The 72,089-nt window shown below is 33.8% G+C and overlaps 3 protein-coding genes across 4 annotated transcripts; 2 read left to right on the top strand and 1 right to left on the bottom strand.

The window, feature by feature from the left end:
* Positions 1–24,460: 24,460 nt before the first annotated feature.
* Positions 24,461–25,177, bottom strand: LOC108451129 (uncharacterized). Its single transcript, XM_017748859.1, has one exon. It carries the CDS (start codon positions 25,175–25,177, stop codon positions 24,461–24,463), a length of 717 nt encoding a protein of 238 aa, XP_017604348.1.
* Positions 25,178–34,169: 8,992 nt separating this feature from the next.
* On the top strand, positions 34,170–42,702 carry LOC108453161 (probable disease resistance protein At4g27220). Of its 2 annotated transcripts, XM_053027741.1 has the most exons (10): positions 34,170–34,422; positions 34,580–34,634; positions 34,810–36,816; positions 37,728–38,578; positions 39,459–40,228; positions 40,714–40,875; positions 41,024–41,782; positions 41,986–42,151; positions 42,240–42,353; positions 42,474–42,702. In XM_053027741.1, the coding sequence occupies exons 3-4, from the start codon at positions 34,823–34,825 to the stop codon at positions 37,891–37,893; spliced, it is 2,160 nt and encodes a 719-aa protein (XP_052883701.1). In that variant the 5' UTR covers positions 34,170–34,422; positions 34,580–34,634; positions 34,810–34,822; the 3' UTR covers positions 37,894–38,578; positions 39,459–40,228; positions 40,714–40,875; positions 41,024–41,782; positions 41,986–42,151; positions 42,240–42,353; positions 42,474–42,702. The 2 variants fall into 2 exon arrangements, with proteins under 2 accessions (XP_052883701.1, XP_017606599.1); XM_017751110.2 differs by lacking the exons at positions 37,728–38,578; positions 39,459–40,228; positions 40,714–40,875; ... (2 more) ...; positions 42,240–42,353; positions 42,474–42,702 and having other exon boundaries at positions 34,580–34,647; positions 34,810–36,913.
* Positions 42,703–44,196: 1,494 nt separating this feature from the next.
* LOC108451131 (uncharacterized) lies at positions 44,197–44,919 on the top strand. Its single transcript, XM_017748861.1, has 2 exons — positions 44,197–44,428; positions 44,657–44,919. Exons 1-2 carry the CDS (start codon positions 44,197–44,199, stop codon positions 44,917–44,919), a joined length of 495 nt encoding a protein of 164 aa, XP_017604350.1.
* The last annotated feature ends 27,170 nt before the right edge of the window (positions 44,920–72,089 follow it).

A 72,089-nucleotide genomic window follows, 5' to 3' on the forward strand; every position in this document is an offset into this window, starting at 1 on the left:
ACAAATTCTAGGTACCAATTTATGGGTTAAGCCTTCTTAAAAAAATAGACTTAATGGTTTGACTGATTGTTTGACTAACAAAACTTGAAAATACTAGTTTAAACAAAGACTCGACTAGAAATGGTACGGATAAAAACATTCATGATTGGAGAGACAGCTGTAGTTATTACAGTAAAGTTGATAATTTAGTTAATGTCAAAGACGTTCAAAATTTCATTTCTGATGACTCCTTTTTAATTAGGGATAATCTTAGAGAAAAAATAAGTTTATATACCACTTATGAATAAAACGAAAGTTTAAGTACCAAGATGGGAAAAAATATATAGTTTAAATATCAATTGGTAAATTAAGCCTATTCAAAATATTGATATTTTTAGATAGCAAAGCTATTCAAGATTTGAAGTGATAAATTATCTTTAATAATATAAATTAATATCATAATTTCTTTTTAAATAAAATAATCAACAAAAACCCTCTTTTTTCTTTCTTATATTTAATTTTTCTTAATGCTTATCTTTTGAATTTAAAGAACTTCCTCCACATCATTGTGTTTTCTTTTAACAAATATTTTATTCGAAAATAAAATAAAATAAATAAACATAAAAAGTGGAACCAATAACTCCAACTAAAGCATATGTCTTGGTACAATAGCTCTATCTTAAGCTTCATACATTGATAAGGTACTGGAACGTTTTGTAATGATTGATGCGAAGCAGTGCATTCAAATTGATCGCATCGAGTTTTCATTTTCTTTAAATGTCTATTCTAAGACAGTAGAAGAAAGAGAGCATAAGAGTAAGGTTTCATATGCTTTGGCAATTGGAAGCCTTATATATGTGATGCTTTGCACAATTTTTTTTTTAAATTTAGTCCTTAATTCAAAATAATCTCAATTCTACATGTAATAGCCTAATTTTCAGTGGTGTCGGAATAGTGATTCGAGATCACTAAATTCGACAAATGAGTAGGAAATATTATTAATTTAGTGAGTATAAGTTAAATGTGAAGTTAGGAAAAATTTTGAAATAGTGAATAGTGTACTAAACATAAATATTAAAATAATTAGAATCGAAAACGAGGTATCGAGACCTCGAGAATTTTAAATTGAGTCATAAATATTTTTATAAATATTTATGGAGTGTTAATAAGTTAGTGTTAAAGTTTTGTCAAGAAATTTTAAAGTTCTGATAGTTAATTGAACAAAAAGGACTAAATTGTATCAAATGCAAAATTGTGGGAAATGATTAAATAGCTTAAATGATAAAAGAAAGAGGGTTTAAAAGGAAAATAGACCCAAGGTCTATTTGGGCTGGACGGAAAGGGCATGAAATCAGCAAGAAAATAAGGAGAATTAAGGGCAAAATTAGAAAATTTCAAAATTTACTTAATAAAGCTAGGACTAAAGTGGAATTATCTAGATTTCTCTTTATTTTTCTGCATTCTCATCAACAAAATTGCCATGGAAGAGTTCCCTTAAGCTGGTTTTTCATATTTTCACTTCAATTAAGTTCAATTCTTGATTATTTCTTGAAAGTTTTGTGTTTTTGTGACTTTTACAACTAGGTCCACTTGTTGAATTCATTAGTTTTTTATTCTATGAAAGAAATTGAAAGTTGCTATGAATATGTTCTAGAAGTATATGATGATTTGGCATGGAATTAGAGCTTTAAATTGTTTATATGCTGATTTTATTGAAAGAATTGAATAGAAAGTGAATGTTTGGGACCTAATTGTAAAAGAGTTTGAAGTTAGAGTTCTATGTGGAAATTCTGAATTTCAATAGTTATGAAATAACTTATAATGTCTAGGAAAAGTATTAATTGAGAAAATTATCTTAATTGAGGGGTTAATTAAGCAAGGACTGAATTGTATGAATTGTGGAATTTGGGGCAAAATAGAAATCAACATTTTGAACTAAAACTGTTTTGGGACAGCAGCAGTAGTCTAACTTTGAAAAATAACCAAAAATTGTAGAAATGTAATTAGAGGATGAATAAAATATGAAATTAAAGCTTATTGAGTCTAGTTTCTTATAGAAGAAATGATGTAAGCAATGGAATTGTAAATCATGAGATATGATAAATTTTGTGAGACAAGGTCAGAATGATTTCGGGTTCCCCTGTTCTGACTTTGTAAAATCATAAAAAATTGGATAAAAATAATTAGGGGCTTAAACTTATATGTTTAGAATCTTGAATGAGTCTATTTTCAAGAGAAACAAACGGGAACATCATTCAAATCTTGTACGAGGAGATAATTAATTTTTAGTGAAGAAGGGTCAGAACTGTTAGACAACAAAACAGGGGAGATTTCAATGAATAAACTGTATTAATTGGCCCAACCAAAAATTATTAAATTTTTATTGTAAGAAGACATATGAGTCTAGTTTCTGGAAAAAATTATGGATCTTAATTTGGATTCTTTAGTTCAAGATAAAAATAATTTAGTGACTATGACACGGATGAATAGCTTGGATATTCACATAAGTAAATAGTGAAAATTATGGATAATGTTACTTACAAGTGTGTTATTTATACTAAGGATGTGGATGGAGAGGAGGAGGAGGAAAAATATACATATATATATGAATGACTCGTGTATAAATTGATCACATGCTCGATTATAATCGATAAGTGTTGAATTAGAAATGATATAATGTTTTATTTGGAATATTTATTATGAAACTATGATTGTCGTTATAATACAAAAATCGAACTTCTGAGTTTATATGGCTAAATTTTAGTGATCATTTGTTAATTTTATGAATTTCATGATGTGTTATTTCATATGTATTGATGATAAAATTGTGAATAATATAAAAGCATGAAAATTGAATAAATGATCAAATTGAGCATTTCAGTTCAGTGACAAGATGAATTGAAGGAAAATACCATGGTTGGACCATGGCAATAAGTGATAAGTGATAGTTTCGGCTACACTTATCTGATCAATGATAAGTGAAAGTGATAAGTGATAGCTTCGGCTACACTTATCTGATCAAGGATAAATGACAAGTAAAAAGTGGTAGCTTCGGCTACCTGATAGTGAAAAGTGGTAGCTTCTACTACCTGATCATCAGCTACTTGATCAGTGAAAAATGGTAGCTCCGGCTACCTGATCAGTGAATAGTGGTAGCTTCGGCTACAAGTGGCAATTTATTTCTGTGTAAGACCATATCTGGGATATGGCATCGGTGTGATATGTGTATAAGATGTAAGACCATAGCTAAGCTATGGCATTCTAGTGAAAAGACCATAGCTATGCTATGGCATCAGTGATTATCAGTGAAATTCAGTGCATACCGGTGCAGACCAATTCCGTAAGATGTTCACTAATTTGAAGAAGTTTGGTAAGTATTACATGGAATTATGTGACATAAGGAAATACGAGTTTATGAGACATGAGCATAAAACTTGGTTGATGAATGAGTTCATTTGTGATTATATATTTTTACGCCTTGAGTGTATTATTCGTATGAATTGGTATTCTAAATGAGTTAATGAGAAAACTTCTAGTATGAAATAATCTAAGTTCGAAATGAAATATCATGAAAACGTACTTGAAATACATTGGTATGTCTTGTATATGCTATTTGAATTCATAAATGTGGAAAGTAAATGTATGTGGAAATATGAGATGATGATATCTGTACATGGAATTTATTGATGAATACGTATATCCAAATTTATATGATAGATTTTAATGAACATTGAAATTGGGCTCAATAAGTGATTTGGCAATTTAAATCGTGATTGTCAGGAAGGGTTAGTGAATTGCATATTTATGAATTGTTACACGTATTTGTCTGAAATACGAGGAAGTGATGGTAATTGATACATGGAAATATGAAACTATGATATATATAAAAACATGGAATATGTTTGATAAATGTGTTCATTCATAATTATGGAATTATGTACCTCATGTGTGCTATTTGCATAAAGATGATATTTAAATTATCTGTAAGTGTTTCGTGCTTCTCGATAATGCCTCGTACTTTATTCCGGTGATGGATACAGGTTAAGGGTGTTACACTACATGAATTACTAAAACCTATTTCAATTAGGGAAAAAGAGCTTATAAATAATCAATTTTGTTCAAACCCTAGAATTTTATCTAAAGGATTTCTCAAGGAAAAAATTCCATAGTTATTCATTTTCTTTTCCTTTGTTAAATCAATTTTCAACTGAGGAATTCAAAGTTTTCAAAATCGTCACTCTCTTCCTGAGTAGATCATCAATCTTCTTTCCAAATTAAGGTTTTTTGTTTTCAAATTAGGTGGGGGATCTAACTTAGACCATTGTGTATGATTAATTAAAATAGGGTAGTATGTATGCAAACACCTCCAAGTTATGCGAACCCCCCATGTAGTGTGAACCCCCACGTTATATAGTATGACAGAGTGTGTGAACCCTTATGTTCGAAATTATATGTGCGAACTCTAGGTGTGCGAACCCCTCTGTGTGAACCCTAGGTGTGTAAACCCTTATGTGTGAACTATTGGGAAATGTGTCTATATTGTAGTAAACATGTAATTGTTTTATATTTATTTGAACGATGAATAAATAAATAGAGTTAATTTCACATTTCATTATTATGTCTTTTATATTTATGTCTTTTATATTTTGCATGCATAGCGAAATTGTGATAAGCAAATATTAGCTCATTGATTGTCTAAATTTCAAACTGAAGATAAGTGAAATTGTAAGAACGTTTACATTGCAAGAAAGACAACTTACTTTAGTAGATAATCTAAATGAGTTTGTAATCTCATAAAAGAATTAAAATGAGCATTTGATTCAAATACTGAGAAGAATTATTACGTCGTCTACAATTCCAATTGGGGAGATGGTTAGTCTTGGCTATCAGAGCAGTAGACTCCACAAGTAGAGACATAGATGTATTCATTGGTAGAATGATACATTGGATTGGACCCAAGATGAATTAATTTTGAATCCATTTGTGAATTAATACACTTGTGACGTTCATGGTGTGATTTACCTAAACCTTAAGTTAGTCATTGACCATGCGTATGAAACTCATGTGCTTTGATGTAAGTGAAGGCTTATGCTCTAAAGCTAATCGAGCACATGGCTGGTATGCTGGGTACATGACTTGTGTATGGCATGACTTTACTAGCAACAATTGAATTCATAGATCAATTAAAAAGTTAATGATATCCTCTTATTAGCATTGTGTGGATTGATAAATATGGAACGTGGCCACGGGTTGCTTGTTCTCGAACAATCAATTTATCACAATCATTTGATTGACAGTGATCATATTAATCATTAGGAAAACACAATGGTGACAATGAGATAAAATAGGATTGTATTGAGTGAACTAATTTAACTCAGAGGGGTCAAGGATGTCATATAAGGGTAACACACACGTGATGAGGTCATTGGACAAAACAGTTGGATGAATTGCTTTCGTAGAGAGTATGCAGTAAGGAGTTTTCAATCATTGTACTTCTTGTGAACTGACTCCATGATTAAGTAATTGCGAATTATCATAATGATACTTCTGGACATAATTGCAATCATTAGAACCTAATTGTATATGTCCGATTGGTCCCTCAGCTAGCTCGACAAAAGCTTAATAGGTCTACATTTGAATCAAAAGAAATTTCTACGAATTTGAGAATAATTTAATTGAGTCAATTTATTCAATGTGGAATTAAATTAGGTGGTCGTGAGAATTGTTCAACTAGAGAATTTAATTAAATAATTTTCTTGAAAAATTAATTTGGAAAATTTAAGTGATTTTTGGAAAAATTAATTTTGATCAAGTAAAATTAAATTAATCAAATTAATGAAAATTAATATGATATTTTTGGAAATTAAATTTCAAGTCAGATAGTTGGCAAAATTGGTAATTGAACTTGAAAATTAGATCTGAGATCATAAATTGGGCCTCGAAGCCAAAAAAATGGTCAAACCGAGCCTGGCATGTAAAATTGGACTGACGGTCCAACTGGTGGCTAGATCAGATCGGTTGGGTCGTCATTGACCTAGATCGAACAAGCAGATTCGAACCAGCTCGAGGTGTCGTAAGGGTGTCGCACCTGCATCATTAGACACAATGGTGTCCCAGTGGCTAGCAGCAACTGGTCATCTGTGGTTGAGTAGTGGAAGAGTTACATTCCTACTGAGACTCTACTAGGGAATTTGATTTCAGATTAACTATTCCAAAAATAATATTATTTTAATAGTTTAATATTATATTAATATTAGATTTAATTTAATGCTTATCTCGATAAATATTATATCAATTTAATATTAAAGTGATTAAGTTTAATCATAGTTGAACTCTCTAAATTCTCCCTATTTAAAGAGAGACTTGGGTCATTATTTGACACACATTTGAATTCAAGAAAAAGTTGTAGAGAGAAAATTCTCTGGAAAGATTATTCCGAAAAATTTTTAGAGATATTTTTTAAATTTACAACTTGATCCAAAAGTTTAAAGAAATTATGAAATTACCCCACCGGTAAATTTGTGATTTTTTTATTGGAAGCGAGCCTACACTCGTCATACGTGAGCTTAAGGATAGCGGAGAAGTCTACTCAGTCTAAGCGCTCATCCTAGACGAATCGAAAAGGTACAATTTTAATTAAGTGTTTATTACTTTAGATATCACAACGAAGATCTTATTTTGGAAAATTTTTTAAAACTCTAGTTTTTCCCTAAATTTATTTTCTGCTGTATTTTTCTAAACCCTTTTTTTTTCCAACATGAACCTGTGTATGCAAACCCTAGTTGTGCAAACTTGTATGTACAAGCATGTGTGCAAACACCCATAAGTGCAAAACCCTATAGTTTATTACATGCAAACCCTAGGTTATGACATGCGAACTTATTACATGCGAACCCTAGGATTATGTTATGCGAACCCTATGAATTGTAGTATACGAACCTTGTATGTGTCCTATGCGAGCCATGATATGCAAACCCTATATGTGTCATATGCAAACCATGTTAGGCAAACCTTATGAATTGTAGTATTGTGCAAACCATATATGTGTTAACATGCGAACCTTATATGTGGCATTATGTGAACCCTTGATGATTATCATGCAAACCTATATGATCTAGTTATGCGAACCTATGATAATTTCTATACGAATCATACATGTACGAACCCTACTTGTGAACTTGTATGTATGAGCTAGCCGAGCTAGGCATGATATTTCGCATGAAAATACTGTATATGTGAAATTGTTTTTAATATGATTAAATTAATTGTATATGTGAAATTGATGTGAATACATAAATACATGTCATTTTATGTTGGTATAAGATTTTGGATGTGCTTGACAAGCATAGCATTGATTGATGATAAAAAGCATAATTTGCTAAGTATATGTGCATAATTACATAAAATCGGGTTCGGAGGAACAAAGGAGTTCTGTAGGAGACAATGACAATTTAAGTCCACATCGAAGTCAATATTGCATGGAATAAGCGGCAATGTCATCAAAACTGGATAAGCCGAAATGATAGAACATCATCAAAACCTGAGAAGTCCAAATGATAGAACGTCATAAAAACCGAATAAATCGGGATGACAGTACGTCATCAAATCGGGGCGATCGAGATTATAGTTATTGTAGTAAAAAGTCATCATAAACAGGCAATCGAGATGGTAAGTTATTGTAGTAAATGACCATTGTCACCGAAAATCAAACTTGGGATGGTCAGTTATTAATATGGGTTTTGGAGTGTTGAACAATGCTCGGGGGCGGATAGGATGGACGAGTGGGAATTTTGCATTTGCATTGCATCATAAATATATTATGTATATGCATTGATTTGTGATATGTTTCTTTTTTATGCTTAATATGCTATCATGCTATGAATTAAATGTTATATTGTTTGAATAATTGTATATAATGGTTTAAGATTAGTCTCACACTGAGTTATCGTAAGTTCATTCCTCTTTTTTCTTACCTCCTAGGTAGTGCAGAGAATTGGATTCGGAACAAAATCGGAGGAACCTAGGATTAGCAACGTGATTTTTTTTTCATTAAAGTTTTCCTCAATCAATTTATTTTGAGATTGTAATTATTAAGTATTTTCTCGCTTTTATATCTTAGGTTTAAAATTGTTTCGCTTATTTATTTTATGCATGAGGTTTAGTTAAACTTTGATATTTGCATGCTTTTCAATTTAGAAAATCATTTCCTTAAATGTTTTCCATTGCTTTATAAAATACTTAATGTTTTGAGAAAAACTCTTTAAAACTTGACCGTTTTCTCAAATTTTCTTTCATTGAAAAATTGAACCAATTCTCTCTATTTTTAATTTTTATAAAATTTTAATTTTTAAATTTATACAAAAAATAATATTATTTTATCTTTTTGGTACATGACGGATTTCAATTGGTTATCTTTTTTAAAAATAAACTAAATAGTTTATCTAACAACAGAGGTATTAACTTGAAAAAAAGTGTAGGTAGCATTTGTGACTAAAAAATTGTTAAGGTATCAAAATCGAAAAAATAATAGAGTCTAAATACTAATTTATTGATTCAACCTTTTTTAAAAAATAAATTTAACAGTTTGACTGACAGATTGACTTACAAAGATGAAAATACTAGTGTAAACTAAGACCTCTTTCGATAAAACAATCAACCAAAACCTTCTTTCAATGTTTTCATTTTTCTTTCATATGTTTATTTTTTTCTTAATATTTATCTTTTGAATATTAAAAACTTACTCCACATCTTTGTGTTTTCGTTAGACAATTATTTTAATTTAAAAATAACGATGCCTGTCTCCCACTAGCGAAAGTGGTGAAGAAAGTCGATATATAATTAATTATTCATCACATGGCTTAACCACCATTATTCGTCTTTGAATTCTTTTTAGGTAAAATAGAGTAACTGCTTGTATTCAAAACCAATTTAGTTTATTACAGTCTCCTAGAATCTTGATAATTAGTTATTAATTAAATAATAACAACTTTAAAAACATACAGAAAATCCAAACATCACATGAGAAAAAAATAATTTTATAAAACACACATATAATCCAAACATCAAATGCATGAGAAAAAAAAATTGATTTATTATATATCCAACTAGGGTACTCGGTCAAGTTCAAAACCATTATTCAGGAACATAAAAAATAGAATAAATGGTACTAGGCAATCACAGAGATTGGCTTCACCGTATATTGAATTCAACTCCAAGAATATTTTTTAAAAAAGCAATTTCAGTGAAATAAATGGAAGTAAAAACTTATTTATCATCATTCGTCACATGGTTTGCTTAGGAAACTCTTAATTAGCACAAAAAAAGAGGGATTATGTGTATCTGTATACGTCAGTGGGTGCATGAATTAACTCACTCAAATTTTGAGTTTAATAGATGATATCTCTTAAGGATGCAAACCCTGTTCGCATGAGTGGATTACTAATTATTTCATATTGATATTTAAAGTTGAATAAGTTTCAATCTTTCTGCCCGTAACCTAAACTTTTAAAATAAGATTTCACTCATAACATTTCATTTCATTTCAGATAGCATATTATGGCCTGTAGCATTGATAGTACTAATTTTTTACTTTCATTGTTCTCTGATTTTTAGATTTCATGTTATACACCTGATTATTTTCTAGTGCTGATTCAATAACAAGTAGTTCAGTACCTAAATTAACCATATACATAAAATAATTAACACGATTCCTCCGACTCAAGCATTAGTTTAATAATCAAAATCGACAAAATCAACATCATACAAAGTCACTACAGAAACACAGTCCCAATGCAACAAATAACCACTTACCCCAATGAAGATAGTCGCCCACCAACAAGTTCTAACTTACCGGATAATTATTTGTCTCGTGGACTTCACTTAAAAAACTCAAACGATTAAAAACGAAATTCGTAACCACTAAAAAATAACTGGGCACAAGAGACAACTAAATCTTAATAATGGAAATAAATTCACTTACACCAAGAATCGAGTTACCAACAGTAAACGCAACACCCACACCACAATTAATTCGCACAAGAAAAAGGGATCAAAATCAAGAAAAGAAGAAAAAAATTGAAGCCCAATACCTTTGCTAACATCCACGCGAAAAGAGAGAGCAAACAAAACAAAAGTAAATTGACCAGAATAAGGGAAATAAAAATTGACTAATAGCAAGGAATAGAACAAAAGAGAACAAAAATCTTGGCTGTTTCAAAGAGTCCAAAAATCAAAAGAATAAATGAGAAAAACTGGAGTTATGGGACGACAAGTAAGGGAGTTGTTGAGATAATTTTTCTCTTTTTCTTTAAAAGAAAAACAAGATAAATACAATCAAATTCAACTGACTCCTCAATGTTCAATCCAACTGCTAGGGTGGCTCACAACGAACAAAAAGAAAAAAAAAACAAAAAAATGAATTTTCACTTAAAAGACATTACAAAATTTGAACGCAGAACCTCACCCACACAAACGCAACTCCAACCCACAGAATCAAAACAAATTACTTGACCAATTCCTACAATTTATAAACTTAAAAGTTTGGGGCATTATATGAAACCTTCTCTCTTTCTTCTGCTATATTAGGATAGCCATCCAAAGAAAAATGAAAACCTAATGTAGTTGGTTGAACACCTGACTTTGCATCGGTCATTACAAATCGTTTTAGTACTTTATCGATGCATGAAACTTGTGATATAGATATTGAAATTTAAATTTGATAATTTAAAAAATAGATTAAATTAATAAAATAGATAAATTTCTTAATATTTTCTTGATGTATATTTTATCATTATAATTTAATATAAAGAAAATTTTCCATTTTCATTTTAACTCTTATGTGTCATATTTCACCTCATTACATGTTTTGTATAATTTATCATAATAGTTAAATTTAAAATATCATTATCTGTGAAATTTTTTTATTTCAAAGTTTGTAAATTTCAATAAAATTTTACACGTCAATAATTAGTATTTTGTATATTATGTTATGATCATTTATCGTGTCATAAATTAATTCAGCTCATATTTCGTTTATTATAATAATTCTATTTTATTATATTTAATTAATGTGTTTGAAATTTCGTTTAAAATTTATTAATTATTTTAATTTTTAATCATGTTTATTGGCAAACCAATTTAGAATTCATATCAACTTGGAAAAATTAGGAATATATCAATTTGAGGAAAAATTTAGGAATTTAAGTCAAAATTTTCTCATATATATAACTCCAAACATGCATAAGATCTAAAGAACATCAATTCCTATGTAATTGAATCATTCAAGAAGAAGAGAAATCTATTTTGATTATTTGTTTATATTTATAGATAGAACACAACTTGGCTTTGATAGGTTTGGAAAATGTAATAGAAAATAAGTCTAAGGGAAAAACTAAAATTTAAAAATTTTCTACAAGAACTTGGTTGTGTTATTTAAAGTAATAAATAATTAATCAAAATTTGTATCTTTTGATTTGTTTAGGATAAGCGCTTCGACTGAGTAGTCTTCTCGATTATCCTCAAGCTCATGTTTGCTGAGTGTGGGCTCACTTCAAATAAAAAAAAATCTCCATCAACTGCTTTGATAGCCAAGACTAGTCGTCTCCCTAATTGGAATTGTAGATGACTTAATAATCCTTCAAAGTATTTGAATAAAATTCTCACTTTGATTCTTTTATGGGATTACAGACTCCCTTAGATTATCTACTGAAGTAAGGTATCTTTCTCGTAATGTAAACGTTTTTATAGTGTTACTTATCATCAGTTTGAACTTAGACAATCAATAGGCTAACATTTGCTAGTCACAATTTTGTTATGTATGCAAAATATGAAAGAAAGAAATACAAAAGATATAATAGTGAAACGTCAAATTAACTTTATTTATTTATTTATTCATTGTTTAAATATATATAAAATAATTACATATTTACTACAATATGGACATATTTTTCAAAAAATTGGGGATAAGAGTCCCAAGCTCTCATGCCTACAACCTAATACTCTTGCCACTAGGCCAAGAGATTATTGTTAACTTATAGTATTTTATTAAAATACTTAAAAGAATGATATTTTTCATATTTGAGAGAGAAACTTTCAATTTGTTCTATCCTTCATTTAAAGATAGCAAATAATTGATATTATATTTTCTAATATATTAAATTAAAATAATTGACATTATATTAACAAAAATTCATTAGTGAAGCTTGAAATAATTAAAAGTTTAATCAATATGTTAAAATTTATATTTTAGTATGACTAATGTATCATTCATATATTTTTTTATGGCTTATGAAAATTAATTTTTCAGGTTCACGGTTGTCCTTTTAATAATGTTCTCTCTAGAATTTGGATTTGAACTGTAGCACCTCTTACTCGTGTTTGACGCCGGAACAGGGTACAAGGTATTACCGGAACATACACATAAAATCGTACAAAACCGAGACATAATTTTTTTTACATCCAAATTAAACTTTTCAATTTTCATCATTAAGTCCCTGATATGGATCTACGAGGCCCAAAACATACTATGGAAGCGGTCCGGGACTAAACCGAGAACTTTGGAAAATAATGGAAAATTTCTTGAAAATAGGGGCATGCGCCCGTGTCCAAGGTCTTGTCCTTCACACAACCATTCACATGCCACATTTTCCATACTTAGTCATTACACACTCATTCAACCAACTCATGCCTATCACAAAATGCATCATCATAACATAAAACTTAACTAATATTAGCCAACATCGATGGCCTTATACAAAATGAGTTATCAAATATTAAATGCCAACATTTTAGGCCAAATTAATTATGACATATAACAAAACAACCAAGTCCTCTATTCGTGCCATAATTCAAAATATGGATTTCAAAATAACAAAAGAATGATGATAGTGTGGATGGATCTTCGACGATCTCCGTACCCCGAGCTAGCTTGGTGACACTATAAAACAAGGGAAGAGAGAGGGGAGTAAGGATATAGCTTAGTAAGTAGGTATGTAAATAATAAACAAATTCTTAACATACTTTTATAAATCCTAAAAATATGTTTTCAAAATAATACAATCATAACTACACATAGATCCACTATTTACTCAAGTTCAAAACAAGCTGTCTATTCAAGTCATAGTAACTAAATTATTTATATCTAGAGTTATGGAACTCCAAATTAAGATCTGAAAATTTTTCCAGAAACTAGACTCACCTATATTCTTACCGTAAAATTTTCAGAATTTTTAGTTTAGTCAATAAGTACAGTTTATTCTTCAAATTCACCCCTATTTCGCCATCTGATAGTTTCGACCCCTTTTCACTAAAAATTCATTATCTCCTCATACGGGATTCAGATGATATTTCTGTTTATTTATTTTGAAAATAGAATCATTAAGGATTTTAACAATATAAATTATAACCCATAATTATTTTTTTACAATTTTTAATGATTTTCCCAAATCAGAATGGGGGATTCTGAAATCATTCTGACTCTGTCTCACAAAAATTCAAATATCTCATAATATGAAATTCTTTTGCTTACATCACTTCCTTTATATAAAAATAGACTTAATAAGATTTAATTTCATATCTTATTCAACCTCTAATTCGATTTCCACCATTTTTTGTGATTTTTCAAAATCACACAACTGCTGTTGTCCAAAACTGTTTTATTACTAAGTTTCACTCTTTCATGTTTTCTTTGTAGTAACCTTTCTTGTAACACTTACTCCGTATCAATCTTACCAAAGTTTGATCACATATCAAGCCCATGGCTCATAAGTTTACACACACGTACTTGCACTTATTCATCACATAATCATATTTAATTACACCCAGTCATTTCCTGTTGAACACATCAGAATAATAACAGATACCCGGTGGCCTTCACATAGTACCACCCTTGTAGTCAAAGCTACCTTATTCACAAAGTGGCCTTCACATAGCTATCTTTCTTCACAAAGTGGCCTTTACATAGTACCTGTAACAGCCCGGTTTAGACCCTAGTCGGAACAGTGGTTTCGGGACCACAAATCTGAGTCAGAAAAATATTTTAATATTATTTTCCAAGTTTATTATATGTGAATTGACATTGTGAAAGTCCCGTATGAAAATTTGATCATTTGTGTGCTTAATTTGCAAAAAGGACTTAATCGTGTAAAATGAGAAAGTTGCATGCTATTTGTTAATGGTGTTAATTGACCTTGGCTTTTAAAAAAAAAGCCCTTGTATGGAAATTAAACCATTGTTATAATGCATGGACAAAGTTGGACATGAGTTAGTGGATTTTATATGATAATAGTATGGCTAGAATAGTAAATAATGTATTTATGTATTATTAACAAAAAAAAAGCTAAAATTCATGCGTTTTTCACCTTGGTTTTGCCTAAAATAGCAAAGAAAAAGAATGAAAAAAAGCTCTTAGGGTTTTGGCTAGGTTAAAGCTTAATTGAGGTATGATTTTTGTTCCGTTTTTTATAATTTCTACTTTTTTGTGATCGTTGTTTTGTATGCTATCAAGCCCATGTCTCAATTTTTGATTTTGTATACTATCAAGAACCAAAGAAAACAGAATTAGATCGGGGAAATTCGAAAGTCGTCGAGTAGTCAATTCTGTTCAATTGATTCTGTACGAGGTAAGTCAATATCCAAATAAATGTTTTTGAATTGAATTACTATTGCTCATATGCTATTGAACTATGGTAAATGAATATTCGATCTCAATAGGTGTTATTGTATAAGACCACGTCTGGAACGTTGGCATCGATAGTGAATTATGTGAAAGACCACGTCTGGGACGTTGGCATTGATAGTGAAGAAAGACCACATCTGGGATGTTGGCATTGATAGTGAAGAAAGACCACATCTGGGACATTGGCGTTGATTGTGAATTTCGTGAAATACCATGTCTAGGACGTTGGCACTGTATTTGATTCTGTGTAAAAGACCATGTCTGGGACAGTGGCACCTATATTTGATTACATATAAGACCACATCTGGGACGTTGGCATTGTACGAGTTTTATGAGCTATCTGAGTATTTCTAAGATTTCTAACGACTTATCGGGCGATCTGAGATATGTGTGAATTTATAAACTGTGAATCTAATTAAGATACATTTGAATTGTATAATATGTTTGAGAATGAAGAGTAAGTATATGTGTTAAAGATGATATACGATCTAAGTATATGAAATTATGTTATTTCATTCGAGTATATGAAAGATGATCTAAGAGGTTTGTGTTAGTTTTTAACTACAAAGTATATGTGATTTGTTGAAGCTTATATGTTTGATTGATAAGTTATTTGTATTTGACTTACTAAGCTTTTGAAAGTTTACTTTGTGTGTGTTTGCATTGTTTATAGATATCATAACTATTGGGAGCTCGGGAATCGTTGAGGATCGTCACCACATTATCGAACTCTATTTTGGTACCTTTTGAAAGTGTATATTTTGAAGTATGGCTGTCGAAACTATTTTTTTGAAAAAACGGGAATCGACTTTGTTTGAAAGCGAAGATTAAAATAGGAGTCGCCACCGATCTTTATTAGGTGTGATCGGATCACCTTTGTTTTAATAAAACATTTTAGTTTACTAAAATGGTGTTTTTGGTCTACGAAACTCGAGAGAAAAGGGTTCGGGAATCGGTTACGTGCGAGGAAGGATTAGCACCCTCGTTACGCCCAAAATTGGTACCAAATTGATTAGTTAATGTCTTAATGTCGAAAGATAAAAATCGGGAACGGATTTAAAATACGATCTTTTAATTAATGTTAATTTTAAGAATGCTTGAATTGGTTCAAAACGATTGTTAAAGACTTCCTTGTCTCGAGATATCGGAGTATCACATCCCGTAAGTTAAGACACAATACCATGAACTCCCGAGCACAAGTTTGTCTTTAGTTTTAATTGGAAATCCGTGTATTTTAAAACTCAAAGGATATTTGGCTATTTAGAATCAACGAGAAAATCAAAACCCCGTAAGTTAGGGCACAGTTCTTCGATGTTCCAAAACGCGAAACATTGCCTTATTTTGAATTTTTTTTTTATTTTAAACAATAGCGAGTATGATATTCAAACGACGTGTATTATTTGTTTGGATTTAAATAAAACAATTTATTGGATAAATGCAATGAGGCTTGATTCATAAGGCGATGATGTGATATAAAATATAGTAATGAGCTTAGAATAATGATATATGAACACGACATTATATGAATGAATAACAATTACACTGCAACTTCTTTGGTGCTTCTGTTCTTCGAGTAGCTTCATTCCATTCCACTGCATCTTCAGGGTTATAGGAATTGTTGCTTTGATTCACTCTACTGCAACTTCAGAGAGATAATAATCATCTTCAACCTGTCCCACTGCAATTTCAGGGGGATAAGATTTGTGGATTCAATCTGCTCTACTGCAACTTCAGAGAGATAAGATTTGCTATATTCAGTCTGCTCCAATGTATCTTCAGGGAGATAAGACTTGTATCTTCAACCTGCTCCATTGTAAATTTAGGGAGATAAGGTTAATGGCTTTCATCTGCTCTACTGCAACTTCAAGGAGATAAGATTCGCCGTGATAGATTTGATCCGACCCACTGCGACTTCAGAGGTATAGGACTTGTAACTCGTAGTTTTAACCTATTCCACTGCAACTTCAGGGAAATAAGATTTGCTGTCTTCGATCTGCTCCACTGTAACTTCAGGGAGACAAGATCTACAATCTTCAACCTACTCTACTACAACTTAGGGAGATAGGATGGTGGCTTAAATCTGCTTCACTGTAACTTTAGGAAGACAAGATTCACCGTCTTTGATCTGCTCCACTGCAACTTCAGGGAGACAAGATCTACAGTCTTCAGCCTACTCTACTACAACTTAGGGAGATAGGATGGTGGCTTAAATCTGTTTTACTGCAACTTCAGGAAAACAAGATTCGTCGTCTTCGATCTGCTTCTAACTTCAGGGAGACCAGATCTATAATATTCAGCCTACTCCACTACAACTTAGGGAGATAGGATGGTGGCTTAAATCTGTTTCACTGCAACTTCAGGGAGACAAGATTCGCCGTCTTCAATCTGCTCTACTGCAACTTCAGGGAGACAAGATCTACAATCTTCAGCCTACTCCACTACAACTTAGGGAGATAGGATAGTGGCTTAAATCTTCTTCAATACAACTTCAGGAAGACAATATTCACCGTCTTCGATCTGTTCCACTGTAACTTCAGGGAGACAAAATTTACAAATTCACCGATGTTGCTACACCATTCTCTAGGGACATGATCTGTAGAATCAGTTTCATGTATCTATACTTATGCCAAATAATTAGGATGCTATGATTGAAATGAATCAAATGCTCCTAACTAGATGTGATGCTTATGTTAAATAATTAGGATGCTATGATCGAAATGAATCAAATGCTCCTAACTAGATGTTTTATGAATGATATATGAATGCAGTAATGAAAATAATCCTTTTTAGAAGGCTTAAGGTATCATTGCTCGTTGTTCATCAGGGCTTTATCGCTGACGTATTATGTTGCCCTCTTGTTCGGCTGTATCTCTGGCAAAAAACCTGAAGAACAATCATAATTTGGGCTATTTTCCCCGATGTTTCCAACCCTTGAATTTGGGTAATTCAAACTAATTGGACCCATTTTAGGTCCTTGTATCATTTAGAAGCATTTTAGAGTAATATGCAGAACTCTGTTTTGAATGTCATTGGTCCATTAATCATCATTTCAATAAAAAATGCTTAAAAAATATTATCACAATAGACAAGATGGAATTTTAAGGAGAGAAAAGCTCAAGATGAATAAGGTAATCAAGATAAAAAATTTTTACTAAGATACAAAATGAATAAAATGATAATAGGTGCCCTAGATATCGCAGCATGAGCTTCTCTGCATAAAACTTCTTGGGGACCCTTTGAGCTTGATATGCATTTAGAAGATTAGGAGCACTTTGTAAATGCCCCGATATGTGGCATCCTTCCTTCTTGTTAATTCAGAAAAGACAAGACTACCGCGTGCCCCATCTTCGGTCCAAATTTGAATTGCCCATTCTTGGGTTTTCAATTCAAAACCCTTTTGGTTTCAAAGCGCCTTTTTGCGGGTTTTCGCCTTGGCCGCTCTCTTTTTTTTAGGTAAAGTACCTCTTGACCGAATCTGAATTCACGGGATTAGACAGGCTTTTGCCATCCATCTCAGTCAAAATCAGAGCTCCTTTAGAGAAAGCCTTCTTCACCACATAGGGTTCCTCCCAATTAGGCATCCATTTTCCTCTAAAGTTCTTTTGTATGGGGAGGATCTTTTTCAAAACAAGGTCTCCTTCATGGAATTCTCTAGGGCGAACCTTTTTATTATAAGCCCGCATCATTCACTTTTGGTACATTTGACCATGACGGATAGCCTTTAGTCTCTTTTCTTTAATTAAGTTTAGCTGATCATACCGAGACTGGATCCACTCTACTTCATCTAACTTTAGTTCTGACAGTACTCGTAGAGAGGGAATCTCAACCTCAATAGGCAGAACTGCCTCCATTCCATAAACCAAAGAGAAAGGCGTTGCCCCGGTAAAGGTTCTGACTGACGTTCGGTAGGCATAGAGGGCAAATGGTAATTTTTCGTTCCAATCTTTGTAAGTCTCAGTCATTTTCCCCACAATCTTCTTGATATTCTTAGTGGCCGCCTCTTCCGCACCATTCATCTTTGGGCGATATGGTGACGAGTTATGATGTTTGATCTTAAATTGGCTACAGACCTTCGCTATCGTGCTATTGTTCAAGTTCAGTGCATTGTCTGATATGATCCTCTCAGGCATCCCATATCGACATATGATTTCTTTCTTTAAGAACTTGCTGACTGTTGACTTTGTGACGTTAGCGTAAGAAGTGGCCTCTACCCACTTAGTTAAGTAATTTATAACCACAAAGATGAATCGATGTCCATTAGATGCTTTCGGCGAGATCGGCCCTATGACATCCATGCCCCACATGGAGAAAGGCCATGGAGAAGTCATGACATGAAAAGGTGAATGAGGTACATGAATCTTATCTCTATATATTTGGCACTTATGACACTTTTTGGCATAGTTGATGCAATCCCCTTCCATAGTGGACCAACAATATCCGAATCTCATGATTTACTGGCCATTGTGAAAACCATTAGCGTGTGTTTCGCAGACACCCTCATGGACCTCTTCTAAGATTTGCTTAGCCTCGACAGCGTTCACACATCTTAGGAGCACCTGATCCTTCCTTCTTTTATATAGGATTTCTCCATTATGACATAGTCACTGGCCAACCTTCTCAATGTCCTCTTATCATTTTCAGTTGCTTGGTTTGGGTATTCACGATCCTTTACGTATCGCAAAATATCTTGATACCAAGGGTGATCATCTTTTTCTTCCTCTTCGTCGATGTTGTAGCAATGAGCTGGAACCTCATAAATACTCATTTAGATAGGCTTCACATCCTCTTGCTTGTTCACTTTGATCATAGAAGCTAAGGTTACCAAGGCATCAGCCATCTGGTTTTCATCTCGTGGGAGGTAGCAAAAATTGATATCGTCAATCTCTTCAATTAACTCAAGAACCAGTCTTCGGTAATTGATCAACTTGGGGTCTCTTGTCTCCCATTCACCTTTAAGCTGATAGATCTCTAGCGCATAATCCCCATATACCTCTAGCACTTTTATTTTGCGTTCTATTGCTGCACGGATGCCCATGATGCATGCCTCGTATTCCACCATGTTGTTTGTACAGTCAAAATCCAATTTACTGGTGAAAGGATAATGATTTCCGTTTGGGGATACCAAAACTGCCCCGATTCCATTACCCACAGCATTTGAAGCTCCGTCAAAATTCAGCTTTCAAGGATGGTCTTTTTGAGAGTCTTCTTCCATAGTCGCAACATACATTAGATCCTTATTCGGGAAATCAAAGCTCAACGGCTCATAATCTTCTAGAGCTCTACTGGCCAAAAAATCTGCTATTGCACTCCCCTTTGCAGCCTTTTGGTTTACGTAAACTATATCAAACTCAGAAAGCAAAATTTGCCAACGGGCCATCCTTCCGTTCAAAGCATTTGACTCCATCATGTACTTCAGAGGGTCTAGTTTTGAAATAAGCCAAGTTGTGTGGTATAACATGTATTGTCTCAATCTTTGGGTTGTCCAAATCAAAGCACAACACAACTTCTCGATCGATGAATATCTTGTCTCACATTCAGTGAATTTCTTGCTGAGATAATATATCGCTTTTTCTTTTCTTCCTGTTTCGTCATGTTGGCCTAGTACGCACCCCATGGAGTTTTCGAAGACTGTCAAGTACAGTATTAGTGGTTTATCCGGGCAATGTGGCATCAGTACTGGGGCATCGGAAAAATAATGCTTGACCTTATCAAAATTTTTCTGGTACTTCTCATCCCAAACACCTAGGTTATGCTTCCTAAGGAGACGGAATATCTGGTCACATTTCTCCGTTAGTTGTGAGATGAACCGAGCGATGTAATTCAGTCTTCTTAGAAAACCTTGAACTTCTTTTTGAGTGTGTGGCGGAGGTAATTCTTGTATGGCCCTGACTTTATCTGGGTCAATCTCAATCCCCTTTTCTCTGACTACGAATCCCAATAGTTTTCCTGACCTGGCCCCGGAGGTACACTTTTCGGGATTGAGCTTTAGTTAGAATTTCCTTAACCTTAAGAATAATTTCCTCAGGACTTACACATGCTCCTTTTCTGTTCTGGATTTTGCAATCATATCATTGATGTAAACTTCGATCTCCTTGTGCATCATGTTATGGAACAAAGTTACCATGGCTCTCTGATATGTCGCTCCTGCATTTTTCAGTCTGAATGGCATCACCTTATAACAAAACGTTCCCCACATGGTTACGAATGTCATATTTTCCATGTTTTCAAGATGCATCTTTATCTAGTTGTATCCCGAGAAGCCATCCATAAAGGAGAAAAGTGAGTAACCTACCGTGTTATCCACTAATGTATCAATGTGCGACAACGGAAAGTTGTCTTTTGGGCTGGTTTTGTTGAAATCCTGATAGTCCACACATATTCATACCTTTCCATCTTTTTTAGGAACTGGGACTATATTGGCTATCCATTCTGAGTACTTGACCACTTGTAAGAAACCGGCGTCGAATTGCTTCTTGGCTTCTTCTTTTATCTTCAACAAAACATCAGGTCTCATCTTTTGGAGTTTCTGTTGAACTGGCCTGTATTCTTCCTTTATGGGGAGTCGGTGTACTATACTATCAGTATTCAACCCTGGCATGTCTCGGTACGACCATGCGAAGACATCCTTGAATTCTTGTAGTAACTCAATGAGTTCTTGTTTTGTCTTTGCAGCGATACAAGCTCCAATCTTCACCTCTTTTCCCTCTCCTAAGCTCACTACTTCCACCAACTCTTTGTGAGGTAGGATTTGTTTCTCCTTTTGTTCTACCATCCTTAACAAATCAGGAGATAGGTCACAATCTCGGTCATCTTCAAAATCCTGAGTATCCTCCATACACATATCTTGCTCAAAAGGAGACTCTGAGTCAGTAGCAACGTTGCTCATATCATTGATATCTGGAGACCTGTTATAGGGATGAAGAAAAAAAATTCCAAGAACAAAAGAATCTAAGAATATTTATTTGTGTGATATGATTATGAATGAAGTATAAAGAATAAAAGAATATTTGCTTAAAATGATACGCAAAAATGTATTTTTTATTGAAATAATGATATTTAGACATATGTCTATTTGATAAAAGGATTCTTATTGCCCTTAGGCTTAGAGCAATAAACTTGTTTTGAACATTACTCTGAGTTAATTTTAAAAGTTATAGGGATCTCTTCCGCGGTCCAATTATTCAAAACACTTCCAGAGATGTAAGGACGAATTCCAAATAAATTTCCTTCTTTAGTTTTTTCTTCAGATATGGTGTTAATGCTCAAACTTCTCAACATTTCTTCGGCAGACTCTTTTCTTGTCAATCTTTCTTCAGAGTAAATAGTCCCTCCCGACACGAATGTTTTGGACAAATGAGGAAAGGTCATTGGTTCCCATTTGACCTCTTCACCACGCAGACGTGCTCTTATCCTCTTTTGCTTTTTCTCCAGCTCTTTCTTCTTTTACTTCACATCTGGCTTAAATCCTAAGCCAAAGCGGTCTTGTTTTTCCTTTAGCACTGGTACCTCGATCCTTCCTTGGAGGCATCTTCCAAGTTCTTTCCCCGGCAGGGCTCCTTTTTTGACTGTCAATCGTAGGCCCATCCTCTTATTTTTGGATATTTTGGGTATTGGGATCTTGTTCCCTTCGATAATGAATGTAGTATTGAAAAATTATAGCGATTGAAAGGAACAATCTATCGCCTCATTATTCATACCTACGTACGGTGTGTCACTGGTAATGGATGTAATAATGTCTTCCTCCGTGTTTATCGTTACCAATCTACCCTTAGTTACCAACTTTAACTTTTAATATAGTGACGACGGCACTGCTCCTGGTGAGTGAATCCACGGCCTCCCCAACAGGCAATTGTACGAAGGCTTGATGTCCATAATAAAAAAGTCCACCTCATATGTGTTTGGGCCAATCAAGAGAGGTATCTCGATTCTTCCAATCACTTTTCTTTCAGTACCGTCAAATGCTCTCACTATGTTTTGACATGTCTTCATGTGAGAGTTATCTACTGGCAACCTATTTAACGTGGACAAGGGCATGATATTCAACGCTGATCCATTATCAATCAATACCCCCGGCAATGTGTACCCCTTGCAGCGAGTGGTAATATGCAAGGCCTTTGTAGATCCCATACCTCCCAGTGGTATTTCGTCATCATTAAAGAAAATAAAATTATCGGTGCTGATGTTATTGACTAGACGATCGAGCTTGTTGACTGAGATATCATCCGCAAAATATGTTTCATTTAACACTTTCATCAATGTACTGCAGTGCGTCTCTGAGATCAAAAGCAAAGTTAGTACCGATATGCGGGCTGGCTGTTTGTGCAACTATTCTAAAATGCTGTACTCGCTTTGCTTTAGGAATTTTAAGAACTCCTTAGCCTCCTTTTCAGTCACAAGCTCCTTGACAGGTGATTCAGGTCTGGTTGTCTTCTTATTTTTCTGTTCAACAACCACGGATTTTCTTTTAACTGGTTCTTCCTTTGTGTTCGGGGTATAACACCTTCCACTGCGTGTATAGAAACCCTCGTCATGACCTTTCTCTGAAGCGCTTACCAGGTTCTTCTCTCCCGGGATCGTAATGTTGTAGTCGTAATTCCAAGAAACCCTTTTGCTATCCTTATAGGGAAAGGATACATGTTTCTTGATTATGACTCTTGGCGCCATTTGTATTCCTACTTCGTTGCTCTTTGGTAGCGAAATGATCACCACAGGGTGATTAACTTTTTAGACCCTTTCTGTTGATCCTTCCTCCGAGGCGTAAACCTCTCCTTCTTCTGATACTTCCTCGTAAAATTCTATCTCTTTATTATCCATCAGATATTGCACTATGGATCTAAACTCAGTGCACTCTTGGATGTTATGACCCTTATCGGCATAAAACTCGCAGTATTTCCTTGCCCCTTTGGGCTTCTCTTCTGAATGTCTTGTGATTAAACCTCTATCGACCATTTGTTTCCAAAACCAACTCAGTGGGGTTTTTACCTTTGATACCTCTATCTTGGTGCTCTTCCCTCCGTTTTCAGTTATCGTGTTTACCCCTCTATCTAAATGACTGGGTAGCAGATTCCCAGCCACATTAGGTCCCGTAGGGTCATCGAACTTTACAATGCCCATATTTATGAACCGTTCAACTACTTTTTTGAAGACGGTGTAGTTCTCAATCGTGTGTCCTGAGATTCCTGCATGGTATTCGCATTGAGCGTTTGCGTCATACCACTTAGGGAATGGAGGCTGCATGGGATTTAGGTAAAACGGGGATACCACATGCGCATCGAATAGATTTTGGTACAACTCCTTATATGTCATTGGGATTGGCGTGAACTGGACTCTTTCTATGTTAGGCCTTGGGTTAAAATTTTATCTTGCGGAGCCTTGATGGCTAATAGTTACTGCTCTCAGTTGGCTTACGGTGACTGGCTTGGAATAACCTTTATTGTACACGCTCGCATTATTCACCTTATTTTCTTTCCTTCTCGGGGTCGATTTCTTGGCACTTTCCCCCGCTTCAATCCTCCCGCATCTTATTGCGTTTTCTATCATCTTTCCAGACATTACTATGTCCAAGAAGCTCTTAGCAGCGCTTCCCAACATGTGGTTGATGAATGGAGCCTTAAGAGTATTGATAAAAAGCATGGTCGTTTCCTTCTCTAAGAGAGGCGGTTGGACTTGCATCGCTATCTCCCTCCATCTTTGGGCGTACTGTCTGAAGTTCTCAGGTTTCTTCTCCATGTTTTGTAATGTAATTCTATCAGGTGCTATGTCCGTCACGTGGCCGTATTGTTTCATGAAAGCTTGAGCCAAGTCTTTTTATGAACCAATTTGGGCACGGCTTAGCTGGTTATACCACTTGGCTGTAGACCCGATCAGACTGTCTTGGAAATAGTGAATTAGCAGCTGATCATTGTTAACATATCCTATCATTCTTCGACAGAACATCATAATGTGAGCTTCAAGGTAGCTTGTCCCATTATACTTTTCAAATTCCGGAGTCTTAAACTTTGATGGGAGCACCAGATCTAGGACCAAGCTTAAGTCCTTAGCATCGATCCCGCAACGGCAATCAGCGGTCTCCATTGCTTTGAATTTTTCTTCAAGACATTTGCACCGGACCTCGAGTTGTTTTGGCAGATCTACTCTTGCCTTTTCTATTTCTGCTGCGTCATTAAGGTCAGAGATAACGGGATTAGTTGGATTATCCCTCGGGTTAGAACTCGAGCCTGTTGGGAAGTTTATTGGTGTCGAGGCACCGACCTGAGATTGGGATCTAATAGTGACAGGCACTCTTTGGGGATACACCTCTAGTTGTGCTTGAATATTGGTCGGGGAAAAGCCTGGAGGATAAGTGAGGTCTTTCTGATCATCCTCAAGATTGACTACAGGGTTTTTTCCTTTATCGGACCTTTGGGCCAACAGCTGGGCTAGTTGGTCCATCATGTTTCTTTGGGATTCTTGCATTTGGTTCCTCATGTCTTGTTGCATTTTAGCAATCTGTTCTTGCATCTGAGCCTGCAGTTGATCTTGCATATCTCTTTACATTTGTTCTAACCTTTCTAGTCTTTGATCCATTACTTTAATTTTGCGATGGGTATTGTAGCGGTATTCGGTTGGTTGACTCTTGTTGGTTTCCAGATTAACTGAAACAATTTTATTTGATTAGGGTCTTTTTGTGAAATTTAATACATATGATGCAATGTAATGCAAATGAATGAAATGAATGCAAAAAGAGGCGTTGATTCTGATTCAATTTCATTAGAGGAACTTTACTAGAAGAAAAATTTCTTTACATAGAGCGGATAATTACATATACGACTTTGCCCTAATGTCCAAAGCCTTAACTTTTCTAAGAAGCCAAGCTAAGTTTCAGCCTCGATCTAATTCTGACTCATACTTTAAGCTTAATATATCAGCCTAAACTGCCGAGGTTAGCAAATGATCAGCTACCTCTCGAACCTGAGCCACAACTTTGCCCATGACATAATCTCTATCTCTGATCTAATCTTGAGAGTAGTGAAGTGGTTTTTTGCAATATTTATTGTTTGCCTCAAGGAGTTCCACTCGAATTTTGCTATCTCGCAGCGCAGTCTCGAGTTCCTCTATTTTCCCTTTCAACTTCTCGATTTTGCTTAGACTAGCCTTCAGCTCAATTACAGAGTTACGGCTACGATGTTGATGTAGTGATCTTTCCAATTCGGCCACCCTAGCTCGTAACCTCTCTCTTTTGCTTTGGCTTTCCAACAAACTCCTTTTCAAAGCGTCCTTTCATGCTCGAACATCTTGAAACTTTTTCTCTCAATGATCGGCTCTAGTCTTTTCTTCTTTAATCTCTTGACGCCACTGATCCGACGTTTTACCCAAATCGGTAGTTTTTATTGACATACGCAGTTTCGTGTAATCGATTTTCAGACTATCCAAATCTTCCTCGGGCTTGTTCTTTCTCTTCCTCAATTTCTCGGCCTCTAGCTTGTGGATATCGACGTCTAAGCCCAACTTCATCTTTTCTTCCTCTAATTGCTCTATCTTGTTTCCCAATTCCGAGATCCTTTTCTCAAAGTCTTGCTTGATGATCTCTAACTCAGACGAGATGACTCGTAAATGCTCCTCTATCGGTTGAGTGTTCCCTTGATTCAACCTAGGAATGTTGTCGTTGACTCTCCTACCCCACCACCATTCATACTCGGGGTTTGTCATCGGGCCTGTGGTGAATCCTTTCATTCTTCGAGTTTGGTTCCAAGCACCTGATATCTCACGAACCTTCTTCTTATAATTGTTGTCTTTATAAGAGAACTCATATTGTGCCAACCCTTGTGTCGACGGTATAAACTGCCTTGATTGATACTGCCTTAACACATGTAGTGGAGCGTATCCAATGGCTCCCCATATTCCAGCCAAAGGGACCCAGTCAAAATTACCACACCGATATAAGATCTCGTCAGGGATCAACCATGGAGCCCTCTATTCAACATCTTCGCCTCGCAAACTATGAAGAATAACTATCCATTTCTCTTCTGAGATGTCGTCTCGCCTCGGTGTAGCCACTAATTCTCTTAACGGGGAATAATCCTTGGAGAAAACTCGATAGGAGACCCTTTCTACTTTCCAAAGTGGCTGTGGAACCAAGCTAACAATAACTGCGCACATCCTACGAATCTTCCTTCTCCAGCCCTTCGACATGCGTTCAGGAATCTGAAAGTTTCAGCTAGGATCACCGGGACGGGTGTGGTCCCTTTATCAAGTCGATTGAATAAATCTGACATGGCTTCATCTACATGTCCTAATACCTTGGGAAAGACGATCAAACCGTAGAGGCTCATGGCGAAAACGTCAACCCTCTTCTTTATATCCGGGTGTGCTAGGACCAAGTCCCTCAAATTCCCCAAAGGAATACACTTACTATCCCCTTTCTGCTTGATCCGGGCTACAACCTATTGTTCGCTCATCCCCATGATACTCATTAATTTCTTCAAAAATGTCGGGACATTAACAGGTCTTGAATAGGCCTTGTCGGCCTGAATCTTCAAGCAATGAAGTAAAGCCATGTACTACTCCACAGTCAGTACCAAATTGACTCTTCCGAAAGTGAAACAACTATAGGTGGGATTCCAAAACTGCGCGAGGGCTCGAAACAGGTACTTGTCCACCTTCACATCAAGCAGATAGGGTAGGTCACCGTAATTACAGTAAAAGAGTTACTTGATCTCGTCATTCCAACTATTCCATATCTCTCTTAATTCTTGCAGATCATTCTGAGTTACACTGATGCGAGTGAAATCCCACAACTCTGATTCATATCCTTTGGTCAAACTATCACCTTTCTTTTGCTGCATCCTCTCAGACCACACTCGGACAGCCGCATTATCCTCCACTCTATCAAGAAACCCCTTTTCCATGTAAGCTTTTCTATTTAGTAACTGAACGTGAATCAACACATTCTTTATGATGAGATGTCATGCAATGACAACAAAACACAACATATCAAAAATAAAATAGAAATCAAAGCAAACAGGAAGTAATCAAGCACCTATTCGGGTAATCACTAGGGTTTGGTGTGGTTTTACCTAGGGTAGGCTCTTAGGGCTTATTATATGCGGTTCGGTTCTAAAGTAAAGGTACTTGAACCGGCAGATTCCTCGATCCTCACCCATTATAGGCTCATATGGACCAAGTTCAATTCAGGGGAATACATTTCCCTACAACTATACGGAGATGAAAATCTCACAAAGACGCAGATACGAATGTATCCCAAAAGCGATCTGCTATCCTATACAGAGGTGAAGATCTCACGAAAGAGTAGTTTCTCACTTCCACTTAAAGGGTTAAAATTGACCAATTATGCAATATGATGCTCAAAAGTATACATAAAAGACTCAAACCAAAAGCCAATCATATAAAAGACAAAAACCACAAAGATGAAGTACAATGAAATGATCGTAAGTTTAAAACGAATTTTCAAATTTCGACAAAGGACAAAAAATTAATCAACTTATGGCTCGACTCTCAAAGTCCCCAGCGGAGTCGCCAAGCTATTGAAACTATTTTTTTGAAAACGCGGGAATCGACTTTGTTTGAAAGCGAAGATTAAAATGGGAGTCACCACCGATCTTTATTAGGTGTGATCGGATCACTTTTGTTTTAATAAAACATTTTAGTTTACTAAAACGGTGTTTTTGGTCTACAAAACTCGAGAGAAAAGGGTTTGGGAATCGGTTACGTGCGAGGAAGGATTAGCACCCTCGTTACGCCCAAAATTGGTACAAATTGATTAGTTAAAGTCTTAATGTCGAAAGTTAAAAATCGAGAACGGATTTAAAATACTATCTTTTTATTAATGTTAATTTTAAGAACGCTTGAATTGGTTCAAAACGATTGTTAAAGACTTCCTTGTCTCGAGATATCAGAGTATCACATCCCATAAGTTAGGACACAATACTATGAACTCCCGAGCACAAGTTTGTCTTTAATTTTAATTGGAAATCTGTGTATTTTAAAACTCAAAAGGATATTTGGCCATTTAGAATCAACAAGAAAATCGAAACCTCGTAAGTTAGGGCACAATTCCTCGATGTTCCAAAACGCGAAACGTTGCCTTATTTTGAAGTTTTTTTTTTTAATTTTGAATAATAGCGAGTATGATATTCAAATGACGTGTATTATTTGTTTGGATTTAAATAAAACAATTTATTGGATAAATGCAATGAGGCTTGATTCATAAGGCGATGATGTGATATAAAATATAGTAATGAGCTTAGAATAATGATATATGAACACGACATTATATGAATGAATAACAATTACACAAAATAAAGGAATTAAAATACACAATGGCAACACATCACTTAAATAATAACATCGATAAATAAAGACCAATGAATTAAATAATACATATAATAATCTTAAAAATAAAAAAGTATAAAGTAAATTAAAATAAATAAAATGTAAAAAGATTTCAAGAATGGTAATAAATGAGTTTCAAAATAATGTAAAATTTTTAAAATCAACAATGTATAAAACGATTTAAAAATAGATTATATGTACAAAATTTTAAAATAGATAATATATATAGATATAAAAGTGTAAAATAAATATTATAAAGAATATTAAAGTAAATAATAGTAAAACAATTTTAAAATGAATGAAAAGAGTTTAAAATAGGGCATATGAAATAATTTAAAATAAGTAATATAAGTCAATTTAAAATTTATATACTAAAAGTTTAAAATAATATGTAAAAACAGAAATTTAAAATAAATGGCATACAAAACAGTTTTTAAAAAAGAACGATATATATATAAATTAAAAAAGCAATATGTATATGATATGGGAAAAGAATCTAAAATAAATAATATATATAAAATAGTTTAGAAATATATATATATATAAGTATATATAAGGCAATTTAAAATACATAATAAAACAATTTTGAAAAACAATAGATAAAGCAAGTTAGGATAAATATATATAAAAATAATTCGATGTAAATTATATATCAAATATTTTAAAACAGTTTTTTTCTAGAGAAAAATGAATAAAATAGGTTTAGGATTCGATTGAAAATGGATTAGTGTTCCGGGGTACAAATTGACAAAAATGAAGGAAGAAGGACAAATCGCAGTAAGTTGAAAAGGTGAGGGGGCGAAACAGAAAATACCCCATACCCCTCAATGCATTGCGCATCATCCCAGGCCAAAATGAAATGTCGCGCAAATTCCGGGGTAAAATTAGAAGACAAAGAAAACGGAATGGGACTTAATTGAATGGTGCATGAAAGAAGGAGGGACCAAAACTGCAAATAGCCCATTTGGGCCTCAAAAACACGCTGATCCCCCTTCAAATCGGGTCGGGTCACGAGTTTCCCCCCTAAACGACGCCGTTTTGAGACGTGGGGGGGGAAGTGCAAAACTATACTGTTTTGCATGGCTATTAAAGCCAATTTTTTTTTTGATTTTTTCATTTCAGCTCCTATTTTAAAAAAAAAACAGAGAGCTTCTTTGCTTTCTCTTCCTCTCTTTTTCCCCCTTTGCGGCTAGGGTTTTGAAACCCATCATTGCCATCGTTGTCATGGCGCCACCACGAGTAGAGGTTGGGCGGTGCAACCCTAGGGCGGTCCAAGTAAGTGTTTCCTTCCTTTTTTTATTTTTGTTTAGAGAATAAATGTTTAATAAAAAAATATAAAATATAATATAAAATATAAAAAAACGAAAAGAACACGAAAATCGAAATCGAAATCAACCTCTTTTTTTTTTTGCTTCTATTTTTCTTTTTGATTGCTTAATATGCTTAAAAAAATACAAAGGGAACGAAAATGGCTTTTATAGCCGAATACATGCTCGTTCTGTTTAATTCTTTGTCTGTTTCTTCATTGTTTTTCTCTTGGTTGCTTGCTATTATTTTTGTCCTTTTGTTCGTTGTCTTTCTTTTGCTTGCTTGTTGGTTTTGTTTTGCAGGTGACGTGAGCGGCCAGGGCGCGTGCGAGTAGTCGTGGTGGCGTGCAGGGAAGGTGCCGCGCTAGGTGGCCAATGGTGAAGAGCGGCGGCTGCAAAAGGGATTAGCCCTAGGGTTGCCTGCTGTTTTCTTTGTAATGGGCTAGGGTTAGAATTGGGATTGGGTAGTTTGGATTTTAATTAGGTTTAGTTTTAATTTGGGCCATGTATTGGACTGTAAATTTGGACTTTATCATTTATTTGGTGGGTTTATTTTTTGTTTTATTGGTTTGGGTTCTTTTAGGCCAAAATTGGCTATTACAATGGCATGTATAGGCTAGAAGTAGTTGAATATGTTTTCTAATGTATATAACTAGCCATGTGATATGACTTGGTTTTGGTTCTGGTAATATAAATCTTTTTGCTATGATTTATATGATGCAATGTTACTAATATGATATGTTCATGAATGGCCAAATGAATTGGTCAATTTGGTAAGTTTTGGTATGTGCTTGCTTGAGGAATTGGTAAGTTTACAACATGAATTTGAATAAGGTAAATTGAGTTTATGAATCATATGTGTGGTTTGATTTTGGCCTAGGATTTGGTATAATTCGGTATGGTTTTTGAGTATAAAATGTATTGATTTTTACATGTTTTGATTGCTTATAAATGCATTGGAATGGTATATATTGATGTGAGCTAAGTATGCTTGTTGTGGGTGAGAAAATGTGGCTTAAACCAAGCCTATTTCGCTCCATATGGCCGAGCACACGAGCGTGTGACTCGACCGTGTGTGACACACGGTTATGGTATACTGCTGTGTGTCCCCTGGGGTACCCTTTCGATTTAAGGCAGTATACCCTCCATTTTTCACATGGCCTAGGCACACGGGCGTGTCTAGTGGCCGTGTGTGGCACACAACCTTAGAGCACGGGTGTGTGGCCATTTAGATTGTTACACGGGCTAGACACACGGGCGTGTGGTCGGCCGTGAGACCCAAGTCAGTATGTATGCCTTGTTTCCACACGGCCTGGACACGGGCATGTCTGTTGGCCGTGTGAGCCATATGGGCTAGACACATGGGCTTGTAGTCTGGTCGTGCGAGGTAAGTCAGTAAACTCACTTGTTTGGCACGGGTTTGGGACAAGGCCATGTGATCCCAACACGGTCGAAGGACACGGGCATGTCACTTGGCTGTGTGAGGCACACGGCTGGGGCACACGGGTGTGTGATCCCTCCAGTAATGAAAATTTTCTAAGTTTCCAAGAATTTTTCTGAGTTATCGGTTTAGTCCCAGACCTCTTCCAAGCATGTTTTAAGGTCTCGAAGAGCCTTATAAGGGACAATGTGATTGCTTAATAAAAGTTTTAAATTTTTATGCAAAAGTTTATGACTTAATTATGTACGAATGTTATGATGTGAGTCTGATAATGCCTCGGACCCTGTTATGACTTCGGATATGTATAAGGGGTGTTATAGTACCACACTTGTGACCAAGCTATCTCTTCTCAAAGTGACCTTCACATAGTACCACACTTGAGTCACTAGTGACATGTCACTTGTATCCTATCCTATTCTTAATGTTCAACCGGGAAATTTCTCACTTTTCGATACTTGTCAATTTCATTCAATATTCAGCCACATTTCATAAAACATAATAAAATATGATAACGTAAGTAAAAACCATGCATTATTTACATACAAACTTACCTCGATACCAAATATGACAAATTTTCAATTTAGTCCACAATCTTTTTTTTCCCTGATCAAAGTCAATTCCTCATCTTTCTTGATAATTATGTTAGAGTTGTAAAATAAATCTGAAATAAAACTTAATAAACCAGGATCTATCATGTAAAATCATCAAGAATAAATCAAGAACAAAACTAGATGCGGAAGCGTACCTGAATCCATGAATTCCTTGAAGTTTTACCGGATTTTGGGATTTGATCTTCCAAATTAACACACAAGAAATTTAGAGAATATCTGCTCTCTCTTTCCTAATGATGGGATATTAGAAAAGATATCTTGTGTATAATTTGGGGACCATAACCCTAATATTTATAACCGTGGCATATTAGTTCTAATCAAATTCTAATTAGCCCATCATTAATTAGAATTAATTAGAACTCGATTATTAGAGTATCTACACATATTTTACCCATACTTTATTTAATAATTAAAGCCCAATAAAATTCTAACCAAATTAGATAATTTTTAATTTGGGCTAACCTATCATGATAGTAAATAATAATATGTAATTACCTTTATTATACATGTGATGTCCATATTTTCCGACAAATCGAGATTGGAAGCTTGAAAAACCCTAGATATGTCTTCCTCATGTGAAATTCGCCCAAGGGGTTGAAGATGGACAAAAATTGGCTTTTAATTTTGTTTATAATTCATTTTAATAACTAAATGACCAAAATGCCCATAATGAAAAACTTTAGAAACATGCCTAATCATGTCCATTTTTGTCCACCAACTTAACCAATGGTCTAATTACCATATAAAGGCCTCCAATTTAAAATTTCATAACAATTGGACACCTCTAGCATGTAGAACTCAACTTTTACACTTTTTACAATTTAGTCCTTTTGACTAAATTGAGTGCCCAAACGTCAAAATTTTCGAACGAAATTTTCACGAAATCATCCAGTGAAATTGTAGACCATAAAAATATGATAAAAAATAAATTTTCTTACGTCAGATTTGTGATCCTGATATTACTATTCCGATTAGACCTAAAATCAGGCTGTTACATGAATCCTTTTTTAAGAGTGCAATGTGTGCTACTACTAAATCTAACATTTACTGAAAAAATTATAAATTTATTACATTACAATTTATTTATGTACCGGCATAAATAAAGATGTAACATGGTTAATTTTATTTAGATTAGTCAAAACTTCTGTTATAAAAATAAATAAAATAATAAACATTTTATTTGAATAAAATCATATATAATATATTATCAAATTTTAATTATACATTAAAGTACCGGATCTGGAAATGACAGAATGATTCGATCAACTCGTAAAATCAACGGAGGCTGGTGTTTGAAAAGTTATATGCTGAAGAGGTCAGAGAGGAAGATTCTCCATAGCAACTGATGCATAAAGAACTCATGCGTATAGCGAAAAGAAAAGGGGTTTCTAGGATTAGCTTTTCATTTTTCTGTTTTAGTTTAAAGCCTTTCGTATGTCTGTTTTGATTTCTAAACCATTTCATTTATTTTCTGCTTTCATATTTCCCAAGGCACCGTTCTGGTTGCTATTAAAAATAAAAGCATCAGTTGGGCATTTCAAAAAAAAAGGGTATACATTAAAGTATATATAAAAATTATAATATTCAATAAAGAAGCAAGAAGAATAAATAAATTTAAATTTTATCAATGTAAATATAAAAGAAATATCAATATTAATTTAATAAAAATGAGCAATAAAATAATTTTACTTTAACAAAGAAATTGAATTTAATGGTAATAAAAATAATTATTATTTTATTTTAATCAAGAAAACAATGAATAATATAAATTTATCAACAATAATTTCTTTTATCAACTTAAATATAAAAATGAAACTAATGATGAAGAAAAACATTATTAAGTTAAACCCACGACTTGCCATTGTTTTTTCTTCATCCAAACTCTTTTTTGCTTTCGATTTCTCTAATCTGTGTTTCTCATCATTTCCACTCTTTGTTTTCCAGTTTTCACATTTTCTTGTATTCTGTCTGTCAATTAAGGGAAAAAAAAAACTTTCTTTTATTTCTGAAAACCAATCTTTCTTCATACCTTGATTTCCGCTTGGCAAAAGAAACAGTGCAGAGGATAGTTCACTGAAGGTAAGTCTTGAGGAACTGCTCCTCATCTTCCTTGCTATATATTTTCATCTTTTTGTTGAATGCCATTCAGTTTGTGTTGGTATGGATCTCTATTTTATTTATTGGCCTTCACAATTTTCTATTACCTGCTCTAAATTACTCTTTTGATCTTTTACAGCTACTTCTTTCTCTGAAGCTCTATTTACTTTCTGGTATTCACAGACAGAAAGAGAGTTAAGTTCAAGAGTAATTTCTAGCTTCTTCAATAATAATCGCTTTGGTTTACAACAATAATTACAGCTTCTTAATTGCTACCTTCCATTCCATTTTATTTCTCACAGTTGCTTTTATTTGTCACAATTGATAATCTTCTTACTAATAACCAATGTTTTTGTTCAACCTCATCAGACTATCAACAAAAATGGCCGAATCTCTTGCCTCTGCTGCTGTCGAAAATGTGACAAACCAGACAATGGAATGCGCAACGCCCTATCTCCGTTACTTTTTCTGTTATGGAGAGATTGTTCAAGATTTCACGAATCAACGAAACGCACTTAAATTGAGGAAACAGAGGGTGGACACTCGTGTCGATGAGGCTAAAAGACAAATTGAGGTCATCTATGAGGACGTTGAGGACTGGCTTAAAAGGGCTGAGAAAGAACTGGGAGAAACCCAGAACTTGCAAGATGAAATAGATCGCGTCAAGTGTTTCAAATGGTGTCCTCAATGGGGCTGGCGATATTGCTTAAGTAAGAAACTGGCAGAGAAGATTCCTATTATCTCTCAACTTTTAGGGACTTCTAACTTTGCACAGGTGGGCTATCGCGGTTCTCTTCAAGGAATAGAGTTCATCACATCCACGGATTTCATGGACTCTGAATCTTCAAAATCAGCTTTCAACCAGATCATGGAGGCTATAAATGCTAAGCATGTCAACATGATCGGACTGCACGGAATGCCAGGAGCTGGTAAAACAACTTTAGCCAAAGAAGTTGGGAAGCATGTTCGAGAAAAAAAGCTCTTTAATAAAGTTGTGATGTTTACCGTGTCTCAAAATCCAAACATCAACGAAATTCAAGATAAATTTGCAGATATTTTTGGTTTAAAGTTTCAAACGAAAACCAAAGAAGGAAGAGCAGAAGAGTTATGGTTGAGATTGAGAGTTGAGAAGGACATCCTCATAATTGTCGACGATCTCTGGAAAGAATTCAAATTGGACAGTATCGGAATTCCATTCGGTGTTGAACATGAGGGTTGTAAAATTCTTCTGACCACACGTCATCAACAAGTCTGCACTAAAATGAACTGTCAGAAGAAAATTCAACTTGGCATCTTATCCGAAGACGAAGCATGGGTTTTATTTCGAGATCAAGCTGGTTTAGAAGGTAACAATGTCGCCTTGAATAATGAAGCCAAAAAGGTTGCTGCTCAATGTAAGGGATTGCCTCTTGCAATTGTAGTCGTGGCCAAAGCTTTTAAAGGTGAGGGTTTAGATTTAAATGGGTGGAGAGCCGTAAATCAGAGATTCAAGGACTCAAGGCATTTGGATAATGAAGTTTTCGGAGATGTCCTCCAGCCTCTTAAGCTTAGCTATGATTATTTGAAGAAAGGTAATAACCAAATGACGGACAATGACATCCAAATGTGTTTCTTACTGTGTTCCCTTTTTCCTGAAGATACTGAAATCCCTATTGAGGAGTTGATTATGTGCGGAATTGGAGTAGGATTGTTCCCTAATGCTAACTCGATTGAAGATAAAAGGAATGAAATTAGTATGGCACTAAAAAAACTCCAAAAATCTGGCTTGTTATTGGAAACTGATGGTGCAGAAAGGATAAGAATGCATGATGTGGTTCGAGATTTTGCTCATTGGCTAACATCAACCGGAGAAAATAGGTTCATGGTAAAAGATAAGTTGAAAGAATGGCCTGATATGGTTGAAAATTTTGAATGTTATACTGCAATCGCTTTATGGAATTGTAGTAGTAACATAAATTTTCCTGACAAAGTGGAATTTTCAAAGCTCAAGACTTTGTTTCTTAAGGGGGAGTGGAGCTGGAGGCGGGATGTTTTGCTGGTGGTTTCCAGTACATTTTTTGAAGAAATGAAAGCTCTCCAAGTTTTATTTCTCCAACATGTCAGTTTCTCAGCAGAAAGATTCCCTTCCTTACCGAATCTCAAAACTTTGTGTTGTGTTGGTTGCGAGCTAAAAAACTTCTCATCATCACTGACAAATCTTGAGATTCTTGCATTGTTAAAAACTAAGATTTATGGGATAAGTGAAGAATTAGTGAAATTATTTACACTGAAGTATTTCCGTCTTTCTGAAGTTCAATTTTATGAGAAATCAGAAATCAGAATCCACCAATTTTATGAGGAATCACAAATGAGAATCCAGCCAAGCTTGGTATCAAGGTAATCTTGTTTTTTTATCATATTCGTATTTCTTTTGACATCATTTATTTTCCTATTAATTACTTTAATAGGTATTTTTTATTTTTGAATACTAGTTTTAACACATATTCCTTGCATACATGGAGATATCACAATATATATTTCAAATATTCAACTTAATAAATATTTAAAAAGTAACTTAAAGGTTAGCACTTAACATTTGCTTTATTTATCAATTTAGTCTTTATTCTTTTATTTTTAGTTAAATTTAGTTCTGAACCTTTTAAAAAGAATCGATTTTGAGCATCAACTTTTAAAATGTTTTAGAATTCTTTTATAACAGAAATACTAACTAAAATGTTAAGTTTTTAAACATGAAAGTCCGTATTCATGCTATTTTTTATCCAAAATTTTATCCAAATAATTGATTAAGTAATGATAGTATAACAGGATGATGGGAATTTTCTATATTAAAACTCAAACCTTTTTTAGAAGACTAACCTTCAACACAAAACTATAAAACCCAAATTCATTAATGATATGTAAACTTTTATCAATGTTTGAATTTTTTTCATAATTTTTCAATTTTGTTCAAATGAAAACTTTTCATTTTTAATTTCAATCATTGCACCTTTTTTTTTATAAATTATTGAAAAGGCATTTATATTTTTTCATTTAGAGATAAATTTTATTTTTAAAAATCTGCTGTAAAAAGTGTACATGCCATAAATTATATGATATTTGCATCCAATATTTAACTTTTTTTTCAAAATTATATGATTTAATCTTTCCGCATAAAAAATAAAAATGTATTCTTTTAAACACAAATAATTGGCTCACATGAGAGTTTTTTTTTTTTTTTCCTTTTTTGGACCTCGTATTTGTGTCACATAACTTGACAATTAATGCTGCTTTTTTTATGAATATAATAGGATGACTTCATTGCAAGAGTTACATGTGCAAAGCAAAAACACTATCAACTTATTGGAGTTGAATTCATTGTCTTGTTTAACTGCGCTATCATTAGAACTTTCTACTGATCAATTTTTTCATGAAGATTTTGTGTTCCCTAAACTACAAATGTACACTATAGTCTGAGAGTTTTACCTATGATTTGGCGTTTAGGACATTGAAAATTCATAACTTCTCATCCTCATTGAGTGCATTTAGCAATATATTTTACAATGTGGAAAAGTTGAAGTTAAAGAATGTTAGTGGACAAAAGAACATCGTGCCAAGCATAGGTGAAATGGGAGTAAATGAGTTGACTTCTTTGAAGCTTGAATCTTGCAATGATATGGAATTCTTGACTGTTATAACAAGGGATCAGGGGCCAAGTGTTGCATTCTCTAATTTGGTGGAATTAGATATACAAAGCATGGTTTCATTGAAAGGGTTGTGCTACGGTCTTTCTCCGACTAGGTTCTTGCAAAACCTTAAGCAAGTGATCATCAAATATTGTCAGCAGTTACAAGTGATTTTTCAAATCGATGAACTTTCTAAAAAGGTGCGATGTCAGATACCACTTCTCTCAAATTTAACAATATTAAATCTAGATTCATTGCCGAACTTGAAGAGCATATGGAAATTAGAGCCATCACATCAAGAAATTGTAAACCTCACGAGACTAAAGGTTGTAACAATTTCGAATTGCAATAAACTAGAAACAATCTTCTCAGCTTGCCTAACTCAAAGTATGTTGCATCTACAAGAACTCACCATAAGACACTGCAATAGACTAGAGCAAGTCATTGGATTTGTCCAAGAAGAAGAGATTATTGAGGTACGGATGCCTGTTCTCTCCAAACTTTTTAATCTTCTTAATTGTTTTAGCTTTTTGATAGCATCCTTTCAGGGATAAGACAAATTGCAAGAAAACCAAAAACCGACTTGAAGTGAATTGCTTGGTTTAGTATTTATTGAGTTTAATTATTATATTATTTGTGTATTCAGTTTGTTGGAAGTTAACTTTTATTACTCAAAACAAATACACCAACGCAAAATAAAAATATATTTTGCTCCCCCTCTCAATTACTACCTACATCTAGTTATACACTCACCATTCACTCTTTGCTTATTTCCACTCTCATGCACACAAACTCACACACCTTTGTTTTGTTTCATACTATATAGAAAACATGTTTTTATTTATTAAAATTTTAATTAGTTAAGTAATTTAACTAAAGTTAAATTAAGTTAGAGAATATATTAATACGGATGAATGCATAATAAGAAATTTTACATTTTAAAAGTTGATGATGTGGCCTTTTATTGTTGGTGTCTAAATATTATATATTTTAGGATTATCTTAATATAATTTATTCCTTTTTAATTTTTATATTACACGTATATGTTTTGATATTTTTAACTTTTATAATAGTGATTTATTGATTTTTGAAGTTGTAACAACCAAACTGCTATAACCTCTAGCTTTTGTTCAAGAGTTATGCTGTTTTGTTCCAACTTATTAGTTGTATACTAAAAAAACTAAGTATAAATATTGCATATTCGTGTTTTAATATTTTATCTTGTTATAATTGTGATTTATTAAATCCTGAAGCTGAATGTATATTCGAGTCAATTTTTATATTGATATGTCTATAATATTAAAATAAAACATTAAAAATAAATAACTTACTAAGATGTGTGTTTGAAACATGCAGAATGAGTGTCCTCTTTGTTGCTGGCCGAAATTGGAAATTCTTCAAATAGAATTTTGCCAAAGTTTGAAATATGTTAGTGTATACACTTTGACTCTAGGGTGTCAATCCTTGAAATCTGTTTCCATACTATATTGTCCTAAACTTATACAAGTCTTCAATACGGAACAAAATAAGTATGGACAAGATATTCTTCTTCCCAGACTTGGATCACAGGTACTTCTGTGTTTAATTTTTTTAAAAATTTGAAGAAAATTGAAATTTGATTTGAATTGTAGTGTTCAATTCAATTTTTTATTGAATTTAAATTAATTTTTATTTAAATCAATTGTATCATATTATGAATTTATTTTAGTGGTTGGTTTTGACTAATAAATATTATTTAATGACTGGAATTTTTTGTAAATTTAATTTATTTAAAGTTAACTGCAACTCCATTGTTGAATTTCAAGTATCTCTTTTCGGAATTTACTGCTCGGACTTTGGTGCATTTGAAATTTCTCAAGATTAAGTATTGCTCCTCTTTGGAACATATAATTGAAGAAGTGGAAAAGGTGGATGAAAGATATGTTTCAAACATGAAAAATCATTATCCTCTGTTCTGGCCAAAATTGGAAAGTTTCGTGATAAAAAGTTGTGAAAACTTGAAATATTTGTGTTCAAGTACATTGGCTCAAAGGCTTCCCAACCTGAATTATATCAATATAGAAGATTGTCCTCGACTTACACAAGTCTTCAACATGGAAACAAATAAGGATGAATTTGAATTACAGGTACTTCTTTTCTATATTTTTGCTTGTTTGTTTTTGGACTCAAATCATTTTTTATGTTCATAAAATAATTAATATTTCAACTTTATTTTTAAAAAATTTAAATTTATCAATTGTATGTTAATTTGCAACTTATCAAAATCCATTTGTGGAAACTAATATTTTTATTCAAAGCTTTCCGAATATGGGATTGGACCAAAAAATTTATATTCATAATTGTTTATTTTAAAATTGAATGAGCATTAGAATTCTCTCTCTCATCAGCTATTACAATGAATTATTTTTATTATTCTATAGTCATGATTAATGGTTTTGAAGTGGTTGGAGTATAGAGTTTCGTATGTTCAAAGATGAAATTATTTCTTTTTCATATGTTTTGATAAATAAATCATTTATAACTTAAATTGTGTTTTATAAATGATATTCCTCAATTTTATTTAAACAAATATATTATGTATAATATCTAAATATGTGGTTCATTCATGCAGAATCATTGCTGGCCAAAATTGGAAATTCTTCAGATAGTGAACTGCCAAATATTGAAGTATGTGTTACCAAACACTCTACTTAATGTGCCTTCTCTGCAATATTTAATAGTGTCAAATTGTCCCCAATTCTCATGCTTCATTGTACAAGCTCAGCTCATAGAGGTATTATTTAAATTGTTTGCATTTTGTATATGGATTAGAGAACTAGTAATCTCTATTACTTGGAATATGTAAAATTATGAAGACTTACGGGTAACATTTACTCTAGTGTGTTTTTATGAAATTTGTTAGGATTTCTATGTGTACGCAGATATTGGCTTTTGGTGACGTGGGAAATAGCCACCAATTATGCAACATTGATGTCCCTATATTGAATGAAGATTGTATAGTAGTTGGGAATCATGAAGAAGTATTTCAAGTTCAAGGTGGGTACTCATTCTCAAGCATAAAAGAATTATACTTGACCAATTTATTGGAAGTGCGGATTATATGGAACGATTTTGCTCAAGTTGTAACCCTTGATAACCTTACAACTCTATGGCTAAGTGATTGCAAGAAGTTAAGATATATATTTTCACCTGCGGCGGCTCGCAGTTTATCACATTTGATGGATCTTTGCATCAAGGGGTGTGACGAATTAGAACACATCATTTTAGCCAAGGATCAAGTTTCTTCATCATCATCAAATGCTGATATTGGCCTTCAACCTCTAAGCTTTCCAAATTTGACTAATATCATAGTTAAAAATTGTGGAAATTTAAAAAGTCTCTTTCCTTTTGGATCTGTTCCTGTTCTTCCAAAACTTAAAAGTCTCATAGTTAAAAGGAACTCTAAATTGGAACAAGTATTCGAATTAGAAGATGAGGTGGAAGTGGCAGCTAAAGAGGAGATGAAATTTGATGAATTAGAAGGGTTAACACTTGAAAGACCACCAGGCCTTATTCACTTCTATCCCAAACAATATCACGTTGTATTGTCAGCATTGGTAAAGTTAGAAGTAAAAGATTGCCCGAAGTTGACTACTAGTTTCTTCATTGATTCAGAGAAATTTGTGCATTGCATAACAAAGGTATAGACCCTACAATCCTTCAATCCTACTTTGTTCTATGTAGTTATAACAGTTACAAAAGAAGGCATAACATGCAAAAATTTTAGTTAAATTACTTAACTAATCTTATAAAAATCTTGTAAATTATTATATGTTTCTTATTTTTCCTTGATGACATGAGATTAAAATTTCAGTTATAATTTTTTCTTCAATTGTTTTTTAAGACACCCCAATTGATTGAGCAAGATGCGATTGAAGAGACTGTCACTAATGCAATTTTCAACAAGAATATAAATTGGAGTCGGCAGTGAGGTGGGAGTCAACTACCACGCATTACATGAAAGGATGGATTATTTTAGAACAGCTTTTAAAGCCATGTTACATAAACCAGTAGGTGGAGATTTATATTGTTTGGATTTTTTTGGTTAAGTGTCTGATATAATTTGTGTCTAACATGAGTTGTTTGAATTTTTTTAAGGTTTTCTTTATATATTAAGAGGATCGTATATACCCATATCCAAATGGACATGAATGAAAAATGGAAAATGAAGATTCGAAGAATCATAAGTTCAAATATATGAACTAAATGCAGGTAAAAACATGGTTGTCGATTTAAATTTTTATTTTCTTTTTCTTTTCTAAATTTACCTATGCAATAATAAAATTTAGTGTAATTCACTTGTATTTATGTTTATTATTTTTTTAAAAACAGGTGTGTTGATAATTGTGCTTCTAATTGGTATAAAAGCTTGCTTTAATGGAGTTGTGAAGCAAAAGGATATATCGTCTCTTACTTCCAACTAATAACTTAGTTAATTATAGTTATGTTTCACCTTTAATTTACACTCTAGTAAACCATTGTAGTGTTTGGAATGATGCATTTTAACAAGTATTCTTAACTTATTATTACGCTTCTATTTTTAATGGTTTTACATATATAATCTAATCCAATGATATTTCTCACCGAAAGTGAAGTCATGATCAGCTTATTATCTATCTATTAGCCCAAACCAGTAACTATATAGGATTTTGAAGGGTTGCTATTTGTTCAGGGCCTTTCCATATTACTTGCAACTCTTGCATATCCTTCAAATGTAGTTTGTCCAGACTTGAGACAAGGAACCAGCTTTCAAGTTGAACACTTATACACAGTTCCCAATTGTTAAATACTCCATATGCATTGACCTGTGTAAGCTAACTCCATTGCTTGGTTAACAGTTATTTCCAACTTTCGAGAGCCATAATTTATGTCAAATAGTTTAGTGTAGTTCAATGTCAGAACAGAATGTGTTACATAGAAAAGAAAAGGGTCCTATTAAAAGAATACAATTCCTCGGATAATATATACTGTTTAAGTTAATCATAATTTATAAATGATTCGCCAGTTATATTTTCATCAGTTTCTCGCATGTCAAAAGAACATAAATTAGAACAAGAATATCTTAATTTGACCCCTCATCATGTCTTGAAAACAAAAGGTGCCAATAGGAGGAATTCTTCAACTTCTAACACTTCCAAAGATAGCTGCATAATAACACAGTTTGGCAGATAGAAAGTGCTCAATTTTCTTAGATTCTTAAGTACCAGCAACCATAGCTGAGGTGGAAAAATGTCCTTGCCATCCATTTCTTTTGTAAGACTGAACATTCTTTTCAGCTGAGTACAATTAAAAATTTTGATTTCTCTCAGACGTGGAAAATCTGGGGCCATGGAGATCGAAAAGGCATACTTCAAACTATCACAAGAAGAGATCTTAAGAGTTGTTAATTTCGGCAGGCGTAGTGTAGAAATCAGAGTCTGTTGTTTCTATGATAGCATGCTTCAATCCAAGGAAGTCATTATCTTAAGTGTTTTGAGTTGTAGAAGACCTTGAGTTAGCACTGGAGTGAATACAGATGGCAGTTTAATTCAACTACCTATTGAGACAGACTTCAGAACTTGAAGACTCACAAGATCCGTAGGCCCTTCCCATACGCACTTCAATTTTGATAAATAAAATTCAGCTTATCCTGCTGAATATGTTGAACATTATCCTGTTGAATATTGCTTACGATAGTCATTTCTTCTAAACTTTTTACCATTGGAACTGTCGATACCATAGTAGCACAACCTTCTGCAATGAACGTTTCTAATTTACAGAAAAACCCTTTCGGATTCTAACCAATACATAGCTCTTCAAAATAAATAATATCTTCCATGAACAATTCTGTCAAATTAAATAATGCAATAGTTGGAGCCTGTTCCTTTGTTGTATGAATGAGGCATTGCATGTCCCTAAAACGTTTAAGCCGAAAACTCGACTCAGCTATCTTGGTATCTCCAAATGCGATCCAATACACATCAACACAAATGAATCAAGAAAAAAGGAAGTTGATGAGCACCTGTAAGTATCAACATGACAAGGAGCAAGGAATAAGGTGAGGAGTTAACTAATGATGGGCAATCGGAGAGCAAGGAATAAGGTGAGGATGGTATTCATCGACAATATACCAGAAAGCATGCATTGGAAAGGTTTATGGACATTATTCAGCTTTCCTGGGGAAATTATGGATGCTTTCATACCAGTCAAGAGAAACAAAGCAGGTAAAAGATTCGGGTTCGTAAGATTCAATAAGGAGGAGGATGCGCAGAGGGCAATAGACAGGGTCGATGGTTTTGTGCTGCTAGGTAAGAAGATATGGGTGAAGATGGCCAAGTTCAGCGGGAATAGAAAAGTTTGGAGAAAAATAAACGAAAACGAATCTTCATGCCATAAATAGGAAAAACAGTTGAGAACAGTGGAGCAACAGAAGGAGGTTGGGAGCACATCGGATAGCAAAGAGATGAATGATACAAAAATTATTGTTGGTCATGTCAATAATGAACAACTATGGAAACTGCAATGATGCTTGATAGGGGAAACGCAGACTCTTTGCAATCTCAATAGCTTAACTGAAAGAATTACGAACATAGGCCTTGGAGAATTAATTATTAAAAAGATTCAGGGTAGATACTTCTTGATAGAGGTTCCAGATGAAGAGTTGATGGATATTCTAAAACAAAGAGAATGGGCATATCTTAAAGAGTTCTTCATTAAGGTTGAGCCTAGGACAGAAAAGTTCCAAGTTTCGGAGAGAGCAGTATGGATTGAAATTGCAGGAATTCCCCTTCATTGCTAGAACTACCAAACAACCAAGAGAGTGGTCAAAATTTGGGGAGAGCTTGTCGCAATGGGTGAAAATTTCTCAATGATGAACAATTTTGAGAAGATGGACATACTGATAATCACGAAGCGGGTTAAAAGGATTGACGAGTTTATAAAAATGGAGGTCGGCAAAGAAAATTTCCAGATTCGTATTATTGAAAGAGAGATGGTGGAAAATTTGAAGGAATATCACAAGAAGAATGGAGATCAAAAGGGGAGAGAGGAGGAAACATCATCTGAAAAAGAATCGGTAACAAAAACGGTGCCGGAAACATCACCGAAAGGGAGTCGAAGAGATGGAATTGTAGAAGTTATTGCAACAGACCTTGAAAATGAAGCAATGGGTAGTGGGACACAAGAATTGTCGGATGAAGGATTTATTAAGGATCACAATTCACAAGGAAACGTAATGAGTATTCCTGGTGCAGGGGAGACAAATGCAACATTATCTGTCAACATAATTTCAGATTTAAATAATATGGGCCTGGGGTTGAGATTGGAGCAGCTTAATATATTGGAGACCCAATGCGAGGAGGTATGTGGTTTGGGCCAGGTCTCAAATGATAGAGTAGAGAACAATGTTTTGGGGGCCAATGTAGACAGGCAATACACAAACCAATTAAGGTGTGCTGATACGGATGGAAGCCCAAAGTCTAAACAAAATCGAAATACGTCATCTGATTCAGAGAGCTAGAGGGGAAGGATTTTTTCATCGGAGATTGAAGGGGATATCATTCAAATTAGGCCAAGCAAAAGAAAGAAGAAAGCTCTTAACAAAAGAATAGGTCTATGTGTGGATTCGAGACACAACACTCACATCGAAAGAGAATCTAAACAAGGACAGAGGACTAAAGAAACAGAAAAGAAAGGGGATTTTGAGACCTGATGATAGTGTCGCAAATTTATCTCTTTCGGACTCCAATATCAGCAATAGAAGAAGAGTTTTGTTAAGAGAAGCGAAAAAGACTTGGGAGGTAGGGAAAAGACTGGGTTTCAGTGTGCATGGTGACGATGAACAAATCATTGGAGAAATCATGAAGATCGATGGGAAGCAGTAGGAACTCTTAAGAATGGAGATTGCGGGATTAGGGGAGACAGGTAAGTGGTTGTTTTAGTTTTGCTTACTATTAATAAAAGAATAGTATTAGGAGTATGAGAATTATTACGTGGAACATCAGGGGGTTAGGATCAACTCTCAAAATTGAAGCGATTAATAGAATTTTAAGAATGAATAGGGTCGATGCATGTTTTATTCAAGAAATGAAATTGAAATCGGTATCAGTGGAGCTGATTAGGAAAATATGGGGCAATGATGGGTTCGATTTTAAATATGCCGCGGCTGTAGAAAGGTCAGGGGGATTATTAACAATTTGGGATAAGGGTAGTTTTGTGGCAGAAGTCGATTTGTGTGAAAGGAGATTTGTTGTAGTAGTAGGAAAATGGGTTGCGGAGGAGAAAGAGGTGACGTTGGTTAATGTTTATGCTCCAAACAATTTTACAGAATAAAAAAGGTTGTGGGATGAAATTTATGGTTTGAGAAATCTATTTTGTAAAGCTTGGATAGTTGGAGGGGATTTTAACATGGTGAGGAATCGCAGTGAAAGAATTAATTGCTCATGCTCAGAGAAGGGTTCAAAGGAATTCGGGGAGTTCATTGATAGATGCAAGCTGGTCGATTTACTGTTAATTGGAAAAAAATTACTTGGTTTGGACCGGATAGTAAATGCAGTAGACTGGACAGATTTCTAATAGAAGAAGATTGGGTGGTTCAGATGATGGATCTACAATAGAAGGGTCTCAAGCGATCTGTATCGAATCATATTCCAGTGATGTTGGTAGATGAATCTGTAGACTGGGGTCCTCGACCTTTTAAGTTTGTCAACGCTTGGTTGAAGAAGGAAGAATGTTTGAAGTTGATCGAAAAGAAATGGGCGGGTATGGAGGGTTTAAAAGGAAAAACGGGTGTCAAATTGAGAAAATTGAAAGGAGCGATTAAGAAGTGGGAAATGGAAGATGGAAACTTTTTGGAAAGAAGTATTGTTGAATGTAAGGCTAGGATTAAGGCAATGGATGATATAAGTGAAAATAGAAAGCTGACTGAGTTAGAGATTGAGGAGTTAAAACAATTGAATATTGAGGTTAGTGAAGCAATCAAACTCAAAGAATCTATATGGCGTCAAAATTCGAGGTTGACTTGGCCAAAAGAAAGGGATGCCAATAGTGCATTTTTCCACAGGGCAGTGAAAATTAAAGCCAAAAGAAAAATGGTTTTTAGCCTAAAAATTGGTAGTCGTAACATCAAGGACTCGAAGGAGATGAAAGAGGGCCTTGTCAATTACTTTAAAAATTATTTTGGTTGCTCGGTAAGAAGGTGGAAAATGGGGTTGGACTTGAAATTCAAATTGATGAGCGAGGAAAGTGCGAGGAAATTGGAAGTGCCCTTTTCGATGGAAGAAATTAAAGAAGCTGTGTGGAGTTGTGACGAATTGACGGCACCTGGGCCTGACAGATTCAATTTGTGCTTCTATAGAAAGTGTTGGGAGATAGTGAAACATGATTTACTAGGGTTAATGTCAGATTTTTTCACATTTGGGAAACTTGAGAAGAGCATTAATTCCTCGTTTATCACTCTTATACCAAAGGTGGAAAATCCTACTGAGATTTCAGAGTTTAGACCAATCTGTTTGGTGAGCTCCCTTTACAAGATAGTATCCAAGGTTTTGTCACGAAGGCTAAGGGAGGTTGTAGGAGAAGTGTTTAGTGAGAATTAATGCGCTTTCATTAAGGGTAGGCAGATTTTTGATGGGATTTTAATTGCAAATGAACTTATCCATTCGGTAATGAAGAGAAATAAATGTGGGGGAAAGCTGATTTTTAAATTAGATTTTTCAAAGGCTTATGACTGCGTTAGATGGGACTTCTTGGAGTTGGTGTTATAAAAAATAGGGTTCGGGGAAAAGTGGAGAAGCTAGATATTGGAGTGTTTATCAACGGCTAGAGGGGCAGTCATTATTAACGGTCTTCATCCAACGAATTTAGATTTTGCAGAGGCCTCAGACAGGGAGACCCACTGTCTCCATTTTTATTTATTTTAGTAACGGAGGTTCTCCATTTGGCGTTGGATAAAGCTACGGAGGAAGGGTTGATCGAAGGGTTCAATAATGTAATTCAGGGGATGAAATTTTCTCATCTGCAATTTGCTGATGATACGATTCTTTTCCGTAAAGCTGACGATAAAGTGGTGACTAACGTGAAGTACATTCCTAGGGTGTTTGTGATTTTTTTGGGGTTGAGCATAAATTTTAAGAAATCCTGCTTAGTGGGGTTTGAAGTGGAAGAAGAGTTGTTGTTTAGAATGGCTGCCATATGCAAATGCTAAATTGGAAATCTACCTTTTAACTATTTGGGGGTTCCATTGGGTGCAAATCCGAAAAGATTATCTACTTGGGAACCAATTATAGACAGAGTCAGGAAGAAGTTACTGAGATGGAAATGTTGATCTCTTTCATGGCTGGCAGGGTAGTTTTTATTAATGTGGTGTTGTCCTCGTTGCCGATATACTTCATGTCTTTGTTTCATGCTCCGATGACTGTTATTAAAAAAATTGACAAGATCAGAAGGAATTTTTTATGGGGGAACACGGATGGAAAAAGAAAGATGGCGAGAATAAAATGGGATATTGTCTGTAAACCAAAGGTTAAGGGTGGGGTAGGCGTGGCAAATGTTGAAGTTAAAAATAAAGCTCTATTGACTAAATGGAGTTGGAGATTCGTAACAGAAAAAGAGGTGTTATGAAGAAAGGTGATTTTAGCTAAATATGGGTCAAATATTCAAAGTTGGTGATTTAAGACGACGAACAAAAAAGACATGTCAGTTGTGTGGAGAGGCATTGTCGAAAATGCTAAAGATGAGAAAGTGTCCAAATGGGTGGGGCCGGAAGCATTTTTTTGGAAAATAGGAAATGGAAAATCGACTTTGTTTTGGTGGGATATTTTGTGTGAGGATCGACCATTGAAAACTGTATTTCCAAGGCTTTTCCATCTTGCTAAAAATAAAGTAAGTACTGTTGCAGAGTCGTTAAGCAATTCAGGGACAGGATTCGTTAATTGGGATGGATGGTTTTTTAGAACCTTATTAGATAGAAAAAAGGAGACGTGTAAATCTTTGGCCGATAGAATGATTGGCACAATATTGATTTCGGATAAAGAGGATAGATCGTGTTGGTCGAATGATAAATTGGGGGTGTTCTCAGTTAAAAAGTGTTCGAAGCTATTAATTTTGGAAGATGAGTCGGATATTAATTTTGACTGCGGTAAAGTTTGGAATATTAAGGTCCCTCCTAGAGTTCGTAGCTTTTTGTGGATGCTGGCTATCAACAGAATCTCGACTGAGGATTTTCTGGCTAAAAGAGGAGTGAACCTTCAACACCTTTCGATTGTTTGCCCTTGGTACGAAAGAGTGCCGGAATACACACCTCATCTATTTTTCAAGTGCAGATTTATTGAAAGATTTTGGGAAAATATTTTTAATTGGTGGGATATTGAATGGAAGAGGGTCGATGGTGTTGTGGACTTCTTTGCTTTGTGTTACAATGTGAAAATTGAAGTACTTAAGAAAAGTTTATGGCTGATTTCTTGTGCTGCAGCTTGTTGGACAATATGGATAGCAAGAAATGGGCTAGTTTTTGAAGGTAGGAGAGTAAAAATGGAAAATTTAGTTTTTCAAACTAAGATGAGGGCATTGTTGTGGATTAGATCAGCTCTAATGAACTTATGATACAGGAGAAGTTTTGGTGGTTTGCTCCACAAAGATGTCGAGTGGTGTCCCACAAACTCAATTCAACTGTTTCCTTTTGGAGACCCCCTCCATATGGATGGTTAAAATTCAATGTATGTGGTATAGCTAAAGAGGTAAAGCCGGCTGTGAAGGAATTTTGAGAGATTTAGAGGGGATGGCAAGAGGCATATTCTCTGATGCTGCAGGTACAAATGTTTCTGAGGAAGCTGAGATTGAAGCGGTGAAAATTGCTCTCGAAGTGTTTGAATCAACAAGCTGGAAGTGTTCTAATTCACTGGTAATTGAAGTAGGCTCTACGGTGGTGTTTTCTTGGTGTATCAACAAGGGGCTGAGACCTTGGTCGCTTCAGGCAATTTTTTCAAAAATTTAATCGACTAAGCGCAAGTCTGGATCTATTGTCTTCTCTTTGGTGGAAAGGAATGGAAACGACCTGGAGTTCTTATTGGCTTTGGCTGGGGTAAATCGGGCTCAAATGTTTAAAGCTTGGTGGTGATTTTTGTTTTGTTTAGTATTTTATCATTGCTGGAACGATGCTTTAATTTTTGCTGTAATTTTATTATTTGGATACTACTCTGCTTTGTTCCTATAAACAGAATAGTATGAATGTAGCGGAAAAAAAACGTTTAAACCGAAGAAATATCAATTTATTTAACCCCCATTGATCCAAGCTCGGGACTAGATGTTGGTGACCAACAATATCAGCCAAATCAAGGTATTCCATATTAGAAGCTTAGGCGGTAACTCTTAATTAGGAGGCCAAGAGAATAATCCTTATTAGGAGTAATAAACAACTCAATTAAAATATTTATACTATCTTAATTAACATTTAGTATGTTAATTTACCTTCATTTAATTGTGTGTATTGTTCTAGTAAGAAGTGGAGAGTTATTTTATGCTTATAAGTTGTTACTTCAGGTAGGAGTGAAGCCAGAACAATTTTTGAGGGGGACCGAATGAAATTTTAATTTTTTATAGTCTATATCTTTATAATTTTTAAAAAATTAAATTGATAATTTTAGGGGGGCTAAAGTGTAATTTTACCTTTATTAATTTAAAATTTTAAAAAAATTTAGAGGGCCTAAATTGAAATTTTTTATTTTAGGGGGGTAGGGGCCCATGCCAGCCCCCCTGGAATCGCCTCTGACTTCAGGAGTAGTTTATTTCAATCGTATAGTTGGTTGACTAATAATTCAAAAATTTATTAGACTAGTAATTAATTTTTAATAATTAACTTAATAACAACATTACCATTTTTGACAATCTCTTGGGTTCAATCATTGGAATGCTCAAAGTGTTCCATTGTACACTTGTAAATATTACAGTTAACATGTCACACTTGCAGTAAAAGCAACATTTACTTTTAGATATTTTATTCTATTTCTCTATGCAGTGTTCGCATACTAAGGTGTGCAATCAATTAAACGTTAGATAATCAATTAGCCAATGTTTGCTTTAAGTTTGCTTTGTGTGCAGAAATTGTTAAGGACAATATACAAAGATATTAATGAAACTGTTAGATATTTTATTAAACTAATTTGTTCGAAAAATAAAATTACATATAGACGAAAATATTACACTAAGGATATGCAATGCCGATGACAGGATATCATTTACTCTTTATTGGGCTATGAATTCAATTATTGTGAAATGATGCTACATCATGCAAAAATCGTATACGCAATGTACCAACTTTTGGTTCCTTATCTATTTGAACTCAGACTTTCATTTACACAAAAGTATACAAGCCACACATACATAGTCCATCATCCACTCAATATTAAAATATGTCATACCACGAACGTCATAAGTGAATAAATCTATAAACGAATCTAGGATTTATTCTACTGTCAATTACATTTATGTTTTTATCTTCTAGGAGTCATTTGCTCCAATACCCAAGAGAAGGCATCTCCCCAACTGGACTTGATAAACAACATATTATTCTTTCAATCAATTTTCTTAATTTCAATTAAACTAAGGACATGTCTAGATTATCTACTAATATAAGTTGTCTTTCCATATTATGATTCGACCACATAATATCACTTGAAATTTGTTAAACATTAAATAACAAGTGAGCCAATATTTTCTTTCATTTTGCTTTGCACGGAAAAACCATTAAGGACAAAATATAAGAGATACTAATGATACTGATGAATATTTTATTAAATCAAATTATTTGATATAAATACATAGACGAAATCAGTACACTAAAGGCACCACATCCCAACATTCACAAGTGAGAGTTTTGATTAATCATATACAGATACTTTTTTAAGGCCAGAGGATACACACTCGCAAGTGTGAAACAACTAGTCCTCAAAGGTCTCCAACCAATAAAGTCATTTTCCATGGGAGATTTTAGTATTGGGGTACTCAAGAAAGCGCCAATTAAATCTTTTGGGATATGACTGGAAAGAAATTGGAGGGCTGATTCATCCCATTTGTCTCTTGCATGACTAAACTTTTAGTTACCTTGCTTTTTTTTACATGAGCCTTGGGATTTGTTCCCTTATTGGTCTTAATCCTAACCAATCAAACCAAAAATTAATCATTCTACCATTATGAACTTTCCATCTTATCCATGATACAAGAATCAGACCAACCTTTTGTAAGGAGCTCCATGTGGTAGAGACATTCTTTACAACCAATAGGTTCCTCATGTCTAAAGGTATTTAGCTATGAGTTTAGGCCTAGAAACCGTTATCTTTGTGAAGCAGTCTTCAACCCAATTTGACTAGGTGGGCTTGATTTTTTTTATCGAGATTTCTTTAAGTTCTTTAGTTTCTTCAGAGTCTTCTTCAGAGAACTTCTGGACTTCTGAACTTGTGAATGTGTGAAGTTGTATTAAATGGCTTGAAGGTGACCCCTTTTTACAGTTATAGTCAATCAAGTAAAAGCGAGTTCTTGTAAATTTAATTTCTTCACCTGAGTGTTTTGCAAGAATTAAACTCCTTTGTTTCTTATTTATCTTTGTTGATACACAATACCAATGAGGGTGGATAAGGTGGAGAAGGGGAATGATGTTGAGGAACGCTGATTCGCCTTTAATAAGGCTGAGAGCTAAAAAAGTAGGAGAGTCAAGCAGATAAGGATGAGAGCTTAGTGTGTTAGGGTTTTAAGAGAGGAGAAGAGCCCTTTACTATGTTGTAACCTTGGGGTATTTATAGGAAAGTGATGGTTCCCGGATGCTCCCCTCTCGAGGAGAGCATACTTTTTAACTAGTGGACGATTAAGGATGGACAGTCCCTCACGTGAGTTATATGAGGCATGCGAGTAGTCAGCCACTGAGTGACCATCCAAACAACATAAGATGGAGGGTCGTTTATGGGTGTCTCTCTGGTCAATTCTTATACAATTAAAAATACACTATTTATCTCGGCTACCACTTAAAAAAATACTATTTAAAAATTAATTAATTATTAAATACCCAAAATCATATGCAACGCAATTGACATTAAAAATTAATTATTTTAAAAAAATATTCCTTTATTGAATATGTTAAAAATGTTATAATTATGATTTATGCACATAAGATTGGTCGAGATGACAATGTATCCCTATTACCACTAATCACCTGCCATGTTCCCATGATCTTACCTTTCAAATATTAAAATACCCCTATAATTTAATTAGAATGATTAGAAAGCCCTAAATACCAAATGTGTAACACCCCCAACCTGTATCCCTCGCCGGAACCGGGTTACGGAGTATCATCGAAGTTTACAAATCAAACAGACAGAAATTTCAAACATTTCATATCATCAAAACAAGCCATCAAAGCATCATTTTAATTCAAATTATAAACATGCCAAATCTAAATCAAGTTGCCTAGTTCATGAGCACTTAAACATAGAATTAAATTCACATGCACTTATCTAGATTTAGTTCAATTTACCCTGCTATAATATGGCTTCAAAAACAAACACATATTTATATTATAAAACCAACCAAAATTAAACTTATAACCTCATTTACAATCAAACCACAAAATAACTATTATTTAGACACCCTAGGTACATGCCGACACAAAGGATAAACATCACCACATTTGAGTTCAAGATTGTTGTTGGATTCTGAATCGGTGATCAAAATTAAGTACCTAATCTGCATACAGAAACAAAAGCATGCTGTTGAGTAAAACTCATGGTATTTCTATAATTGAATAATTAAATATAAGAAATTACAAATATACAATTGAAATATAAACACATATTAATATTTACTTTTACAACAACCATATCATATTTCATTTATTTCATAAATATCTCAATTCTCATACTTGCTATATAAATAGCTTTTCACAATTCATTTCATATTTCATTATACAATTGCATTATCCATTCCATAATCATTTCTTGAGTATATAACTCATATATTCCATATATTTGCAACATATTTCACATTCTATTTTTTATCGGAGAGATCAATTTGTTTATTTCTAAAATTGAATAGAGATCAAAAGAATATTTTACCAATCTATTATTTAAGTTATTGAATTATTCAAATTATTCAAATTCAATTCTACGAACTTGAATTATCTATTCAATATGACTAAGTAACCAAATTAACTTGAAATTGACTTTTTTTAAAAAAAGAATCGAAATTTTCTTACTCTTAAAATAATGGCCAATTTTTAAATTTTCCTTTTAGTAAAACAGTTTAGGTAGCACTTGTGACCAAAAAAATTTTAGGTACCAAAATGGGAAAAATGACAAAGTCTATGTATCAATTTATGGGTTAAGCCTTCTTAAAAGAATTAGACTTAATGATTTAACTAGTTGTTTGACTAACAAAACTTGAAAATTCTAGTGTAAACAAAGACTCGACTAGAAATGGTACGGATAAAAACATTCATGATTGGAGAGACAACTCTAGTTATTACAGTAAGGTTGATTATTTAGTTAATGTCAAAGACATTCAGAATTTCATTTCTGATGATTCCTTTTTAATTAGGGATAACCTTAGAGAAAAAAATAAGTTTATGTACCACTTATGACTAAAAAACAGTTTAAGTACCAAACTGGGAAAAAAACTGTATAGTTTAAATATCAACCGATAAATTAAGCCTATTCAAAATATTGATTTTTTTTAGATAACAAAGCTATTGAAGATTTGAAGTGATAAATAATCTTTAGCAATATAAATAAATATCATAATTTCTTTTTAAATAAAATAATCATCCAAAACCCTTTCTCAATGTTTTCTTTTTCTTTTTTGTGTTTAGTTTTTCTTAATGCTTATCTTTTGAATTTAAAGAACTTCCTCCACATCATTGTGTTTTCTTTTAACAAATATTTTATTCTAAAAATAAAATAAAATAAATAAACATAAAAAGTGAAACCAAAACTCCAAATAAAGCATATGTCTTGGTCTTCCACTAATTTAGTTTCATACCTAAATTTTCCAACTATCAATTGTTTTGCTTCTAACTGTTAACCGGTTAAAAAAATAATATGGCATACTCTCAGCATGTTACGTTTTCTAATTTTATTTTCTTAAAATAAATTTAAAAAATGAAAATGGGAAAAACAAAAATAGCAAAATTTGAAAAATTTTCAATTTTTTAAAATAAAAAATAAAAATTTATATTAAATTTCCAAAATTTTAAAACTATTTTCTTTTATTTTAAAAAATACATAAAATACCAAAAAAGAAAAAAACAAAAAAATGAAAAAAGACTCAAAATTTTTAACAAATCAGAAAAATGTGGAAAGTCATATAAAATTCCCAAAAATAAAAAAAAACAACTCTTCTTAAAAATAGATAAAAATACAAAAGAATTTCAAAAAATCATAAAATATTAAAAAATAAAAAACATGGAAAGTTCTAAAACTTTCCAAAAATTAAAAGTATACTTTTATTTTTTAAAATACATAAAATACAAAAAAAATTCAGAATTCTTTCTAGAGATAAATATGGAAGGTTGGATTGTTTATACAAAACTTCCTTTACATGATTGTGTATTCTACCAAAATCACTTTTTTCTTTCCTTAAAAAACAAAAGTGAACCCAACAACTCCAAATAAAGAGGATGCCTTTATCTTCCACTAATTAAGGATATTGTAAATAAAATGTTCCAAAAGTAAGACTTCATGAAACTCTTATCTATGGTTAAATTCTATTATTAGTTTTAAGTTTCATATTCTTATACTTTAATTTTATTATTTTTAGTTTTTAATTTTTAAATTTTAAAATTTTAAATAGTTATTATTTTTGAATACAATATTTGGGTAGAAAATGAGAGTAATACAATTCGAATCCATACCAAATAGGTGTTTAACAAGAGTTTTAACATTACTCCATTCAAGTAAAAACTTTAAATGGTAATTGTTAAATTCATTAGCTTAAATTATACTGTTTTTAAAATTTGATGTGACAAATATATTAGGGTGAACTATATCAATGCCCACCCAACTATGTCCATGTTCTTGTTTTTGGTGATCCAACTTTTTTTTTTAAAATTTAGGCACTAATGTAAGTATTGATTGAATTTATAATTATTGAGGGCTAAATATATTATTATACCAATTAAAAAAAGACTTTTGTTATCCATTTAACTTCGGATGACTAAAATAGGAACAAACTCAAATATTAGTCCCTAAATTTAAAATTTATAAAGCTAAATAATCATTTATATAATTTACCCAATATATTATCATATCTCATACCTTGGTTAGTCAAACCATTAAGTTTATTTAAAAGAAGGCATAGCCCACAAATTAGTACCTAAACAACACTCTCTCTTTTTTTTTCTCAAATTGGTATCTAAACTTTCTTTTTGTCACAAGTGGTACACAAATTATTGTTTTGGTACCTATTTTACACCAAAATGTTATATCGGTTAAAAAAAATTCCTTCCAACCAACTAGAGATTGTCATGCCATATAAACTTTAAAAAATAAATTTTAATTATTTTATCTTCTTTTACATTGTTTCTCTCTTTTATTTATGTTTTATACTTCTTTTCTATTCCTTTATAATGTTTGATTTATGTTTTATACTTCTTTTCTATTTCTTTATAATGTTTGGCAATGCCAATAATCTTCGAAATTGGCCCACACGAGGTTGAAATGTGGGTAATTTATTTTTGTTTTTGAACTTCATTGCCTCCTTGCTCGACCTGATAGGATTGAAAAAATTCTTCCATTGATCAAAACTAGTGTCTTCAAAACTATAGCTGATCAGTCAATTGGAAAGGAAATTAGTCGGAGATAGGAGTTGAACTAGTTGACTTGCGAATCAATACAAATCAGTTGAATCAAGCTAAAAAAACTAGATGAATCAATTCTCTCTATTTTTTTAATTTTATGAATATTTTAAATTTACATAAAGAACATAATCTTTTTAATCTTTTTTGGTACATGGAAATTTTAATTGGTTATTTTTAAAAATATATATATACTAAATAGTTTGCCTAATAGTAGATTTGGAGAAAAAAATTTAAGTAGCACTTGTGACCAAATTTTTTTAAATACCAATAAGAAAATGACGAAGCTTAGATACCAGTTTATGGATTAAGCATTTAAAAAAAATAGAATTAACTGTTTAATTGCTTATTGACTAAAAAAGGTATCAACTTAGAAAATAAAAATAATTTATTTAGCATTTATAACAAAAAAAAATTAAATATCAAAATGAAAAAAAATAATTTAAATAACCAATGAGTTAAACCTCTCCAAAATAATGATATTTTAGATAGCAAAGCTATTGAAGATTTGAAGTGATAAATTATGTTTAGCACTATAAACAAACACCATAATTTTTTTAAAGTTTATACATAATTTTCTAGTTTTTTTTAAAGTAGATTTAAAAACTTTTTTACATCATTTGTCTTCTACCAACAACCACTTTTTTTTTTTCAACCAACAATTCCAAATAAAGATAAAGAAGATGTCTTTATCTTCCACTAATTAAGAATATTGTAAATAAAATACTCCAAAAAGTAAGACTTCATCAAACTTTTACTTATGGTTAAATTTTATTAATAGTTTTTAGAGTAAATTATTAAAATAGTTATTTTTGTTTATTTTGGATTATATTTTAGTTATTTATATTTGAAATGTTATGTTTTAGTCACTTATATTATTGCGCGTAACATTTTAGTCAATGAGTCGTCAACGTGTAATGATAAACTCACATAGCCGTTAAATTATCATTTCAAACAAAAATTTTAGATTAATTTATACAATTGATCCCTATATTTTTTTGAGCAATTTAATTTTTTTTCTTCTATGTTCTATTAACTTCATTTTTTTTCTTTTCTTTTTGTTTCCCTCCTTTCTCCATTTCTTTTAACGTAATTTTTTTCATGTTTTCCATTTGTTAAAACTAATCTAAAAGTTTGCCTCACACGAAAAAATTATATTGCTCAAAAATAAAAGTATAAGGACAAATTTTAACAAATAGAAAGCATAGAAAAACTACGTTAAAAGAAATGGAGAAGGAGGAAAACAAAGGAGTAACAAAAGAAAATGAAAAAAAGGAAAGTTAAAAACATAAAAGAAAAAATTAAATTATTAAAAATGAAAAAAAATATAGGGACCAATTAAAAATTTAACCTAAATTTTTGTTTAAAATAATGATTTAATGTTACTATTATACCGTTAATGACAATTAATCGCTCAAGAACTAAAATATTACAATACAATCTAATATTTCAAATATAAGTGACTAAAATATAACTTGAGACAAATAAAAGTGACTATTTTGGTAGTTTACCCTAGTTTTTAAGTTCAATATTTAATTTTTATACTTTATTTTTATTATTTTTAGTTTTAAATTTTTGATACAAGGTCCGAAACCATATTAAATAGGTGTCGATAAGAATTTTAACCATTGCTCCATTCAAATCAAGACTTCAAATGGTAATTGTTAAATTCATTAGGTTAACTTATACTATTTTAAAACTGACACGACATAAATTAGAGTAAAGTATACCAATAATCACACAACTATGCTCATGTTCCTAATTTTAATCACCCACCATTAAATTGATAATAATTAATTTAATTCTTAATATTTATATTAGGTGATATTTATACACCATAACTAAGCAAAGGAAGCAGGTAAAGTAAAAATAGTAAAAGGTGAGAGCATGGAGAATGGCTGTCCTAGCAGCGAAAGTGAAAGTGGTGAAGACTCTTAATTCATAATTAATTATTCATCAAAAAATAATAAAAAATAACAAGGTGAAGAATTAATCAACCATCCCACTAGCAAAAGTAGTGAATAATCTTATTTCATAATTAATTATTCATCATAAAAATAATAAAAAGTGAGAAATTCATGAACAATACCTAAAAAGTGGTGAAGAAACAGACAATCTCCATAATTAATTACTCTCTTTTCTTTCCTTCAATTATTTGAGGAGCGCAAAGCAAAGTAAACTCAAATTCCATGACTTAACCATCATGGTATAGTTTACCCTAATAAATTTAACAATTATCATTTAAAGTGTTGATCTGAATGGAGAAATGGTTAAAGTTCTTGTTAAACATCTGTTTGGTACAAGTTCGAACCATATTACTCTCATTCCTACTAATACTGTATAAAAAATAATTACCATTTAAAATTTTAAAATTCAAAAATTATAGATAAGAGTTTGATGAAGTCTTACTTTTTGGAATATTTTATTTAAAATATCATTAATTAGCGGAAGATAAAAGACATCTGCTTTAAGGCTAGAAAAAAAAAGTGATTGTCAGAAGAAGATACAATGATGTAAAGGAAGTTTACACAATGAAAAATTTTAAAGTTGTGTGAACATTTGAAAAGTTTATTCAATATATTATCATATGTGTGATGCTGAGGTTAATATATTTATTTCAAATAAACTTACGAAAGGAAAAATATACTCACTTGATATTAACAAGTTATATTTTATAATAAAAATAATCCCATTTACTGAAATATAACAACCTTTATTAAAAATATTTTCCTAATATTTTCTCTACGCGTCACATTGTCTTAACCCATAAATTAATACTTAAATTATGTTATTTTTTTTTATCTTCGTGCTTAAACATTTTTTGTCACAAGTGGTACATAAACTACTTCTCCCCCTTAAATTCATATCTCTATTAATCAAACCATTAAATCTATTTAAAAAAGAAATGACTTAACCCACAAATTACTACCTAAACATTACTCTTTTTTTCCCAAGTTGATATCTAAACTTTTTTTTTATCACAAGTGGAACATAAACTATTCTTTTGTTACCATTTTACACCAAATTGTTATATCCGTTTAAAATTTCCAACCAATTATAGAATGCCACATCATATAACCTTTTAAAAATAAATTTTAATTCTTTTACTTTCTTTTACATTGTTTCTTTCTCTTTTATTTATTTTTTATATTTATTTCTTATTCCTTTATAATATTTGGCAATGCTAGCAATGTTTGAAATTGGCCCACTTGAGGTTCAAACGTTGGCAATTAATTTTGTTTTTGAACTTCATCGCCTACTTGCTTGACTTGACAGGATCGAAAAAGGTCTTTCATCGATTAAAACTAGTGTTCTCAAAACTATATCGAATCAGTTAATTGGATAGGAAAAATGATAGAGCCTATGTACCAATTTAATGGTTAAACAAAAAAAAACTCAAGTAAAACTAAAAAGGTTGAAAATACTTCTCCCATTAAAAAACCAAACAAACAAAAAAAAAAAAGAAAAACTCTAAAAATAAATTTATTTCAAATGTTAACATTTGGTTGTACTTCAAAGCCCTTTCCACTATACCTTCTGGGACATCAAGGTTGTACTTCCCACTGCAACTTCAGGGGAATAACATTTGGTTTTCTTCTATCCATCCTGCTGCAACTCTGAGGTATAGGATTTACATCATCTTCAATTAATTTGATTTGTTACATAATACCATTTTCCTTTTCTCGAGAATAACCCCATTACTCGTTCTTTGCCAAGATTATAACACCAATGTAATTTTCTTTTTGCTCAACCAATATCTTTGACAAAAATTCCAAAGAAATAATCTCAATTTGGGCTTAAATATTTCCAACCCTTAAGCTTGGTGAGTTTTAAACAATAGTCCTGTTTCAGGCTCCTGCATTATTTAGAAACTTCCAGAGTAATATACGAAACTTCTTTTATGAAAGTATTATTAGTCCACTAATCATTATTTCAATGCAAAATGCTTGAAAAGGACCATAACAAAGGACTAGAAGGAAATTAGGAGCATAGCTCGAAGCAAGTAAGCAAATACAACTTAAGAAGGAAATTTATTGGAACGTATCTTGAAAAAAGTAAGGTAATCAAAGAAAGAAAATTCAAAAGTATGTAAAATGGAAAACTAGGTGCCCTAGATATCGCAGCTTGAGCTTCTCTTTACCAACTTCTTGAGGACCATTTTGAGCTTAATCTGTGCTTAAGGGATCTGGAGTACTTTGTCAATGCCCCAAGACATGGCATACTTCTTCATTATTAATTCAGGCAAAGCAAGACAACTGTATGGCGCACTTTGATCCAAATTTGAGCTGCCCTTTTCGGGTTTTCAATTATAATCCCCTTTGGTCTCAAGGCGCCCTTTGCGGGTTTTCGCCTTGACCTCTCCCTTTTCTTTTTTAATTTTTTGATTGATTTTTTTTAATTTTTTTCCTCTTTTTTGATTTTTATATTTTATTTTTATTTATTATTTTTTTAAGGTCTCAAGGCGCCCTTTGCGAGTTTTCACCTTGGCCTCTCTCTTTTTTAGGTAGAATACTCATTGACTAGATTTGCCATCCGTCTTGGTCAATATCAATGCTCCTCCAGAATAGGCCTTCTTTACTACATAAGGTCCCTCCTAATTTGGAATATTTCTTCTTTTGAAGTCCTTTTGTATAGGAATGATCTTCTTCAATATCAAGTTCCCCTCATGAAATTCTTTAGGATAAACCCCTTCGTCATAAGCCCACATCATATGACTGTTACGGACATCCTTTAAATTTGACTGATCATATCAGGATTGGATTCATTCTGCCTCATCCCACTTCAGCTTTGACAAGACTCAGAGAAAAGGAATCTCGTTTTCAAAAACCGTTTCAATCCCATAAATCAATGTGTTGCCCCAGCGAAGATCCCGGCTGACATTCGATAAGTATAGAGGGTAAATGGTAACTTCTTTATGCCAATCTTTACAAGTCTCGGTCGCCTTTCACTATGACCTTTGTTTTGTTGTTTTTATTCTTTTTTTTTATTTTTTTTTGTTTTTGTACTTTTTTGTTTTTCTTCTCGGGCTGCCTTTGCTGCACTGTGATACAGTATCTGATCTTTGAACAGACTACAATCTTTTTGACATTGTGCGGTTATATTAGACATGATTCATTGTGTCGAAACCATTTTAAAAGGAGTTTGGAAAAAATCGGGTTCGACTTTTTGAAAAATGAAAAATGGGAGTCGCCACCAATCAGTTTAAGTGTGATTGAACCACCTTCAAACCACGTTTTGTTTGAAATCATTTGTTTTGGTCTACGAAATCAAGAAAACGGGTTCGGGAGTCGGTTACGTACGAGGAAGGATTAGCACCCTCGTAACGCCCAATTGGTACCAAATTGAATAACTTTCTGTCTTTAATGCTAGAATTTTGAAAGTATTTAAAAATATGATCTTTTTTGAAATTATAATAGTTCGAGTTTAAAATCGAGATTTTTTAGTTCCAAAAGAATACGAATATCACATCCAGCATGATAGGACACAATATTCTAAAACTCTTGTAATTGAAATCACCTCGTAATTTATAAAATCGTTTAGAAGGGTTTTTTAGGCATTTAGACAAACGAGAAATCGCAACCCAGCATGTTAGGGTACTATTTCCCAAATTCCTGAATACGAAAGAAATTGCCTTTATTTTTCAAAAAAACATTTCTTTATGTTTTAATGATGATGCAATCAAAATAATATATTACAGGGTAAAATTAAACTATTATAATACATGTTTTGATACAAATATAGCATAGGAGATACAATATAACATTCATATTTCATGTAATTAAACATAGGCAACATAAATTTCATGCATTAATGTTCCATAGCAAATAAAGCAAGTAAGATATGCAAATATAAGTTACAAATATGACATGAATAATTTTCATACCAACATAATTTTAATAACAATAAATAATTCATGCAATATGTAACACCCCAAACCCGGCCCAGACGTTATGGCCGAATCTGACGTGCCACATTGGAGTTGAAAACCCACGTTCCGTTTTAGTGTTTTAAAACCATACATTTTATTGAGTTAACAAAGTGTATGGAAGCCGGGCACCGTAGGTATCCGAGACAGAGGAGGTGAGCCATGAAGGTCGCTTAAGTACCAAGCTCTTTAATTGGATCCAATCCTAGACATGCCCACAACCATAGCCACACTTTGTTATATCGAGTTTAAATTTGTTTAAGTGGGCGTCTTTGATAAATCGATTAATCGTGGTGTTGAGATATTTTGAAAACAAGTATCATTTTGAAAACACGTCCTAAGTCTAGCCCATTTGAATAATTATTAACCAATTTTAAAGTTATTAAAATTAAAATAATTCAAAAGAAATAAAAGGAAAGTTAAAATTGGCCTTATTACAACCCAAAAATAAATAATAATTAAAGGAAATTAAATGAAAACCAACACTTATTTAAAAGCCCAAAGATGATCACCGTGGCCACTCTGAATCCTCTCCGGCCCAAGTCCCCACATCAAGGCTCACCGCAAGGTTAAGGAAAGGGGTGAGTTTGGAAACTCAGTGTGCAACAAGCCCTTCGAGCCCAAAACAATAATGACTGTTGGGTCTAAGCCCAAATCCAATCTCAACATATACTGGGCCATAGCCCTTTTCATGTTTCATATTCCATAACACTGGGCCGAAGCCTTTTCATATTTCATATTCTTGGGCGAAGCCTTTCTTCAGAAAGCGGTATGGCCCTTAGGCCCATTTCAATATCACATATAATTTCAATGAAAGAATGCAACCCATTTGGGAGACTACTCAACCCACCATCCGCTACTCTCCACCGTACCAACCAACACACCATGTGGGGATTAACTCGACCCACCCGCCATACTCTCCTTTGGTAGCATAGTTGCTTTATCATATAACCGAGGCCTAGCCTCTTTTTAATAATCAGGGCAAAAGCCCTTTCAATAAGCAGGGCATAAGCCCTTTTATAATCGGGGCATAAGCCCTTTTGATAAGCAGGGCATAAGCCCTTTTCACTTCCTCCATCCATATAAAACCCAACCCAATGCATTTATGATTACCTCATGTGCATATCATACATATCATGTGCATATCATACATTTCATGTGCATATCATACATACCATATTTATCAAAATCCCATGTATTAAAATCATACATAAACCCTAGGGGTATAATGGTCATTTTACCTAGGGGCAAAGCGGTCATTTTCATGGTATAAGGGTAATCTCATAATTTTACCAAAATTAGGGTTTCCATGTTCATTAACGATTACTAACAATCCATAGGTGCAAACAAAGGATCTTGGCCTATTTTAGCGAAATCGAGTTATTGGGCCTAAAACCCCTAATGGGCCCTACTTAGCCAATTTCGTCATCTAGGCCCATTTAGCCTATATTCCATAATGGTTTTAACAGTCTTATCATGCCATATAACAGATTTCCGTTTTCTACCAATTTTTTCCCAAATGGGCCCGAAAGCCCAATGGGCCCCACTTCGGCCCCTCGAGGCCCAACTTACCAAGAACGCCAAAAATCACATTCTTACCGTTTCCATCGTTCTCGATCACCGTCTCATCGATTCTAACTAACTAGTGAGCGTTAAGCTTGCTCACAAGTCCTCAAAATGCCGTAATTTGACATTTTGCTTTTCGACATTTTATCGCTTTAAGCTATGAAAGGGTTCGTTACACACCGATTTGCGATATTCCTTGACGAGATATCCTATCGATTTCTCCTATAATCAATTGTTAAATAGATCAGCTCGCAATAATTGAACCAAATCAAGAACTTTCCAATATTAACACTTACACATTCGCCACCATCCATAATGGCCTTAGGCACCTTACCTTTGTCGCGATTGATGACTAGGCCTAGCTACTCCGCGATCCAAGCTACTCCAAATCGACACTACACCTTGCTGCTCCTTCAATAAATAAACCAAAAATATTAAAAGAAGACCCCATAGAGTCTATGCCCATATTCGACCATCTCCTAAACTTGGAGTTTGACTTTACCAAAGCTACACTAGGAATTGTTTAGAGTTTGAACACTTACCACAGTCATTCTCCTCTTGAATCCGGATGTCTAAAAGGTAAAGGAACCGAACGCCAACTATTGAAAAGGAAGAAAAAGGTTGCTGGTCACAAAGAATCGGCACCCCCTATCTTCACTGATTTCGGCTTTTTGCGGCACTTCGGCAAAAATAGAGATAAGGGAAAGAAACAATGGTGAATGGAGGGAAATAGTGGGCTGATTTGAAAGAAGAAAAAGGAAGAAAAATGAATAGGAGGGAGGTAGATTCGGCTGGAAAAGAAAAGAGAGAAAAAGGCTACACACCAAAGAAGAAATCAGCACAACTAAGACCCTAATGTCAAATTACTAACCTAATGCCCCTTTGAAAATCCCTCTCCAATGTCCCTTATTCGGCCAACTCTATCTCCCTATCACATCCCTAAAATCTCTCCCCTTATCCCTCCTTAATTTATGCATTTGACTTGATCCAACTCTCCTCTTACAGAATCCACTTAAGTTCCAACACTTACCCTTCCTGCACACAAAAATAAATACTCTTATTTGCCAACACAGGGAATCGAACCTAGGTCTTCCTCTATGCCCACACGCCACCTTTTTAGGAGCTTAGTGGCGTCACCCTTGCCACTCTACCAAAGCTCTTTTTGTGATACACTTTACCCACAACTTAATATAAGGGCACCTAGCCAGAACCCCTAACTCCTAAGTCCAAAATTTAAAAAATTCTACCGGGTTTTGGCCAACTCATGGGCCTTCCATAAGCCCATTTACATACCCAAATTATGAATTCCATCATCACATACCAAATTTTAGAAATTTACTTAAAATATCAGGAATCGCGAAAACCCGAAAATCAGGATGTTACACAATAGGAGTATGTATATATTAAAACAAACTTTCATAAAAATAAAATAATAATAATAATAATAATAACCAAGAAAACAACACATTTGGGGTAATAAATGATAATGGACAAAAATATAACATATTTAATACATTTTTGAAATAATAAAATGATTTTTATACTATTTTCTAGAATATAATACATATATTTAAAAATATTTAATTAATAAATTTATATATTATAAAATATAAATAATATATATACCATATAAAATAATATAATAATATATAATATAATAAAATAAAATAAATGGATTTTCAATATTTAATAATAAAGTATATAAATATAACATATAATTTTAATATAAAATAATAATGAGTATTAATATAATATAATATAATAATATACAGATAAATAAATAATAATATTTAAAATAAATAAATTTAAAAGTGTAAGAGGACTAAAATTAAAAGCAATTAAAAACTTTGGGCTAATTAAAAAATATAAAAAAAATTTGGGCCTATTGGGAAAGCGCATTAAAACCGAGGGACTCACTGGGCAATTTGCCCTAATCCCAAAACGACACCGTTTCCACGAATACAGTTTTAAAGTCACTGTGAGGACCAAATTGAAACAAAATTAAAATGTTAGGGCTAAATTAAAAATAAAATAAAACAAAATTATAAATTTTAGAAATGCGGGAAGATTAATTGAATAAATAACCCAAAAGAAACACGCGGATCCTTCCCGGGTCTGGTCAACACGCGGATCTTTCCTGGGTTATATTCAAAACGACATCGTTTTGCTGCTTATTGAGTTAAGCAGAAACGGTGTCATTTAGTATAAGCTATATAAGACTATTCCTTAATTCAAAAATCATTTCAGCCCTTTTTACCCCCCAAAAAAACCTGAGAGAACCCAAAAAAAAAAAATCCTCTAGCCCTCTGAGCTCCGACCAGGGGGCCATCACCGCTCACAGTGGCTAGGGCTAAAAAAAACCACATTTTCTTTGCAAATCTTCAGGTAATCACTTCCCCTTTTTTTTTCTTTATTACTTTTTCATAAAAATGCCTGTAAACATACACTCGCAAGCAAACAGGTAAGAAAAATAAAAAAAAAATAAAAATAAAGAAACGTTTCAAATTACCTTTCGAGCAAGAAACTGTTTTTCTTTTTTATATATGCTTCGAAAAAAAGATTACAACTGTTCACTTTTTCTTTTTCTTTTTTGCTTTTTTCCTCACTTTTTTTTGTTTTCTCTCTGTGTGCTGTGTAAATCTCCTCTGTTATCTCTCTGCTTGTGTCTTTCTGCCTCTGTATATGTGTATTTGTGTGTGTCCCTAATTACAAATCTGAAGAAAGGCTTTATAGCATTTAAACTATGCATGTTTAGGAAAGAACTCTTTGATTTCTTTCCTTGTTTGTTTCAGTTTATCTGCTGCTATTTCTTGCCATTTTTGTCTGTTTGGTTTCCTTTTCTGCTCCGTTTTTCTTTTCTGTGTCTGTTGGTTTCCTTTTTCTATCTTGCAGGTACCAAAAATCCGGCGAAGATCGCGTTGTGGATGTGAATCTTGCCTGGTGACCACAGGACAGCCTCTGCTGCGAAGATCTCGGCACCAATGGAGGCGTAAAGGTCAGTGGTAAGGCCTGAGATCACGGCGCACTGATGGTGGTGATGTTTAAGCCACTGGATCGTTGTGAGGCAAACGGCGGTGACGTTTGGAGTGCCCAAAGCCTCTAGTTAGTGCTTTGATGAGACCTCGTCCGAGGTGACCATCGATCTGACCAGCATTGATGAGGGCCAGCTGGGGTGACGTGAGGGGACAGGGCTATTCATGGCCTTTGCTTCGAGAGCTGGAACGGCTCTGACGTGGCGAAGCTTCTGGAACTGCTCCTGCGGCGCTGAGGTTCCAAGGAAACCCTAGGGTTTTTTACTGGTGTTTTAAGTCATTGGCCCTTTTGGGCTCAAGTGACTTGGGTCTGTAATAGATTGGTTTGGGTAGTGGGTCTGTTTGTAAGGGTTATTGGGTTTGGACTTTTTAACGGACTTTTAAAATAAATAAATATTCATTTATTCATTTATTTTTTTGTTTTTGGTTTTAAGGCCCGGGCAGATTAGGGCTGCTACAGCTGCCCCTCTTTGCTCATTACTGTGTATAGGAATCGAGCAAAGACTTATAGACAGACCAAATTTGCCCAGTCTTATCGAATTCTTGTCTTCAATCTGCTCCTTGCAAACTTAAGACTGTCATGCTGATATTTCGATCTGCTCTCCGTCGAACACAGAGACGCCAAATTTGCTTCTTCGATTTGTTCCCTGACAATACAGAGATGCCAAATCATCTTAGATTCACTTTAGCGCAAACACGTGGAAGCCAAATCTGCTATGTCTTCGATCTACTCCTTGTAAACGCAAGGATGCCAAATCATCTTGGATCTGCTTTGATGCAAAAACATCCGAAGGTTAGATCTGCTATGTTTTCGATCTGCTCTCCGTCGAATATGGAGATGCCAAATCTGTTTCTTGGATTTGTTCTCTGACAATACAGAGATGCCAAATCATCTTAGATCTGCTTCAGCGTAAACACGTGAAAGCCAAATCTGCTATGTCTTCGATCTGCTCCTTCTAAACGCAAGGATGCCAAATCATCTTGGATCTACTTCGATGTGAAAACATCTGAAGGTTAGATCTGTTATGTCTTGGATATGCTCTCTGTCGAATATGGAGATGCCAAATCTATTATCTTAAATCTGCTTCGATGTGAAAACATCCGAAGGTCAGATCTACTATGTCTCTGATCTGCTTTCCATCGAATATGGAGATGCCAAATCAATTTCTTCGATTTGTTCTCTGACAATACAGAGATGCCAAATCATCTTGGATCTGCTTTAACGTAAACACCTGAAGGTCAGATCTGCTATGCTTTAGCCTGTTACCCTACTGCTTAGGGGGTTAAGGCGCATCAATCTTCATTGTCCCTTGAAGGACATAACCTGTATAATGTGTATGAGTTCATGCCTAATGATTAGGATACTATGATCGAAGTGAGTCAAATACTCCTAATTAAACCTGTTATATTGCAAAATGTTTATGAATATGACCCTATTCCAGACATCACCACTCATTCATTCGTCAAATTTTATCATTATTTCTCTCGAAGTATCATTCCTACTCAGCCTGTGGGTTTGTACCATTCTTCAAATGCTATGACCCACCGAAAATGTCTGTAAGATGATCCTCTCTTAGGATCGAATCGTTTGATTTGTCCAATCATTATTTTGGATTAAAGAAAGAATCTCCTCGAGTTCTTTCAAACCTCACTTACATGAATTCCTCGAACAAATGTTCTGTTTTAGTTTCTTGTATTATCTAGAAATTTTCAGAGTAATGAGCAAAACTTTATTTGTGAAAATTATTTAATTCATCTATTATTATTTTAATGCAACATACTTTAAGAATAATGAAAGATGAATTTAATCTTGAGAATAATTAGATTTGAATGAATTTGTCAAAAATACAAAGGAAATTAATCTGATAGCCTATCTTTGAGAAGAAAGAGAATCTAAAAATAGCAAACAGGATAAAAGTTAGATGCCCTAGATATCACCGCTTGAGCATCTATACACCAGCTCCATGAAGACTTTCTTGAGTTCAACATGTGTTTAAAAGATCCAAAGTACTTTGTTGATTCCCCGATATGCAACGCGCTTCACTCTTTGTTGAATCAGATATAGTAAGATTACCGTGTGCTCTTCAAAATTTGAGCTGCCCTTTCGGGTTTTCAACTCAAAACCCCTTTGGTCACAAGACGCCCTTTGCGGGTTTTCACCTTGGCCTCTCCATGGTTTTTTGAAAACTCAAGGCGCCCTTTGCGGGTTTTCACCCTGGATTCTCCTCTCCTTTAGACTAAGTACTTCTTGACTGAGACTGAATTCACTGGATTGGGTAAACTCTTCCTATCCATTTCCGTTAAGATCAATGCACCCCCAGAGAAGGCTTTCTTCACGACATACAGCCCTTCCCAATTCAGCATCTATTTTCCTCTAAAGTCCTTCTGAATAGGAATGATCTTTTTCAGAACAAGATCCCCCTCGTGGAATTCTCTTGGTCGCACTTTCTTGTCGTAAGCTCACATCATTCGCTTTTAATACATCTGACCATGACGAATGGCCCTTAGCCTCTTTTCCTCAATCAAGTTAAACTGATCATATCGCAATTGTATCTATTCAGCTTCATCCAACTTTATCTCTGACAAGACTCGGAGAGACGGTATTTCTACTTCAATGGGTAACACTGCTTTCATCCCATAAACCAACGAGAAAGGAGTTGCCGCAGTAGAGGTTCTGACAGATATTCGATAGGCAAAGAGTGCAAATGGTAGTTTCTCATGCCAATCTCTATAAGTCTTAGTCATCTTCCCCATTATCCTCTTGATGTTCTTGTTGGCTGCTTCTACTACCCCATTCATTTTTGGGCGATACAGAGAAGAGTTATGATGCTTAATCTTGAACTGGCTGCAAACTTCTGCTATTGTTCTGTTGTTCAAATTCAATGCATTGTCTGATATGATCCTTTCAGGCATCCTATACCAACAAATGATCTCTTTCTTCAAGAATTTACTCACAGCCGACTTAGTAACATTCGCATAAGAAGCAGCCTCTACTCACTTCGTGAAGTAATCAATAACCACAAAGATAAAGCGATACCCATTTGAAGCTTTTGGTGATATTGGCCCAATGACATCTATGCCCCACATGGAAAAAGGTCATGGAGAAGTCATAACATGTAGAGGTGAAGGTGGTACATGAATCTTGTCTCCATAAATTTGACATTTATGGCATTTCTTAGCGTAGTTGATACAATCCCCTTCCATAGTAAACTAATAATATCCAAATCTCATGATTTGTCTAGCCATTGTGAAACCATTAGCGTGCGTCCCACAAACACCCTCGTGAACTTTTTCCAAGATTAACTTAGCTTCCACGGCGTCAACACATCTCAACAGTACTTGGTCCTTTCTTCTTTTGTACAAGATGTCCCCATCCAAAATGTAGTCGCAGGCTAATCTCCTTAAAGTTCGCTTATCATTTTCAGTTGCCTGTTCTGGGTATTTACGATCTCTCACATATCGCAATATATCCTGATACCAAGGGTTATCATCCTTTTCTTCTTCCTTAATGTTACAACAGCGAGTTGGAGCCTCAAAGATACTCATTTGAATGGGTCTCATCTCCTCCTCTTTATTCGCTTTAATCATTGAAGCCAAGGTTGCTAGAGCATCTGCCATCTGGTTTTCGTCTCATGGGATATAATTGAAAGTGATGTTATCGAACTCCTCAAGTAACCCCAAAACTACCTTTCGATAATTGATCAATTTAGGATCCCTTGTCTCCCATTCACCTCTAAGCTAGTAAATTACCAACGCAGAGTCTCCATATACTTCCAAGGTTCTTATTCCTCGCTCTATAGCCGCTCGGAGTCCCATGATGCACGCTTCATACTCGGCCATATTGTTTGTGCAATCAAAATCCAACTTGCACGTGAATGGATAATAATCGCCATTTAGGGATACCAAGATTGCCCCAATTCCATTTCTCGCCGCATTGGATGCCCCATCAAATCTCAGCTTCCAAAGATAATCCTCTGTAGTTGCTACACACATCAACTCCTCATTTGAGAAATCAAAATTCAACGGCTCATAGTCCTCTAGAGCTCTACTAGCCAGAAATTCTGCTATCGCACTTCCTTTTATAGCCTTCTGGCTCACATAGACTATGTCAAACTCTGAAAGCAGAATTTGCCACCTCGCCTTTCTCCCATTCAAAGCTGTTGACTCCATCATATACTTCAAAGGATTAAGCTTTGAAATAAGCCAAGTAGTATGATATAGCATGTACTGTCTTAACTTCTGAGTCGTCCAAATCAAGGCACAACACAACTTCTCAATCGGCAAATATCTCATTTCGCACTCAGTGAATTTCTTACTGAGGTAATATATCGCCTTTTCTTTCCTTCCCGACTCGTCATGTTGACCAAACACATATCCCATAGAACTGCTAAATACTGATAAGTACAGTATTAATGGTCTATTTGGACTGGGCGGAGACAACACCGGAGTGTTCAACAAGTACTGCTTGACCCTTTCGAAAGCATTCTGGCATTCCTCATCCCAAGTGCCTTGATTGTGCTTTCTAAGGGGGTGAAAGATAGGATCACACTTCTCAGTTAGTTGTGAAATAAACCGAGCGATGTAATTCAATCTTCCTAGAAATCCTAGAACTT

This window comes from Gossypium arboreum, chromosome 5 (assembly GCF_025698485.1).
Source record: "Gossypium arboreum isolate Shixiya-1 chromosome 5, ASM2569848v2, whole genome shotgun sequence".
Classification (NCBI taxonomy): Eukaryota; Viridiplantae; Streptophyta; class Magnoliopsida; order Malvales; family Malvaceae; genus Gossypium; species Gossypium arboreum.

Coding starts and splice junctions, on each gene's coding strand:
- LOC108451129 (XM_017748859.1), bottom strand. CDS start 25,177: ATGCAAGATCAACTGCAGGCTCAGATGCAAGAACAGATTGCTAAAATG.
- LOC108453161 (XM_053027741.1), top strand. CDS start 34,823: ATGGCCGAATCTCTTGCCTCTGCTGCTGTCGAAAATGTGACAAACCAG. Junction 36,817..37,727: donor CAGCCAAGCTTGGTATCAAG/GTAATCTTGTTT, acceptor TGAATATAATAG/GATGACTTCATTGCAAGAGT.
- LOC108451131 (XM_017748861.1), top strand. CDS start 44,197: ATGGGCAATCGGAGAGCAAGGAATAAGGTGAGGATGGTATTCATCGAC. Junction 44,429..44,656: donor CGATGGTTTTGTGCTGCTAG/GTAAGAAGATAT, acceptor GATGCTTGATAG/GGGAAACGCAGACTCTTTGC.